This window comes from Arachis stenosperma, chromosome 2 (assembly GCF_014773155.1).
Source record: "Arachis stenosperma cultivar V10309 chromosome 2, arast.V10309.gnm1.PFL2, whole genome shotgun sequence".
Classification (NCBI taxonomy): domain Eukaryota; kingdom Viridiplantae; phylum Streptophyta; class Magnoliopsida; order Fabales; family Fabaceae; genus Arachis; species Arachis stenosperma.
In genome coordinates this window covers 97,323,875-97,386,172 of record NC_080378.1, presented here as the reverse complement: position 1 = coordinate 97,386,172, position 62,298 = coordinate 97,323,875, and the positions used below count along the sequence as shown (strand labels likewise).

Here is a 62,298-nt window from a genome sequence, read left to right as displayed (position 1 = left end):
AAAAACATCTACGACAAAAAAAAAAAGAATAAAAAAAATAGGTGAATGATGGTTGAAGTGAGATTAGGATTAGAAAAAAATTATATAAATTTTATATTTTTATTTTTTAATATGTAAGGTAATCAGGTTAGTTTGGGTTTGCAGAATCTTAAATTCGATATCCAAACCAATTAAGGTGGGGTATAATCAATAAAATTTCATTTGACATGATTACTTATCGGGTACAAAATTTAATATAATTAGGCCAGATCGATTGGTATTTTAATTTTATTGAATTTAGCACAGACAAGACCTAATTATAAGATAAATTTAAAATAGTGTAAGAAATCAATTGAAAATTTTTAAACTATAAATACTTAACTACAAATTTAGTGAAATTATAAAAGCTGACAAAGTAATTTAACCTTAAAATGAATATAAAATAATGTATTTGGATCTATTAAAACCAAATACAAAATTTTTCTTTTAAATTAATAAAACAACCTTGATTGTATAATTACTATTTTTGTCATTTTAAAATAATCTAAAAGTGTATGTAATATTTTGAAAATTAAATTTAAATTTTAACATTATAATTTAATTAAACAACAATAATCTTAAAAGAATATTTTAATTTTTTTAAAATTAATCTTAAATAGTATATTTTCATTTTTTTAATATTTAGGACAAATTTCTAATTTTTAAAGCATTTGAAAATATCATTAATACTAAATAGATATTTTAGATTTTTAAATTTTAATGTTACTCTTTAAAAAGAATGCTTTTTTTCTTTTTAAATTCAATATAAATTTTTTATTTTTAAAATAATTAAATAACTCTAATCTTAAAAGAGTATTTTACTATTCTTGTCCTTTTAAAATTTATTACAAATTTATTTTATTTTTTTTAATTAAATTAAATTTTTAGTTATTTTTAAATGATATTTTAATCTTTTTATATTAATTTTAAAAGAATATTTTTGTCTTTTTATTTTTTAATTTTTAATTTTTTATAATTTTACGATAATTTAATATCAAATCAAAATAGAGTAATTAATCTGATTTAATAATAGCCCATATTTTTTTTATCGCACAAAAAACATGAAAAACCCTTAGCCGAAATTGATTTGTTTTTAGTATGCAATTAATAATAATAAAAACAAATAAAAACAAATAAAATGCAACTTTGTCACCTATTTTGTTTGTGGAGCATTTAATCGGGTGCCGTGTTTGAGATGATAGTTTTTAAAAGTTGGGGATATTTTTTTAGAGTACTAAGGAGAGTTTTTAAAATTAGTTTGTATTTATTAAAATTAAAAAATTTAATATAATTTTATATATTAATTAATATTTAAATTTAATTTTTATATAAATTTTATTATAATATTTTAAATTTTAAAAATTATTTTATTAAATATATTTGTTATTATTTGGACTTATTAATTTTTTTAATTTAATTTATTAAATACAGATTTTACAATTTTTAAAAAGTAAAAATTTTACTAAACTAAGTCTTAGTTTCTAATATTAATATTCTGAAAATCGAATCAATTATCGAACAACTCCAGTTATTAATTTACTAATTTAAAAATTTAACAATTTCAACCGTAGTTTAATTGAAATAATCGAATTATAATAAAATAATTAAAAATTATATTTTTATTTTTTTAACATATATTTGTACTAAGATTTTATATTAGTGTTATATTGTAATTATAATTATTTGACTAAATTTTTTATAATTTATAATATTTAAATTCTAACTAAATTTAAGAATTTAGAAGTTTTAAACTTTTAAACATTTTAATTTTTTTTAAAACAAAATATAATTTTTAATATATACTTTCAAATAATATATATTTTAGATTATATAAATAGATTATTTATATTAATATTTTAAGCATAGGTATAATTTTTTGGGTCATATTATTGTTTTTGTAAGATATAAATGTATAATTTTGTGGCTCCAACCACAAACTATGCCAGTGATGTTGATTTGGACAAGGACGTTTCTTCGGTGGAAAAAGTATATTCAAGACCTTGGTGGACCAGGTAATGAAGTCAATTTTCGGAAAAGATTGGGATCAGTTCACAAATAATCAAGAGTAGCGGTTGGGGATGAAATTAAAAAAAAAAGAAAAATAGGGGGAGGAGACGAGAATCCGGTATTAAAGCAAAACCCCGAACTCCATTAATAGGTAGGTGAAAGCTGTGTTGGGGGGTCAGTGTGAAGCTTCCTTTGGTCGACCTGCACGGAGACGGCGGTGCACGGCGGAGGAGAATGCGGGATTAAACGGCACGGAAGCACACATCGAGATCTGGCTGTCTCGAGGTTCAAATAAGGGAAGAAAATGGACCACATCGGGCAACGAGATTCACAGGTACGCTTTGTCGGTGTCAATGAGGTTTTTACCGTCCGATAATGCCGGGGGAGGTATGCGCATAAATTGATTTCAATTGGGGGCCCGTGCCTCCCCGTGTCCCCCAATAGTTTTAACCGTTTGATTTTTCGAGGTTGCCGTTTAGAATGGCACATAGCCGAATTAGATTTGTTACCTTTTAAATTCTATACCGAAAATCGGGGTTGGTCTTTACAGTTGAATGAGTTTTAGTTGGATTATTTTAGTATGTCTGAAATTACAGTTGAATGAGTTTTAGTTGGATTATTTTGGATGTTTGGGATTATAGCTGTGTGTTCGTAGTTATGGTTGATAACGCTGATGTTCTGTTCGCTCACTGTGATTTTTTGAACTGTTACAGCCGAATGGGTTTGTGGAGCCAAGCTACAAGTTTTCATCTAATTTTGACCGAGTCCATGCGTCGCAGGTGTGTTTGTTGCTCATGTTATGAATTTTTGTTTGACTGGTTTATGTTGATGTGGCCCACCGCCTGTTGTAACACATGCCGCATGTTGTTCGTTGCAAGATGCTGAAGATGGAATGAGCGGCGAAATCGTGCTGGTAGAGGAAGCAGAAGCAATGGATTCGTCCGTCGCAAATGCAAACATACATGCAGAAGCAGCAGTGAGGATTGTTGACGGGATAGGGTCCTTTGGTGCAATTGAATTTTCTTCCCTAACAGCCAAGGACGTCCTTACGATGGAGTTCACAAGCCTACAGGCAGCTTATGACTACTACAAGAATACAGTCGCATCAAGGGATTCTCGGTCAGAGGTCCAAGGTGGGTCGCAGAACAAAGCAGGGGGCGGAAGGCGAAATCATTTGGCAGATATTTGTGTGTTCGAGGGAAGGAGAGCGAGACAGAAAACACATGCAGCGGGAAGACAGGAAGATGGATCCTCGACAGATCACGCGGTGCGGGTGTGAAGCCTGGATTAAGGTCCACGTTGATGATGCCAGCGGGTGATGGTTGTTTAACAATTCTGCGATAACCATAATCATCCCATGCTGGATGCGAGGTTCAGGGGTCTGTCGCAGTCACACAGAGCAGTCAAGGAAGGCAATTTGCACCAAATCAATTCCATGAGAAAATCTGGGATGCGGGTGCCGACGATTTTCCGCGCCTTTGCCAATCAGTTAGGAGAATTTGAGACTGTTGGGTTCGAGATAAAGAACATATATAATACGATAGAGAAGCAAAGGCGGGCTGGCGCGACAGATGCTGAGGCCACGTTAAAGTTCTTGGAAACTCTAAGGACCACTGATTCTGGGATGTTCTGGAAGTACTCGCTGGATGTTGACAAGAGGCTGGAACATCTCTTCTGGTGCGATGGTACAGGTCGTTATGACTACAACGTGTTCGGAGATGTCCTGGGATTTGATGCAAGGTACGGTCGTAACAAATACAAGTGCCCTTTGGTAATATTCTTAGGGGTGGACCATCATATGAGGACGGTGGTGTTCGGCTGCGCCATCTTGAGCAACGAGAGCGAAGGAAGCTATGTGTGGTTGTTACGGGCATTTCTTGAGACAATGAAAGGAAAACAGCCGAAGTTTGTTATCACGGACGAGGACCTCACCATGAGGAGTGCGGTTAGTACAGTTTTCCCCGGTGCACATAAGAGATTGTGTAGCTGGCATTTGTTAAGGAATGCCACTGCTAGAGTTGGACGGCTGGGTTTTCTTAGGAAATTCCGTCGCTTAATGGGAGATCTAGAGGTTGACGAATTTGAGAGAATATGGACGGACAGCGTGGCAGACCACGGGTTGGAGGATCATCCGCGGATAGCGGAGATGTATGCAAAGAAGCATTCATGGTCTAATGCGCATATCCGGGGGAAATTCTTCACAAGACTGAAGACGACATCGAGGTGCGAGGCCTTGAATATGCAGCTTGAAAAATTTATACACAACGGGTACAATCTGAGGGAGTTTGTGGAGCACTTCCAACACTATCTGAAATTCATGAGGAGAAGAGAACTAGTGGCAGACTACAAGTCTGCGTACGACGAGCCTGTTGTAAAAACAAAACTCAAAGCCATTGAGCAGTTCGCTGCGACGGTTTATATAAGAGAGGTTTTTGAACTGTTTCGGGAGGTGCTGATGCTAGCCAGCAATGCTAGAGTCGTGTCCACCAAGAGGACGAGCGCTTGTGTTTTGTTCGAGGTTGCAATGTACTGCAAGCAGAGATCATGGGTCGTGTCGTGGGCCGAGGAAGACGACGAATTCAGTTGCTCTTGTCAGCGGATGGAGTCCTTCGGACTTCCTTGTATCCACATGGTTGGGGTTCTAGTTTATCTAAACATAACAGCTATCCCTAGAAGCCTAATACTTGAACTATGGACAAAGAGGGCAAAGCAGCCGTGTGCACCCAGCGATGGAACACGTGTTGGGGAGATCCCAGACGCGGCATACATGAGCATGCACGCGGCAATGTTGGATGATTGCAGGGAGCTGGTTAACCTGTCTTGCCGGTTCTTCGAGGACTACGTGGACTTTAAAACAAGGTTGGCAAATGAGTGCCAATCCCTGCGGGACAAACGTCGCCAAAGGCTGGGTGTTGCTGAGGAGGCCAGCAGGGTATCTGTTCTGGACCCGTTGCGGGTAAGGTACAAAGGATGCGGTCGAAGAGTTGTCACCTCCCAGGGTATGTTCTGCCGTGTTCAAAGGTGTCGACTGTGTGGAAAGGGTGGACACGATTCTCGCAAGTGTCAACAATCAAGTATGGGGAAGAACATCGAAAGTTTTGAGGCTGGCGCAGCTTACGATAGCATGGAAGCAGGAGATAGGGGTGAGGACTACTACGAATTTGAGTGAGTTGGCTGAACTGTTCTTGTTGGAGGTTACGCATCGTGTTGGATTGAATACGGCTGGCTGCTACCCGTTCTCCTTGTTGAGGTGACATCCGGAAGGGGCATATGCATAGGTTATGTGAGTTATGCATTAATTCCGGTAACATGGCTTGTGTTTAAAATATTTGAGTATGTAATGCAGCTTGTGAGGATGTGCCTCCTAAATGTGTTGGTTTGTGTTGTAATAGTTGATGTTTGATAAGTTAAGTTAGAAACGGCATGTTAATGTAAACCGAGTCATGTGGTTAGCGGGTGGGATGCAAGGAATTATAACGAGACATTGTTGCATTATGAAAGTTTTCATTGCGTTGGTGAGCTAATAACTTAGAATTTGTTTGAGTTCGAGACGAAATTTTCTTTAATCTGTGTTTCGTCGAATGTCCATGTTTTCTTGGTACTAAGTGTATGTCACTATCCATCAAGAAGAAAAAAAAACACACCGGAGTTCTGTTGTAGGAATGATAATACCTGCAGTGTTCTTTATTGCAGACTCCATTACAGACCAAAAATTAATATAAAGTTTAACCCGTGCTAATTTAACATCCAGTGCACGATGTCAAGTATTGTCAAAAAAAAGAGGTGGTTCATGGCATGCAATGGTGCATCGGCATGCAACAAAATACATTCAGCCAACTAAACCAGACGACATGGATTTTCAAAATGGTGGGTCAGGTAGCAATAACGTCGAAGTGAAGTTGTGTGCAGCGATGCGTTGGTCCCACTTTAAAGTGACGACCCACCCTATATGCCAACAAAGGGGGCATGAAAAGCCCAGCATGATCAAGACGTATCCTACACCAAAAATAGGGTTATGACAGCACGGCAGCCATGGCCCTCCAGCTATTCCAGTCCACCTCTGTCCGCTACCTTATCTCATTGCGGAGCTCATTGAAGTGCTCATTTACAACAGCCAAAGTAGTGTCAATTCGAATCCTATCAGATAGTTGGTCGATGCTCTGCAACATGAGAAAGTAAAGGCATACATGGATGTGTCCATTAAAAAATCCTTGCACAACGGGAATCATACAAACATGCATAATTCTTGGGGAAAAGTTGGGTTGAATACCTTCCTTTCTGGGACAGGGTTGGTTGTGAACATCTGCTCCATTTGAAGCCACAACATCATCCACAGCTTGTCTTTATAGCTTTTTTTTTTCAGCGACCGCCCCCGGAAACAGAAATTGGTGAAACCTGTCAAAACCAGAATACACATATATTTGGTGGATAGTAAAACAGTACTTCATGCCAGTTGTTCTCATTCGTGATCCCTAGAAAGAAGTCCGGATTCCACTCAGACAGCGGCGGGTTCCTTCCCAAGACGTCGATGTCTGGGAATATGGTGTTCAAGATCTTGTCCAGAACCCTGGCCTGCAAAACATCAGCAAATGAGACGGGAGAAGAGTTAACGTTGATCTTGTTGTTGTTTCCTTGTTTATCTGGACAAAAAAATGTGGCAAGGGTATAGGACCATGTCAAAAAAATAAATAAAAAACAACAACCTGGTTCCCAATCCAACCGAAGAGGCGCTGTTTTTTTCTTTTCGCATTTTTTGGATTATACGTGATTCGGACTGAGCCCAACAGGCCCTTCAGTGCAAAACTATTCAAGCAAGTTAGAATAAAAAAAACAACCCTTATGCAACCACAGCAAAATTCGTGCATTATGTCACCAAGAGTATAACATTACGTACCACCGACTTAACCGCATCCCTTCTTCCCATAACAGTGTCCTGTGTTGGAAAGCTGTCGAATATCTACATCCGACGACTGGAGACCTCCACGGCCATCAGGTAATAGTGAGTCTCCTTCGTCTCCTCCATGATGTCCTTGACGGCGCGGAAAATCGCTAGTAAAGAATTCACGAGAATAATTGCGTTGCAAGTATAGATCTCTACCGACGAAAATTCCGCGTATCAATTTAGAAAAGGGTTGTCACAATTTAAGAATAAAATACTGGGAGTAGAAGTCCCAGGTCGTCTCCCAACGAGTTGACAAAAGAGTGCAATTTATTGGTCAGAAATTTTCTAAGAGTTTTTAGGATTGGGGAATAGAGAAATAAATAGCTATAAAATTAAAGCAAAGGAATTTAACGAGAGATTTATGTAAATTGAATAAAAAGCCTTGACTAGGAGAAGATTAATTGGAAGTTCTATCCTTGTTGGAATTTTCCAAGAGTAATAGTAAGAGGTTGTTGTTATTACTTAACCCTTACCGAATAAAGGAAAGTCAAGTAACTAAACCAACTTCTATTCACAAGTCCCAATCCTCTCCTTTGGAAAGGATTAGCGTTAGTGACTAGAGAGCCAGCCAACAACTGCCAATTACAAATTAACTCTCGAGTTTTCCAACTCAAGGGTCTCCTATTAATCAACTCCAAAATCAAGTTGGGAACCTACTCCATTGACATGGATGCTATTTTCACATACATGTAAAAAGAGTAGGAAGGAGACATGGTAATTAAAATTAATTGGAAGCAATTAAACAAACAATCAATTTAAATGGAAAAATATTCTTTGCATTAATAAATTCTAAAATCAATCCAATTGTAACTCTGAACAAATATTATGGGAAATAAAAGAGTAAGGGAATAAGAAAACGAACTAAACTAACAAAGACTTCAATGGAGGTAGTAACTCTTCTCAATATCCAATCCAAAATCTAGCACTAGAAAACCTATGACTATGAAGAACCCTGGAGGAAGTGGTATATCTCTCTCCAAGATTCAAAAACTAAAACTAAAACTAGTGAATGTGGAATTGTCTTGAGTCTCTGCTGTCTCCTGGCTCTAGTCTGTGTTTTTGGGTCGAAAACTGGGTCCAAAATCAGCCCAAAATTGTCCCCAGCGTCTTTCTGCAGTTACAGCATGTCACGCATGTCACGCGTACGCGCCAGGTGCGCGTGCGCGTCGCTCCTCGCTGGTTAGCTCCATAATTTCTTGTGTTCCTTTTATTTTTGCAAGCTTCCTTTCCGTTCTCCAAGCCATTCATGCCCTATAAAGCTTGAAAACACTTAACACACAGATCACGGCATCGAATGGTATAGAGGAGAATTAAAAATTGATAATTTAAAGGCTTAGGAAGCAAGTCTTCAATCATAGCATAAAATTGGAAAGGTAAATGTAGAACATGCGAATTACATGAATAAGTGTACAGAAGACTGATGAAAACCACTCAATTTAGCACAAGATAAACCATGAAATAGTGGTTTATCAATCTCCCTACACTTAAACATTAGCATGTCCTCATGCTAAGTTCAAGGAGACCAAAAAAGAATGAATGGGGACAATAAGACTCATGCAATGCAATGCAACCTATGTATATGAATGCAACTATATGCTGAAATGTTTCTACCTACTTGGTTAAGAAAATAAACAAGTTCTCCAAGATAAACAAAAATCAGATTCCACTAATTCAAATCACACAATAAGAGGCAAGTAAACTTGTAAGAAGATAGCTCATAAAAGCCGGGAACATAGAGTCAAGTATTGAACCGTCACTAGAAGTGTGTATGCACTCTAATCACTCAAGTGTTTGGGGTTAATCCACTCTAGTCTCCTCTATTCATGCTTTCTAAAACTTTGTTCTTCATCTAACCAATCAACAATTATCTAATGCACAAATGCAAACATCATGAGGTCTTTTTCAAGGTTGTAATGGGGCTAAGGTAAGGGTGATGATACATGTATGGCCAAGTGAGCTAAAAATTGAATCTTTGACTATCCTAAGTTCTCACCTAACACGCACACACATTCTCTATGCTTCTAAAATCATGCCTAACTACCCATAGTCTCACTTTGTATGTTGCACACACTCATGTATCTAAATGCTTTTCTATGTCATCTCATATGCATTGATCTTTTTTTATTGAACTTAACATTGGGGTAATTTTATTTCCTTAAAATTAAACATTTTTTTCTTTTTTTTTTAAATTAAAAAATATAATAAATCAATGCATTTGATTTTCATAATTTCACATGAATAGCACCCAAATTCTCATCAACCAAGGTTTCCACAATTTTTCACACTTAGTTGACACACAATCTCTATCTTAAGCTAACCAAAGATTCAATTGGGGTAATTCATTATTTTTCCGCTTAAGGCTAGTGATGTGGTAATATAAAAAACAAATGGGGGTAGGAAAGGCTCAAAGTGGCAAACAAAGGCAATTAGAATGGTAGGCTATTTGGGATAGTGAGCTAATAGCAAATGATGACATCAATTATATGTATGCATAAATATACACTAAACAATGGATATATAGAATGGAACAAACCATAGATTGCAATTATAGAGGAGAGATAACACATAAGAATAAAAATCATGGTTAAATCGTGTAAAAGCATATTCTGTTGTCTCCTAACACCGTTAATAACCCTAGTAAGCTGCAAAATGTGGGTAACAAAATCCCTCAACATACGACCAACACTAATAACATCAAATATATCTTAGAAGAAATTATTACATACCGACATTGGTTTTCTATTTTCTCTAATGATAGTAATAACAATAACGAAACAATATGAATAATAACAATACCAACCAAAATAATTCTACTAACAATAACAATAATTATAATACTAACAGCTCCCAATACTAATAAAAATAAAAGTAATAATAATGACTACCATTATCATAATAATAATAAAAATAATAATAGTAATAATGATACTACAACTACTAGCAACTCATAATAATAATAAAAATAAAAGTAATTAATAATAATAATAACAATAACAATAACAATAACAATAACAATAATAATAACAACAACAACAAGAACAACAACAACAACAACAACTAACCTCTTTGCCGATGTATCCAGCCACGTGGCCAACGCCATTTAGCCGGTACAAGCGAGCTTCGTCCTCCATGGCTCCACCACCCAAATCTCACCAAAACCTTCAAACCTCTCCCTCAAACTCTCTAAACCACCAAGGTGCAACTCACTTTGGTTTGGCACTAATGATCCGTGATGACTCTCCACGGATTCTATATTTATACTACTAAACATGTAAACCGTGGTAGCCAGGGGGGTTTACGTACATAGCTTCTTCTTCATAAACCGTGGGGACCAAGTACGGTTTATGTTAGCTTTTTCCCTCAATAAACCGTGGGCAGCAGCCATGGTTTATGCCAACTTTCTCCAACCATAATCCGTCCTAGCCTCCAACAATTTATGTAAAAATTCAAAACCGTGGTTGGCTCCCACAGATTAACATAATAATAAAAAGGGTTAAGTATGGTTTTGGTCCCTAAAGTTTAGCACCAGAATCAAAATCGTCCCTCATCTAATTTTCGATTTAAAATCGTCCTTAACATTTTTTCATATTAAAATCATTTTTTTAATAATTTTTTTTATATTATTCCTAAACTACACCCTATTTTAATAAAAAATTTATAAAATTAAAAAAAACGTGTTGTGGGGGGGGGGGGGGGGGGGAACGAGTCGGAGAGGGGGGGAAGGAAAAGGGTAAGGGGAGGGGAGGAGAGAAAAAGGGGAAAGGGAAAGCCAGCGCCTCACCGCCGCGCCCAGCGCCTCACTGCCAGGCCCAACCCTCACCGCCTCACCGCCCAGCTCTCATCTCTTCGCCCAACCCTCACCGTCGCGCCAGCCACCCACGCTAGAGGAGAGAGATCGGACAGAGAGAGATGCGAAGAGGGAGAAGGACTCGCGCTGCTGCTTCTTGCCGCCTCGCCGTTGAGGGAAGCCAACGCCACCGTCGCCGCTGGTCCTCGCCGCCTCGCCACTGCTCCTCGCCACCTTGCCGCTTCAGCTTCTTGCTTCGATCTCTGTTTTTGCTTTGTCTTCTGCTTCTTATGGGTTTCCTTGAGTTTGAGTTTTGTGTTTGTTTTTATGAGTTTGAATTCTGGATTCTGAGTTATGGATTCTGATGATGATGATGATTTTCTGAGTTGAGTTCTTATTTTTTTGAGTTTGAATTCTGGGGTTATTTTTCTAAATTTGAGTTCTATATCTAAGTTCTGATGGGAATGACAATAATGATGTTGATTTTCTGAATTTTGGTTGGTGTAATGCAGATGGTGATGGAGTAGCAGTGAGTGAGGATGGTGGTGGTGGATTTTGGTTCTGAGTTCTTATGATTTCATTATCCATGATGGTGGTGTGGTGGTGGTGTTGGTGGTGCTGTGGTGTTAGTGTTGGTGGTAATGGTGGTGGTGTTGGTTATGGTGGTAGTGGTGTTGGTAGTGGTGAAGGAAGTAATTGTGCTATAGTGGTGAGAGTATTTTTGTCCGAAAAAAATTAAAAGGACAATTTTAATACGAAAAAAAACGTTAAGGACGATTTTAAATCAAAATTAGATGAGAAACAATTTCGATTCTGATGCTTAACTTTAGAGACCAAAACCATATTTAATCCTAATAAAAATGCACATATGCGCAACCAGTTTCCAAATCATGTAAATAGATAAAGGATTCAGTCAATTAATTTATTTCAGTACATTGCCCTATAAATTAACTACCAATCATATATAATAATAAAGACAAAAAGTACATATCATAATTTGAAGATGCATGGCCACTTACCAGTATAGAAGGTCATGAGTAAAATGTATTATATTACTACTGTCACTTTTGCGATGCACGATGCTGATGGGACTTTATATATAGATCTTTTAACATTAATATAATGGCTAAATATATTAGTAATAATACATTTTCTTTTATTGAAGTGATAATACATTTTTTAAATTTATTAGGTCGACAAATGGATTATCAAATTAGTAGACAAAATAACAATCAGATCGGAAGAAAATCCTGGAAAAAAAAAATGTAAAGCAGCGACAATGTAATTCCAAAATTACTAATATCACTCTTATTCAACATTTTTTTATATTCTTTTTCCCAAAATACCCTCTTTTTCCTTAATTCCCCTTTTTACTCTGCTATACTTAAATTTTCTTTCGGTGCCTCTATCATCTTCTACATTTGCACAACTACTAGGTGTTCACGGTTCAAGAGTAGAATATTAAAAAACAGAAAAGGTAGTTAATGTTGTACTTATTGGCAAGCAACAAGTCATACAATATCTTGGGAAGAATAGAAGGAGTTTGTATATGGACAAGACGCATGATAAATCTTTTTTTTTTTCTAAGACAAAAAACAGAATCAATGCTCAAGATACTATATTCCTTGATCATAAAAAGCCGGTTATAGCATACATGGCAGCCCAAAACTTGAGCAAGTACTCAATCATCAAGTAATTTTCATATGGCTATGTAATTTATTATATTAAAACAACTCCCAAATTATCAAATATCATCGGAGTTAAATGGTTAACTTCTCCCATTAACCACTTCCATCAAGCTGTCCAAGTGAAAGCAAGTGTGCCATGTATTTCTGTAAGAAGCCAAAATACAATGTAGTTAAAAGTAAAATGTTCTAAAGAACAACAAAACATTTTCCTGCTAGATGGAGTCGGTTATATGCATCAAATAATGTCATTGTACCCTATCATGTATCATGTTTCAACTTAACCCAAATATGCTGAACCTCTCCCAGCAACCTCATTCAAAATGTAGATGTCTAACATCTAAGGATTTAATTTTAAAGTGATCCTCCCTTGAATTTAAAAGACTATGAATCCTTTTTCAAAATGTAGATGTCTAACCTCATTCAAAATGTAGATGTCTAACATGTAATGGAAAGAGGAGGGTGAAAACTCAAAATCCTTTGCCTATGAAACTTTTTCGACCTAAGATACTAAGGGGAAGGAGATGATGGTCTGGGGACCTTAGTTTGGATAAGGTATTTTAAAATTTTAAAGAATTTAAAATGCAATATGAGTAAATTGCCAAAATCCAAATACATGGAACTTTAAAATACCTTATTTGTATATGCAGCAAGAAAAGATAAAAAGGGATACATATGTGGCAAGTTTGATTGCAAATTCTTTTCTTTCTATATTATCAATCAAGTTTTCATGAAAGGATAATAAAAAGAGTTTTGATTCCTTCTCTCCCGAGGTATCTTGGATTCTCTACTCTAGTAAGATCCTTAGAATTTATAAACTTCTTTGTATTAATGTCCAAACAACACATTTTAAGTTAAAGGATTTTAAAAAATACATTCCAAATGTTTTATCCAAGCACACTCTTAAGCTTGGATGTAGAGATTTAACCACTAAGCTGTGGGCTAAACTACCTATACGTTCCATATACACTTCAAACAGACCAAAACCAAATACAGCGTAATAAAAAACGAAAAAAAAAAGTGTGCAATGTTGAAGGCAAGCAGTTATGCTTAAATATGTTTTCTTGTCCTTGTAAATATAGCAAATTCTAGTTTTAGTCCCTCCATCAACTTTTTTTTGGCTTTATTCCAAACTTTTCTAGAAAGCTTGTTTTAGTCCATGTATTCCTCATTCTTGAGGACCAATGTGGATACATGCATTGTACAAAATCATTGTACTAAAACCAAGCATTTTTGAAAAGATCTGGATAAAAAAAAATTTTTTTGAGGAACCAAAACCATAATTTGCTCCATTTAAAAGGGATTAGAAACATGTTTAAAATCTTGCAGTCCCGACTAAAAGTACACCTCCATGATTGGATTGAGTCCAATGAAATGCTTAGCCGTCAACAAAATGTTAAGAAGGAAAAGTATTTTACGAGATACTTGCAATTGCAAATATTATTAAAGACTTCAATCATAATTCCTCCAATACGTTTCTATGATTATGCTTTACCATATAACTTTTCTCTTTGTTCATATTTTCTATTTTCAGAACTTACCTATCTTACACTAGTGTAGGACCTAAATTCTAAAATTTAAGCATTTTTATTTCATCTTTTAACTCTCCAATACCAGCAAATATGATATTCCTCAAACATTCAATAGACAGGACTGAATCCATCCTTTACATACTCTCCCATATACTTGCATTATCCTTTGAAAAGTCAATTTTCCAAGCAAATATTGATGCACCTACTTATCAATGATTTCTCTATATTACTTTAGATGAAACTATGAAGTGGACCTCACAAAGTCACTTAGCCAGGAAGAGAGACTGTACAATGGTTCCTTAATAATAGTGCTATAATGACAAATGGTCAGGAATAACTCTGAATTTGACTAAAAGTTTATTCACTAGGCTGTGTTAGTAATTTCATTTTGGTGGAGAAGAAAGGAAATGGAAGGGATTTGAAAAGTAGTTGTGATTTTATTGTACTATCCTTGTAGAAGTTAAAGGAGTTTATTAAAATTTAATAGCTGTTAAAAAGATTCAGATACAGAACGCGAGGAACCAAGAAATTCAAATGATTAAATTGATTCGTGCCTGAAATTTGATGAACCAACTTGACCAATTACTCTAAAATGAAAGAATCATAAGATTCGAGTTTCACATAAAACTAGGATTTATAAAGCAATGTCTTTAAGTATCAATCAGTGGTAAAAAGTAAAAATTGTTCTGATTCCAGAATTAATATAAACAATTCTAAAATTAAAAAAAATCAAAATAGAGAGTCACATATAGGCTTGAAACTTACTGAATGGTATGCATATGGAGCCTTCCCCTGACGATCGAAGTGTTTGGCCATGATGCAGAACTCAATTGGACCCCACTCTTCAGCTTCAAAGCAGTTTCCAAGAGCAGCTTTGTACAACTAATAACAATTTGCAAACACTACTATTATCCTTAAGGAAAAATTTATAAAAGATGCGCATTTTCTAAATTATATAATGGCAAATACCTTGGAAGAATCTGTTAAAAGCTCAGTACCAGCCGGGTATGATGCGTAGAATTGATCGGCTCTGGAATATCCAGCCCGGGTTCTGAAACACCAAAATCATATATCGACTCCAGAGATTAGCATTCAAACCAATCTTGTAAAAAATTCAAAATCTAGTATTAAAAAAAAAAAGGCTGTGACAACATTAGACGCACGTATTGCTAACATAGGCATAGCTTATGAGTGTGGCAAAGCAGTAGAATCCAGTATATGACACCAATCTTCGAAACTTCTGAATCTTTAGTATCTCTTTGAATTCATCATAGAGACTCATGGACAATGATTAGAATTCACCCTGAGAAACAAAGGTAGCCAGCTTGTCATTGATTTCTTGTTACATAATGTATGCCAAAATATTACCAAACACAAATGAGGCAAACAAATAATGGAAGACCCGCCACTTAGCCATTAGAAACTATGATGAATTTTGCTGCAAAACATTACCATCAAGTTTTGGGAAACCTGCTTCTACTTCTTCCTTTATATTTTTTATTTCTTCTTAAAATTTCTCAAATCTTTCTTTTTTATTTCCTTAACATACAGACATAGCTCCGTGTGTCACTATATCTTTCTTCCTAATGCTTTTGTTTGCTTTCCTGTAGCTATAGGAATTGACCTCATTTGTTAGAATTAGATTTAAATATTGGCTTTGAAAAGTAACCAAATGTCATGAAAGTTGGAATTCCTCAAAGTCTTATCACGTGCTGGTGACAATGGAAATTTCGTAAGTTAATTAACCTGTTAGATCAAAGGGAATAAATGTAAATTGAAAGAATCAAGTTAGTGTGTTTGAAATTTGGACAATCTATTATTGAAAATCTTCTCCCCCTACATATGCATCATTATTACATTCTCTTTTTTTCCCCCCTTTTTTATTTGTTTATTTTTCAGAAATCATGAATGGCAAGGAACCGCCTAACTTTAAAGATCATGTCAGAAACTTTTACAAAGATAACTCTGGAAAAATGTAACAACAATATCCAAAGCTGACAACATTACTATCTAAAGGCTTAAAGAGGTGCTAAGGATTAGCTTGGGGAACTAAAATGTGTCTATGACATTAACAGAGAAGGGAGCTCCATATGAACCAACTATTACAGTTCCAACTATAGAAAATTCAGTGCGAGCACAGAGTATTAAAAATAATATAATTAAGCTTAGGATCTGTCCCCAGAATCAAATTTGAACATGCCTTACTATTTCATTTGGCCAGATGTTAAGTCATCAGGTTCATCAAGATATAAGCTCCAACGTATATGTCAGTACTTACTAATGAAAAAGACATGAAAACCTCAAGCTCATCCACAGGAAGTTATGGTTTGTAGAATCAAAATTCCAGACTTTATGGTTTGAATTCCAAACTAAGGCCTATTTCCTTCCAATCTTTAATTAAATTCAAATGACAAGCAACAAAGAAGAAAATTAAGGCTCCGGAATATTAATTAGTTGATTCATTCATAAAATAATAAGGTTTAATCATACATAAGCAAAGTAAGGCTCTATTTGGCAGAAAAGAAATCACAAAGATTAAAGAGCTCCCGCTGAATTTAATCAAGCTTAATCACACACTGTATATTCACCTAATAAAGAGGCAAAACCAGAACTAACCTAATAAAATAGAAATTTTAAAAATTAAACTAATCCATATTCTTAGGTCAAGTCATCAATATTCAATATCAATTAATCAGTATTGAGAGAGACACACAAAACTAGAAGAGAGCAGACCGGTGGAGAAAACTGATCAGCGGCGAGAGAGAGAGAGTACAGAGGAAGTGACCGCGACTGGGTGAGCAGAGAGCGCAACAGCAGCGGAGAGAAGCACATAACACCAGAGGAGAGCAGATCGGTGTCGAGGTCACAGGTTGCAGCCTCGCCGGAGAGACATTACATAGCAACAGCAACGGTGGAGAGAAAACTAACACAGCTAAAGTCGAAGTAAAGAAATGAGAGTGATACTGGAGAAAGAAGTAGGCGGCGGTTAAGGTGTTTGACAGACAGAGTGAGAGAGAGACTGAAAGAACATAAGTTATTAGAAACTGATCATTGAGCCGATCATATAAAACCGGGTCGCACGACGAGTTACTGATTTATGAAGTTGATCCGATCATAATAAATAAAAATATACAATTATAAAAATAAAATTAAAAAAATGAAAATGCTTTACAAATATAATATATTAATAAAAATTAAGTATCAATTTTTTTAGCAACAAAGAATTATCATCTATGATAATTTTTAACAATAAAAAAATTAATTAAATAATTATTTCAGCAAGACAACAATAAATTTAATAATAATTGGTAATGAATTTAATTAAATGATGATTTTAAGTAAAAAAAAATTAACTAAATAATTATTTTTAACAACAAATAAATTTAAGCTAAATGATTATTTTAGCAACAAACACAATTGAAATAGAAAGTATTAGAATAATTGTTGTTCGAAATGATCAAGATTTATTATTTAAAAAGAGGTTTTCGAAGGATCTCGATTTGATGTAACACGTCAAAGAATGAAGCTTGTAATGTATGTAGTAGTTATCTACCTTTTGCATTAGGCGGAAACATATATTTTTTGAATTCTTTAGAATTGACTCTTTGCAGTATCAAATTGGTCAGATTAGTCTTATACTCTATAAATTGACAAGATATAGAAGTAGAGGATGGAATTTTTCTTCAAAGATAGATCAGTTTAGATTAGCTTTAAAAAAAATATTTATTTTTTTAAAAAGAATTTTTAAATATTAAAAACATTTTTTGGTGTTTGTCTTATTAAAAGTAAAGTATTGTTAGTTTTTAGGAAAAACAAATAATTTATCTTTTTTAATAAAAATATTTTTTTTAAGACGTATTTAAATAAGTTTTAAATTGAATAAAAATATCATTAAAAAAATTACTTTTTAACTAAAAAGAGCCATCCAAACTAACACATACTCTGTCGTCATTTCTAGCGACTTTTAAGTCTATCACAAGTTTATTTTTGTAGAATTTTTTTCAATAACTGAACCAAAAAATTATAATAATAGGGAGATATATAAAAATTATAAGAAAAGTAATATCAATATATTTAGATATTTAAATATTAGTGTAGGTTAGGTAGTCAAGTTTTTAATAAATAAATATAATTAACACATTAAAAAATATATTAATTTATATTAAAAGTATTTTTTTCGTTACAATATTTTGGTATTATTACATGATACATATATTATTAATATCAGTGCGATGTTAAGTATCTCATATCTGTTAAATTATATTTTTATTGATTATTTTTTATATAAGACAAAAAAATATAATTTAATAATTAAAGAATCTATAAAAAATATAATTCAAATTAAATAATTTTAAATTTTTATAAAAATTATGTGAGAAACAAAGACTTTGTGAGAAAAAAAATTAAATTAAACAATCACAATTCTCTTTATATATATTATATAAGTATAAATAAGATAATGTCTCTTTTTATCTTATGTAAATATTTAAATAATTTGTTAGCATTTAATTGCAAAATTAATATTTTATAATATTTATGGTAAAAACTTTTCAACAAAAATAATTATTATATGTAAGACCAAAACTAAATTAAATGAAATGATAAAAATAAATAAGTAATTAATATATATTATATAAAAAAAACTACTAAATACTAATAATCTCATTTATATTTAAAAAGTTATATTTGACTTTAGGTAAATAATTAATTGAATTATTATTTTTTTGTTATTATTTGTTTTAAATATATATAATATAATAATTGTTATCATCCTATTAATATTTAATAACAAATTTTTCTTACACACAATTCTTTTTTAGTGTGAAGAGCAAATGAATTATAAGAATGGGGCAATTATTTCCATATATTATTGTTTTATAAACTTAACGAGGACAATTGTCCCCACACATTGGTTACTAATTTCTTTTATGTCTTTAGGCGGAATTCGAATAGTTTAATATTTATTTATATAAATGAGTGAATTAACTGCTATACCAATTCAACTTAATAAATTAATATCACTTTTAATGGACTAATGAGTAGCACTATGGCTTTTATTCATAACTCACACCACCTATGTACGAAATTAATTAATATTTTTCACAACCCACGTAAAATGAGATATAACGACCATTAAAAATTTCATTATACAAGCCTGAACAAAAAATACATAACTTTTTCCAAGTCCAATGGATGGACATGATTAGCCCACTTGAAAGTAAAAAAAAAAATGCATGAAAATTTACTTTGATTTTTTAATATCATTCTAATTCAACTCAAATTTTGCAGAAAAACAATTTACTTAAAAAATATAAGAAAATTATATACTTTTTTTTGTTTATATGAAGAATAATATATTTTCTTATATAATGAAAACTAATAAAAATTTGTAATACTAAATAAATTTTTAATTTATAAAAAAGTATATATGTTCTTCTTTTGGTTGAACAAAAGTATAGTGTATAAAAGTGATACATAAAAGTTAAAACATTTAAGGGTAAACCACTGAAATAAGTCAAAGAGAGCAAAAAATTACACAAATCAGTTAAATAAAAAACTGGTTCATGAATCAACAAAGAGACATTTCTATATAGTTCGAATCAACCTAATTCGAACTACACACACCCACTAATTCGAATCAACCTGATTCGAATTACATCCAAGCACGCGTTTCTAAGTAATTCGAATCTGGCTGATTTGAATTACTCTTTTTTTGGCTCTAGTAGTAATTTGAATTGGGGTGTTTCGAATTACACTTGCTTCGGCTATAAAAGGAGTTCGAACCAACTTCATTCGAACCACTTTTCCATTATCATACCCCACCAAATCCTAGAAAAAACGACCCAGATTCGCTCCAACAAAGGCTCGAGCAGGATATTCAGCCCATGAGGGATAATCCAGACAGACTATGTCGTTTGGATGGAGTTGCTCATATAGTCGAGGTCATCAACGACGAGGTTAGTACGTAATATTTTTTTTTAAAAGTAGGATTAAGTAACTTATTCGTTTGTTTATATACTTTTTTTTATGTTTTGTTAGTGACAATGTATGTGTTTTTGTTAGTGGTTTTGTTAGTAGTTTTGCAAGTGGTTTTGTTAGTGGTTTTGTTAGTGGTTTTGCAAGTGATTTATGTTAATGGTTTTGTAAGTGATTTATGTTAATGGTTTTGTTAGTGGTTTATGTTAGTGGTTTTTGTTAGTGGTTTTTGTTAGTGGTTTCTGTTAGTGATTTTATAAGTGGTTGTAATAATCTGGTCCATTATATGTGCAGCCTCAGCGGTGCATCTCGAGCATGCGACGGCAGCAGGGCATGCAACTCGACGAGAGGTACGTTTCGTACTTGCAGATGGCGGGATTAGACCATCTTGCGAGACTGAACGAGAGATGGTTCAGATTGGATGAGCCCCTTGTCAGTGCTTTCGTCGAGCAGTGGCGTCCGGAGACGCACACATTTCACATGCCGTTCGGGGAGTGCACAATCACACTGCAGGACATAGCGTACCAGTTGGGATTACTGGTCGACGGACGTTATGTCAATGGTTGCTTGACGGATTTCCAAACATATATCCAGGGTGGCCGTCCAGCTTGGGTGTGTTGCCAGGAGTTGCTCGGTGTGTTACCTCCTGCAAACCAAATCCAGAAGTTTGCACTGAACTGCAGCTGGTTCCAGGAGACGTTTGGAGAGTCCCCTGAGGGAGCCGACGAGGAGACAGTCAGGCGTTATGCTCGGGCCTATATCATGATGCTGTTAGGCACTCAGCTGTTTGCCGACAAGTCCGGCAACCGTATTCACATTAGGTGGCTACCCTACGTGGTTAGGCTTGAGGATAAGGGTGGCTACAGCTGGGGGTCGGCAGCACTCGCGTGGTTGTACCAATGCATGTGCCGAGTGGCCAACAGATATGTTGTGAAGTTAGCCGGTCTGTTACAGCTACTTCAGTCTTGGATCTTCTGGCGCTTTACTGGGTTTAGACCTGCTGGGTATGATACGTTCAGCTGGCCCTTGGCCTCGAGGTACTGTTATCGTTTTATTCTATTTCGACTTAAATTATTTTATTCCATGTCCGCTTATAATGTTATATTATGTTGTAATATTTTGCTTTTGTTATACCACCGATGTGAGTTGCAGATGGTCAGGTCACAACCCTTCTGCCAGCGAGAAGGGACCTAGAGTGCAGATGTTGAGGCTGAGGATAGACCTGTTACAGGCTGGGGATGTAAGTATACGAACCGCTTTTTTTTTAATTAAGTAACCTTTCATACTTCACATCACGGTATGGCCTAACGTTGTTGCTATGTATTTGCAGTTTATTTGGATGTCGGCTCTCCCGACGTCCTTCAGGTTGTGCATCCGTAGGTGTTGGAGCCACGTCATACGGCGTTATGGCGGTGTGTGACGGCATTGATATATTTCACCATTATAGAGTGGCACCAGATTGATCGGGTGCTACCGCAGTTCGGTGGAATACAGCGCCACCCCCAGCCCGCCCTAAACATTGACTTTCTGATGTCGAAGGATGGCAGAGGTGGTGATCGTTGGTTCCCATATAGTTTGCATTTCTGGCATTTGCATTGGGAGAGCCGTGCAGATCATGTTCTCCGGTTTGATGTTGTGGCAGACTCAGGTCCTTCACATGACTTCTTGGATTGGTGGGTTCAGCATGGTAAGAGATTCCTGTCACCTAAGATGTACCTTGGGGATCCGAGAGCCGTACCTATTTCGGTCGAGGCGATGCAGAGGGGTGCCGAACAAGTGCCTGAGATGGATCGTGTTGACGACGTTCCAGATCGACGTACATTATGTCATATTTTGCCTAAGTAGATTTCATCGAGTGACGTATAAGCGTAACATAAGCGTATACCTAAGAAACGGAACACATTGAGTAATTAAGTATGCACGTCAAATATATCACATTAAATTAAACAAAGTTTCATACTTAACAACTTCAAGTAACAAACCCAAAAACGATGGAATCTAAATACAAAAGTGGTAATAAGATAGTAATTAAGCTAACAATACACCTACTCATCTCCCCCAGTGTGCCTTGGTCCTCCGACCTGTGGACAACTCCGACGTGTGTGTCCTGGATGCCTACAGAGACCACATTTCTTCGGCCTGTTCAGATCCACCTCGTCCATAGTAGTCTGTATCCTAGTGGACCTATGACGTCCCTCACTTGCACGCCTCTTGGTGGGGTCCGGTATCACTGTCGGCCCATCGTACGGTGGCCAAAAACCCTCGAGGATGGGAGGTGTGAACCCCATCCGGTATACACTGAACACGGAGCTAAGACGATACACCTGGTTCAAATGCAACAAGCAGTATGTTGGAGTTCCCGTCCTGTGCAATCGCAACGAGCAACGTACCCCCATACTTGCCATACAGATGGGTGCCGTCAATACTCACCAAGGACTTGCAATGCCGGAATGCCTCAATGCATGGTGGAAACATCCAGAAGAGTCGGTGAAAATAAGCTTGCGAGTCGTCGACCTGGCACCCAACTCGAACAGGACTCGTCCTAAGGACTGTAACAGTACCAGTCATCGTTAACTGAACTCTTAACACCCACCGCGGGAGCTCGTTGTACGACTCATCCCAATCACCATAGATGTGGGCAACGGCCTTCTGCTTCGCCAACCAAACCCTCCTATAGGTCGGCCTGAACCCAAAGTGTGCCACCGTCGCATTCAGAAGCAACTTGATGCTGACGGATGCATCAGCTCTAACCATTGGCATGATGAATGCCGAAATCACATGATAATCCAGACTCCTGTGGTCGCTAGAGATGGACGTCGCGAGACACTTATGTGGTCTGTTGTACCGTTTTACCTCCCAAATACCCTTGCGCTGCTGGAGACTTAGCCTAATCAACTATGTGCACCCATTTCCAAACTCAGAACACTTTCCAACATACCGGCGATAGTCAGACTCCACCACCTTGTACTGTACCCTGCGTCGGATGCTATACGTCTTTACACTTAACACAGCCTCATCTTTATCCTGAAACTGCTGACCAACCTGAAACTCTGTCAGACCTGCAGACCCTTGGCCATCTCTAGCACCAAATCCAGCAGGCTCCCCAGGAACCCCCTCCTGTCTCATGGCATCCAAGTTCAAAGTTGAAAAGTGCAGAGGGTACTGCTGTGTGCCAGAGCTAGAACCACCTCCAGCCCCAGCTGGCTCACTCGCTCCAATATCATCGCCACTGTCATCAGCAATGATATCCGGCTCCACATCATCGTCGTCAACATCGTCCAGTAATGCATCGTCCAAACCAGTCGGTGCGGCACACTGTAAAGAAGTCGGCACAATATCCCCTATTCCAACCTCTCCGCCTCCACTACAGCTGAGATCAACAGCGAATGACGGGAAGGCGACAGGCTCGATCGGAGGTTCATTCACAGGGACGGACAGAGATGCACCAACAGGTCTGGAGCTTGAACCGACTACCGTGCCTATAGTGTGGGTATTCCGGTTTGAACCCCCCGAGCTAGATACCACATCAACTAACTTCGCCAACAGCTTAAGTGTCCTAACCTTCGGAAACTGCCGACGACAATGAAACATGACCTGCAAGTCCTCATTACTCCCGATCCTAAAAAAAATCATACTTCACGATTTCTTGCAGCACTGAGATCGGAATGCGATAGAATAACTTCTTAACCCATTTCATGCCTTGCAGACCAAGTTTCTGTAGTATAGAATTCACAAGGTCATCATAGCTCGTCGTAAGCCTCATAAAAATACTGAGAGGATCCTTATCGGTGAACTTCACACCAGATCGTGTTTTCCTCTTAATCGATCCTCTATGATGAACCAACACTTCAAAACACTCCTCACTAGCCATTTTCTCACCCTGATGAGATCAACTCACGTCCACACCATATTTATACACGTCTGGCCCTGTATAATTCGAACTAGTGTAATTCGAATTACTTAGGAATGCGTGCTTGGGTGTGTATTTCGAATCACCCTAATTTGAATTACTGTGTGTGTAATTTGAATCAGGTTGATTCGAATTAGTGGGTGTGTGCGTGTGTGTGTAGTTCGAATTAGTATGATTCGAATTACATGTAAATAGAGTTCAAATTAGTTGATTCGAACTATATAGAAACACAGACTGGTTGATTCATGAACCAATTTTTGATTTGACTGATTTGTGTAATTTTTTGCTCTCCTTGACTTATTTCAGTGATTTGCCCAACATTTAATATCTAAAATACCATGCATATCATGCGGTACTATACATAAATAAAATAAGAGTAAAGGACATTTTCGCCTGTGACCTTTTTTTTCGCGGACATTTTCGTTCTCAAGGAATGGAAAATGCATTAAAGCCCATGACCCCTGAAAAACGTGGACATTTATGTCCTTCCGTTGAATTCAGCCATTTGCACTGGACGGAAAAGGATGAGCTGGCAGAGGTGACATTGAGGTGGCCGTAACGGAGGCCAGGTGGCATGGAACATTTCGTAACAGGGCATATAAGTCCCTGGAGACGAAAACGACGCCGTTTTTGTAACCTCCCCCAATCCTGTTTCGAATTTCTCTGCCTTTTCTTCTTCCTTCGTCTTTTTTTCCTTCCATTCTTCTTCATTGGCCCCTGCCTCCATCACTGCCGTACAGCGGCGCCTCATTCAGTCACCATCAACGCCGGTGACCTCCTCCTTCCTCTATTTTCACGTCTTCTTCCCTTTCTCACTCCCTTACTCACATTAGTCTCTCTCTCTTCTCACCCTCCTATAACCCACCGTTCGTCCGCGACAACCTTCTCAGCGACTCACTGCCGCCGCACCGCCGCCTCTCTACTGGCACATCACCGTCGCTACTAGGGCCCAACCATCATTTCCTCTCTCTCTCATTACCATCCCTATGCTTTCCAGGTCTTCTTTCTCTCTGTTTAATTCACTCTGTTATTGCAATTAGTTAATTAATATTGTTTAGTTAGTTTTGTTTAGCTAATTTCAATTTGGTTAGATTAGTTAGTTACATTAGGTTGTTAGAGAATCTGGCGTGGATAGTGGATTAGGTCTTGCTTGCTTAATGCTGCTATCTGTGCAATCACTGTTTGTAGTTCATTATATTTAGTTTGTTCAATTGTTCTTGAGTTGTTAGGATTAGGGTTAGTTAATGAAAATTGTTGAGACTGATGTTTTACACTGCTGCTGTGTAAATTCTCATTGCCTGTTTTGGTTAAGAATGAACTCTTATGTGCTCATTTTGCTGTCTGATGCCACATCTCTGTTTTAAAATGAGCTAATTCATTTGATTCAAGCCATTGTGCTGTACTTATGTTGATTGTGCTACTTGGTTTTCACTATGCTTGATTATGGTTCATGTTACTTGTTTTTGTTCTTGCTTAGTGATATTGAGTTGTTAATGCATATTGAACTTCAATTTTGATTAAGTGAGATTTGATTATTTGATCTACACTCTCTACCTATAATTGACTGTTGAATTCATTGTTTGTTTGACTTTGGAAAATGTACTATGTACTACTAAGATGCTGTCGAATTTCAAAAAAGTTTTGTTTGCTGCATTGGGAAGGGGATGTTGTGATGTTGCTAACGGTCATACTAAATATTTTAACTACACATATGACCCTTACAGCTTGACTTGATCCACTCCCTTCACCTGTTGCAATTTTCCTATAATTTGAGAATTCTTCTGTAGGTTATGTTTACACAATTTGAGTAGATTAGGGTTTAATTGAACACAGTTGACAAAAACAATTAAGCCTTATTCCAGTGGATTAGGCAATGCTATAACATTCTATTAAAATAGAACATAGTTGAATGGCACAAAAGTTTGTGCTGGACGTTTTGTCCTTTGGTCAACATAGTTGAATGCAATCCTTAAAGAGAAAGATTTTAAACAGGTCATTTCCTTCAAGAATGAAATAGTTTCATCTACTTCCAAATCCCTTCCCTTATACAATGCTTCTCTGTTGAAAGAACCCCTCAACCTTTCGATGACAATCACCAAATTTATAGACAAGTATCATTGTATTTTCATGCAATTCCAACCAGACCGTGGCTTCCCTCCACATGTTAAGCTCACACCTCATGCTTTATGCCTACACAAAGAAAAAATGGATATCCACAAATGTCTCATTAACCGTGTAGACATTGTTCATAGGATTGCAAGGCTTCTGATGCTTGCTGGTATGGAAAAATTGCCACTTTATGTAACTGAGAAGCTAAAATGGGATCTGGGTCTTTCTCATGATTATGTGAAGACTCTTTTGGCCGATTATCCTGATTATTTTGATGTTTGTAGCATCGAAGATCTATTATCCGGAAAGGTTGTCCTGATTAGGAAGAATCCATTAATGGGTATGAGATTGAAGATCGCTCACAGGGCCAACAGTTACTCAAAAGAGAGGAAGGAGGAGGTCGCCGGCGTTGATGGTGGCTGACGGAGGCGCGGCTGTGCGGCGGTGATGGAGGCAGGGGCCGAGGAAGAAGAATAGAAGGGAAAAATGACGAAGGAAGAAGAAAAGGGCAGAGAAATTTGAAAGATTGTGGGAGGTTACAAAAACGGCGTCGTTTTTGTCTCCAGGGACTTATATGTCCTGTTTCGAAATATTCCCTGTCACGTGGCCTCCATAACGGCCAGGTCAGCGCCACCTCTGCCAGGTCAAACTTTTTCGTCCCGTCCAAACGCTTGAATTCGACGGAAGGATTGAAATGTCCACATTTTTCGAAAATGAAAAACTTGAATGTATTTTCCATTCCTTGAGGACGAAAATATCTACAAAAAAAAAGGTCAGAAACGAAAATGTCCTTTACTCATAAAATAAACATAAAAACCATGGGGTTAAGTTTCATGCAAATCGTCCAGCAAAGCATATCACATGATGTAATATAGAAACCAACAACATAACATGGTTTTTCTCCGTGTTCTCGTATTGTTATGTTTCTTTAATCAAGGATTTGGTTTATTTTAATGCGTTACGCCAATGTATTTACTTTGCGTCAAGCAAAGTCATCACACATAACCTAAACAATTAACGGCCCTGATTCATTTTAAGAATTTGATGGTTAATCATCACGTTCATCACACCAAACGAACGGTTGTAGTGAGAGGTACAACCCTTAGAAAATAAACCAGCACCTCCAGTCCTCCACACAATAATTATTGTTTTTCATGTTTCAAATGTTTATAATATGAAAATATTAAATATTATTTAAAATTTATTAATTTATTTTGATATATTTTAATTTTTTATTTATTTAACTATTAAATTAAATTTTATATTTATAAATTTTAAGATTTTTTTAATTTAATAAAAAATTACAAATATCTTATTAGCTATTGTAGTTATAGTGTTAAATAATTAAAGATGTTAAAGTATTTTTTTTTTTGATTTTGTGACTATGACATAAACGAGTAAAGTTAAGTGAATTTATCTCTTGTTGTATAGAAAATTAGGTAAAAGTTGGAGAATTTTTTTAATTTAATTTTTAAACTATAACGTGAGTAAATTAAGTTGAGAAATTCTTTTTTTTTTCGTTATATCAAAAAATTAAGTAAAAGTAGAATTTTGTATTCAATTTTAACTTATTTTTTAAATTTTTATTTCCATTTTAATATTAAAAAAATTCTAAAACCTATAAACATAAAACTTAATTTAATAATTAAATAAATAAAAATAAAAATATATTAAAATAAATTAATAATTTTGAAATAATATTTTATTTTATCTCTTTGAATATTTAAATCACTATCCGATTTTGTTCTTTTTCTTAATTAGATTATATTCTCTGTTGGTATGTGCTGTGTCAGTACCGTATGTTTTCATCTTCTTGAGGCTTAACTCATACGTTTCTATTGCGTTGTTTCTCACTAACCAAATCCGAGACATAATAACTCCTTATTTGTTAAGAGTTTAAAGTATCAAAAGTTTTATGCCTTTATATAATCAAATATTTGTATTTATATAATTTTTAAAATAACAGTAATTGAATTTTAAATTTTTTCACTAATATCAGAACATATTGCATACAGACAAATAAATTTAATTAAAATTTTAATTTTTATTCAATAATTTACACACCTGTATAATCATAACTATTTTTTTAAATAATTATTCATATAATTAATATAAAAAATAATTAATTTTATTAATATAATATTATTTTTATTAATGTAATATTATAAAATTAGATATACATATAAAACAATTTTATATTAATAATACATCAAAATTAAATTATTAAATTAAATACTTTACAATGTAAGAAATATAATCCAACTTGAAATAAATATTGAAATTCGATTTTTTTTTTCTTTTACATGTGTTAAACAAATATTTTTAACGAATATACTATATATCTCTGTCCCTATGGAACTGTAAATAAAATTCGCCATCTTATGCTATCTGCAACAAAACTCTACTTCTCTCTTGAAGTTATCTTAGGTTTAGAATCTCATGTTTCATTAAACCAAGTTCCACTCATCCTTTGAAGCTGTTTGTTATTTGTTCAACTTTGTTTGTACACAAGTTGAGAACCTAAGAAAGATATCATCATGGTGAAAGATAGGAAAATTGGTGTGGCTATGGACTTTTCCAATAGCAGCAAGAATGCTCTAAGTTGGGCACTTGAGAATTTGGCTGATAAAGGTGACACCTTTTATATAATCCACATTAACCCTAATGATCTTGATGAATCTCGCACCAAGCTTTGGGCCAAATCTGGTTCTCGTGAGTACCCTAATGTTCTTCTTTGTTCTCTTATGATCTGATCTAATCTAATCTAATCTGATTTTGACTATGATCCTTTTTTTTTTTGAAGCTCTTATTCCTTTGAAAGAGTTTAGAGAGCCAGAGGTTATGAAGAAGTATGGTGTCCAAATTGATATTGAGGTTCTCGATTTGCTTGACACTGCTTCCAGACAAAAAGAGGTTCCTTATTTTTTTTTTTCTAAAATCAATTTTAGGACATTGATTGTTAATGGGATGCACATGTTTTTGGCAAATTATGAATGAAATTTCATTTGATTTAGGTGAACATTGTTACAAAGTTGTACTATGGTGATGCCAGAGAGAAACTTTTGGATGCTGTTGAAGATCTGAAGCTGGATTCTATTGTTATGGGAAGCAGGGGTCTCAGCACAATCAAAAGGTTCCTACTTCTTCCTTTTCTTTCCTTATTTATTTATTTATTTATTTTTAATTTTTTCCTCCTTGTTTTTCTTTTATTTTTGAATACTCCTTGATTTAAACTCTTTAGACTCCACTGGAATGAGAATTATTACAGCAATGGAAATCATGCATAGGTTTTTCCTCCTAGTTTTTTGTAGCTTCCTCTTTTGTTTTTAAAGTATTTCTGTGCCTAATGTATCTAAAATTAGAAGGTACCTAACTATACTAATTCTTCAATAAACCTAAAAATTAAAATGACATTTATTTTGAGAAAGAGAAGATATTTAATCAATTTGATATTTATTACTACTTGATCTCAAATTGTTTTAAAATATTTTTTACTTTCAAATGCTAGTGCATTTAATTTATTGTATTTAAACATAATTTGTTTAAATACATTAAATTAATGTATTAAAATTCTAAATTATTAATAGACTTTTTAATTTGACTCTATTTTTGCTTTTGGGCGAGCAACATCTTTCAGTTTTGATCTATTTTTAATTTTTATTGTTTTCTCCTAACATATTGAATTGTGATTATAAGACTGATGAGAATTTGAATAATCATACCTATTGATTACAATATTCATTGACATTTATTTTTGTGAACCTGAAACAATAATATATAGGATCATATTGGGAAGTGTCAGCAACTTTGTAGCAACCCATGCTCCTTGCCCTGTAACAATTGTCAAGGAATCTAACAGCACCAGCAAGTGAAGATGACCCATATTTGAAGGAACATGGCACTTATTTATTTATATTTATAATGACCTGTTTCTTGCATTGTACTTGAGCTCTATTCTATTGGATCATCATATTCTGTTTTTCAAGTGTTTTTTGTTTTCAAAGGTAAGGGTTGAGAGTATAAAATGACATGATGGTATATTGTTTTAAGTTTCAATCCTTGACTATATCGAAGGAAATAAGGTAATTTGTGTGCCATGTTGGATTGTTGAAAAAATGGGCGTAGTGGCTGAAAGAACTTGCAGATTTGGGTTTTTGACTTTTGACACCGTTTGGTTTTGGCGGATTGTGATATCTCTATTAACAAATTACGACTTGACCAAACCAAATCAACACAGCAAAAATTACGACAAAATATTTAGGTAATTCTATATTCTGGAGTATATCTTCTCATGTGCGTTGAAAAAAAAAAAAAACACGTTACATTTATATATAAAGTTTTAAAACAGTTATCATAATTTTTGTGTGAACTAAACTGGTTAACTATTGGGTCATTAAACCAATTTGATTAATCCAGTGGTAGTTTATTTATCTGCTTAATCAAGTGTTAATATTTTGAATCTCGTCTTATATATGTAATAACTAATTAGCAACGACAGAATCTTAAATGGAGTTTAGTTAAATCGACCGACTCGATTACAATTAAATAAATAGATAAAATTAAAAATATAAAAAACACAAATTTATCACCTTTTAAAAGGCGAAATATATAATAGGAGAACTACTAACCTTTCGAAATGATTTTACAGTATGACATTCATATTATTGAAAAACTTTTAGGTATACCGATATATTAGTATTTTAATAAATGTTAACCAATGATCTTAATTATATATATTATATATATTTTTATAATTAAAATTAAAGATTAAAAATTACTTAAATATCAGTATATCGTATACGTAAAAGTTCCCACATTATTATCCTATTTTCACCTCGAATATTTTTTTGATATGAAGGTTGGAGTTGCTTTACAAATACCACCCTTTCTGGTTTTTCGAACAATAATGAGTTTGGAGTAAGAGAATATCAACAATAGTTTGGTGTTCGTTCCTACACATCTCTCAATTATTTTTAAGGGTATTTATGGATCGAATTTAATCCGTATATTCACAATATTTATCTAAATCTGATCTAAAAGTTACGGATATAGATTTAATTATTTAGGTTATCAGATTGGATTTACACACTAAACCTTTAAAAAATAATTTTATATTTTGCGAATATATCCGATCCGATCTAAACTAAAAAACTGCGGATATTGAATTCGATCCGATTCGATAATTTTAGTGTAAATCAAATCGAAATTTTTGCCATATTTAATCCAATTCGCGTTCACCCCTACCAATTTTGTTTAGGTAAAGTAAATCTAATTCTGAACATACAATACTTGATTATATTGTTATGATTGGTTTCGTTATGAAAAAAAAAAAATACTTGATTATAATGTTATGATAGGTTTCATTATTTTGCTGTAAAATATCTGATTATTCTTGTGATTAATTATTATTGTTAAAAAAATATATAAAACAACATATACTCTTATCCTTTTTTTTTAGTGTCATGTAAAATAATATATATAAATATACACAAATATATATAATTAGTTTAGTGATTTATTTTTTGTATTTATAAGATTTTTTTATATTCATATGATACAAATAATTGTTATATGTGTCTTCACAACAAGAAAGGGGCCATCTTGAGTGTGAGCTCATTTTTTTATTTCTTTATTCTTTTTAATGCAAGTTCAATGGCGATGTTTTATCATATCTTAATTATAATATAAGGTGCATGCTATGCTATGGTGTTTATATACATTTGCCTAACTTACTAAAAAGAGATAAAAATAAATATTTAAATTAGAAAATATAAAAATAAATAAATTTTTAATATTTAAAACTTACCATAAAAGGCAAGTTCGGCAATTTCGACACTAAAATTATAGGCAACACAGAATTTGCCATAATATAAAAAGATCTAATGTACGATAGTTTGGTAGGTCAAATTAGTGAAAATTATTAATACTAAATTATATTGTATTTATTTTAAAAAATTAGATATATAGTAAAATTAGATACTAAAATTAATCACTAATATAAAATATATTTTAAAATATAAAATATGTATTGAAAATAAATTAAATAATATATATTTATAAATAAACACATGCATAATGACTAATTTTAGTATATAAATAATATTTTTTTTAAAAAATATTATCAACGTGGATATAAAATGACATGTTAAAGAATTAATACATTTAAAATGATATATTGTTTAGATGCATTAACTCAATATACAATTTTAAAGAAATTGATAATTATTTTAAAATGGGTGAAATAATTTTTGAAGCACAATAAAAACTGACTTATTTTATTAGAATGCTCTTTTACCTATTTGTCATTATTTCTAGAATTAATTATCAAATTATCACATGGATTTAAATAGGAGACTTAAAGGATAAGAGCAGCTTAATCACCACTAGACCAAACTGCTTTTTGTTATATATTATGTTTTTTTAAAAATATATTACATAACCATATATTATATTTTTTAATTAATATATAATCTAAAACATTCAATTGAATATTATTTTGTATTTATTTAATTTTTATTTTTATTTTATTCACTCTTTCTTAAATTAATTATTTTTTAATTATAAAAAGTTTTTAAAATAAACTTTTACTAAATATTTATAAAAAGTAAACAAAAATACTTTTATAGATAAAGTATATATTTTTATCTTTAAAGTTTGTTAAAAGTTTTTAAAATATTCCTAAATTTTATTTTATTTCAATTTTGTCTTAAGTTTTAGATTTGTATCAAATTTATCCCTAACGGTTAATTTTTTTAAAAAATTATGACCAATTCAGAAATAACTTCACAAAAACAATTTTTAACACAAAATATCAAACATATTTATGATACATTATTATTGAATTAGTCCTAAATTTTTTAAAATTTAGTTGTCAATGGTATATTTGATGCAAATCAAAAATTTTTGGGACAAAATTGAAACAAAATAAAACTTTGAAGTATTTTTGAAACTTTTAACAAACTTTAGTGACAAAAAGTATATTTTATCCTACTTTTATTAATCTTAAAATAGTTACTTTTTAATTTATAGACTTTTGATAAAATTTAATATTTATTTTAATAATTTTGTATGATTAAAAAATAATTAATAAAGTGAATATAAAATAAAATAAAAACTAAACAAATATAATATATTTAAAAATAAAACATAATATATATAAGAAGTAGCCTGATTTAGTGATAGTCAAATTGTTTTTTATCCCTCAAATTTTCTGTTTGAATCCTATGACAAAAGGGTAACAATTCGGTAATATATTTTAAAATAATAATAATTTAGTAATGAATTCTAAAATCAGTGGTAGATTGGTAAAAAAAAAAAAAACCTTATTAGAATGCTTCACCCTTCAATTATGGGCAGACGGAGTTCCATATTGAATACAATAATAATAAATAAATAAACACAACAAGAAAATTTACATTTTACCATGCTTTTAAAGCGTGCTATAAAATGAGAAAAAGCGTAGCCACAGCTTTTAATCTTGCTTTTTTAGCATTGATCACGCTTTTGCAAGGATCACATATGCAAGCGTGTTTGTTGTTCTATCGGCACACTTACTTTGTTACCATGCTATTACCTATTGTTACACTTTAAAGTGTGGCTATATGTATAACCCTATAGCCACGTTTAGGGGTGGCAAGCGGGGAAGCCCGCCCCGCCCCGCCAGAAGCCCGCCCCGCCCCGCCTAGTAAAGCGGTCCTAGAATCCTAGCCCGCCCCGCCTAACTGCGGGCTGGCGGGCTGGCGGGCTAAGCCCGCCAAAGCTCCTCTTTTTTTTTTTTTTTTACTATTAACTACTAAGTAATATATAATTTCACAACCATATTAATAAATTTATAATTTCTAATGGCATAAAAAATTATATTTTTTATATTCACAAACATTAAAGTCTTTGTAATTATAAATATCTAATAAATATAATTATAAACCAAATTTTCATTCAAAATATAAGTATAAATATTCTCTCCAAAGCAAAATAAATATAATCCAAAACATAATTATAAATATTGTCTCCAAAATAACATAAACATAATTCAAAACACTCAACTTTTATCTTCATACTCTTGTAAGTTAGGTTGGGAAAAGTTAGGTATTGGCAAAAAAATTGCAAAAATACCCCCTCACTAATAAAAACCTTAGCCCGGCGGGGAAGCCCGCCCCGCCCCGCCAAAGCCCGCCAAAACCCGCGGTTTAAGCGGTGCGGGTTAGGCGGGCTTTTGCTATTTGGCGGTCCCGATTTTTCAGCCCAGCCCGCCTTTTTTAGCGGGTTACGCGGGCCGGCCCGGCGGATTTAGGCCCGTTTGCCACCCACGTTTTCTAAATGTGCTCTCTGGTGGACATATAGCTACATTTTTTAAACGTACTTAGATGTAAATTATAGTCACGCTTTTTAAATCGTGTTCCTAGATGTGACTTTATTGCCACGCTTTTAAAACGTAGTTATATCCTTATCAAATTAAAAAAAGACTATGTTAAATAAAAAAATTATATTTTTCTAACACAAAGTAAACATGTTTTTATACAAAATAAATGCAGATTTAATCAAGACAATTTTTCATCTAATTTTCAATTGAAATCAAAATTATATTAGAATATTAATAGTATTTCAAAAAATAAACAAGTTCATCATGTTATCAAACTAGAAGAAAAGTACTAAAAATTAGCAAGTCAATTCAAAACATAAACACAAATATATTGATACATTATGTTCAAACATCCTAAAAACATCAGCTATAATCCTTTGTCATCTTCATCCTCATCATCATCATAATCCCCATATATCCAAAACTTATTGAACACACACCAAAGAAGAATAAAAAGAAAGAACAAGATACTAAGGAACACATATTCACAATAACATGGCAATTTATTTTGCGGGTTCTTAATTTTGACCTTCGAGATGACGAGCCAGGAGAAATAATATGTTTTCATTTGAACTTTTAGATTCTTCTTGAACAGTCAGGCAGCGGTAATTCATATCTTATACACGCAGAAAATGGACAGCTAAATCATGATAAAAACACTTGCATTCAAAATCTCTACTCTTTTCTAAAAAGCCATTTGTATCATACAAAATCTGATAAGTAGTCCAAATCTCAGTAAAGTCACAAAACAACATATAAAATTGGTTACCATATACATATTCTACAATAACCAGTGATACATATTGCTGCATTGTCAATCCTGTTGGCTTAACAACATTATATTATAGGCAATGTAGCAGCTTAAGCAGATAGAAGTTTAAAATAAACTAAATGCAAACAATAAAAAATTTAAAGCAAACTAGAAAGAGCAAGAGACTCAACCTCTCATGGGTTAAGTTCTCATTGTGGAATATTTTTCCCATGATTTCTACAAGAAAATTTTTCCTAGTTAGCGAATTGAAATCCTTTTTAGAATAAAGGTCAACAAGAGGACAAGGTTAGGTATGAATAAATGTCACTTACTGATTTATAATATTTATAATATGCTCCAGAACTCTTAAAATAACACAAATAGACAGTTATGAAGTCAAACAATAAAAATTTGGAAAGTACTATCATACTACAAGAAGAATGAAACGAAACATATTTTACAACTAAACAATATCAAATAAGAACCAGGGGTAAACAGTTTCATACTCATAGGACATTAACCCCTTTTTTTAGTATCTATCGTGTTATTTCATATTTCCACTTAAAAGAAGACTAATCAGTAATCACATTTGGCTATCTAGCAAAAACTCTACTACATTATCAAGAAACTCAAATGGCTTACACAAATCCAAGATTTGTCCTTCTCAGGGGTAACAAGAACACAGTCGGAGTGATAAACCGTCACACAATTCTTGAAAGCAAAAGAATTAGAGTCTGTAACACTCTTATTATCAAAATGTCATGCTTCCTGCTGGCCACTCTAATAGCGAGAGTATTACGACAACTTCTGTATACTTAATAAAAGAATATAAGCCTTTAACTCAAAATTGCATTAACCTTTCCTTGAAAAACTAGAAATACTTTTTCTTTTAGGGAAAATTATTGTAAAGGACCATTAATAAAACTTAATTAATAAGAAGGATTGTTAATATTAAAATTATTAAAAAGGACTAATTTATATGTTATTAAAAATAAAATTGAAAAGACAATATTATACCAATAATCTTTCTTCTCCTTCCCCTTGTTTTCTTTCCCCCATCTTCTTCACCCACAGAAAAATCATGATTCTCAAACTCACACCTCCATACCCTAGAATTGACCTAGCCGAGAAAAGAGACGTCATCACGCGCCTGACCCAGCCTGTAACACCCTAATTAGCCTAAGCCTTACCACGCGTCGTAAAGAAAAGGTTAATCAAAGGTTACGATAGTTCTAATCTTATACATATCATATATAGAAGGAATTAATAATATCTAGAAGCCCGATGAATGATATAGCTCAAAGACAGGATTTGAAAAGCACAAAGCGTGCTAACAAAGCTACTAACTTAAAGCTCCAGAAACAGATGTAATATAATAAAATATAGTAGTATAATATCATAAGAATATAGCCACAGCTCACAGAGTTTGAGCCGGCCAGCCATATACAGACCATATATGAAACCAGACAGTAAAAACAGCTTATACAAGTTTTGTTTTTATCAAATACAAGCCTCTAGGCAAAATAAAAATGCAAAAGTGAGAGACATGTTCAAAATAAATCAAAAGATTCAAAAGAAATGCCCGGATCCTCCGCTTCTGTCACCAATCAGACAATTCACCGAAGTGGGTCGCAACCTGCATCTGAAAAATATAATAGAAATATAGTATAAGAACCGGAGGTTCTCAGTATGGTAACAGTGTCCAGTGATGTAGGATATAAGACCCTGGGTCGCCAAAGGCAATCCTAGACTCCATATCCATCATAAGAGTTCAAGCTTAAAGCAGTCTAAACAATAAAGCATAATATGTAAAACCTTAACCAAACTTGAAACCTTAGTATGTCAAAAGGGTGGTCTATTCTTAAAGGATTTTGTCTACTCTAACCAAACACCACTGTCCCACATCCTTTACCAACCTATCCTCCATGCGAACCCGTCGCCATCACCTACCTAACCTCCTCAAAACCAGACAAACACAGATAATACAAGCAAGAAAAACACAGGTAATATTCAAGTATGTAGCAAGTAATTCAAGAAGCAAGTAGGCATATTATACAAATAGGCAAACTCAAGTAGTCAAAGCAAGCAAACATATATAAGATGCATATGATGAATGTCTGTCCTATTGGCTGTGATGTCACATGTCAGTTACTGTGCCAAACCCGACTGCAAATCCAGTCGACAACTCCCGGATTAGTCTCTCTATTACGCATAAGGAGGAAAATTCCGAGGGAGAGTGCCCTACCACCTTCCTCTAGAGCAATTAAAATGAATGAGAAGCTCAACGCTAAGCCTCACATCCGAACGTAGGTGGGATACTGCCATAGCCCTTACGACGAAGAACAACACATATCATGATTACGTAATCAAATTCAGAGGCCACTCCTCATAGCACACTTCGACTCATTCTCATTCCATCAACCATGATCATCCATTTCCAAGTTTTCAACTCATCACAACCATCATCTATTCATGTCTTTCTATTCCGAACTTACTAGTTGTCATCTTCTCAATTCATCCACAATTCTTCTTTTGCACTACACCAAACCCATCCCCAATACACCAGAAACCTAAGCCTCTGTTCTCTAATCTTTCATAATAATCATTAACTAAAACCCTTCACCTATCCCTCATATTTCCATACTCAAAATCAAGCTCAAAAGCCTTAAAATGGTGTTAAAGAAGCTTACAACCTCGTTGAGAAGGTGAAATGGTTGAAAACAAAGTTTAAAATTATGAAACAGGGCGTGTGCGTCCGCAAAGAGGTGTGCGTGCGCATGCCCATGAAGATTTTCAAAGTGTGCGTACGCATAGGGGTGCGCGTAAGCACAGGTACTAAAATTTATAATGTCTGTGCGCTCGCACAATGTGTGCTAGCGCTCCCAACAGATTGGCGTGCGCACAGGTCTGTGCGTGCACACAGGTTGCACATTCCATTGGTGTGCGCGCGCACAAGCTGTGCCAGCGCTGCAAGCAGATTGCCTGCCTCTGTGTGTGCGGACGCACAGGTCTGTGCGTGCGCACAAGTCACAATTTTCTGCAGAGTGTGCGTGCGCACAAGGCTATGCGTGCGCACATACCAGAAAACTCAGAATTCTGTAACTTTGCAGAATTTCAAGTATTTCAACACCAATTTTGAATGATCATAACTTCCTCTACAAAATTCCAAATTTCACAAACTTTATATCGATTTAAATGTTTTTCAAAGATCTTTATTTCTAAACAAATTTCAACCAATTTTGAAAATCGAGGCAAAAGTTATGATCAGACAAATTTCACCAAAAATCAACTTTTACCCAAAACTCGCAAAAATCTCAATTTACCAACTTTCATAACCCAAATCCCATAACATATCAGATTTTACCATTTACCATACTCCAATTTACCACTCCACTATACATAATAATCAATTCTCACTATCAAATACATAATAATACTCTTCCTAACCATCATCATTATTAATTTCAACATCAAACTCTAACATCATACTATCAACATCAATATAGCCATTTATCCACAAATTCCAACACTCACCTTCAATTACCCACAATATCAATATCTATCATCCATTATCAACCACATCAACAAACCCTCATCAACCACAATAAATCACACATTCCTTATCAACTTTCATAATCATTAAATTCCAACAACACCATTATTTATCATCAATCATTAAATACCAATAACCTCATCAACAACACTAATCATCAATACTCATTAACACCAACAATCCCCATGATCATCCTTAACCACAATATTCCAATAACACCAACAATTAACATCAATTCACATATAATCATTCATACACCAACAACATTCAATCCTATCTTAGGGTCAACTAGCCTAAGTGTCCATGAAGATCATATACTACATAGAGAAAACCGAAACCATACCTTGGTCGATCCCCAATATGAACCAAAAGGGCTTCCAACCAAAATTCCAACTACCAATGTAGCTCCAACAAACACCAACAAGCTCCAAACTCACAATAATCAAGCTATATACATACAAATCACCACAAATCAACCTAGGGTTGAACATAAACATAATCTCACAAGGATTTAAGAGCTCTTACCTTTCCCAACAGATTTGATAGCACAAATCCAAAGCTAAGCAAGGATTAGTGCAGACCTAAACATCGAAAATCACAAACTCACTTAATCCAAAACCCTAGAAATCCGAAATTTTGGAGAGAAGAACTGGGAGGATTTTGAGCTTACCTCTAGAGTTTCTTTGATGGGTTTTGTAGATCTCTTCGCAAGAAACGTGTAGCCGCTGACGGCACGTAAATCGGAGCTCTATAGCTCTAGATATCACGTATTGAATGGAGGAGTGAATAGTGTTCTTCTCTCTTCTCCTCTCCTCTTTGCAGCTAGTGTGTGTGTGTTTATGGGTGAAGGGTTCATTAATGAACCCTTATATATGTTGGACTTGGGCTCAACTTGAGTCCGATTTAACCCATTAGCGTTTTTAACCCGTTCGGCCCAATTTTAGGTCAAGTCTTTAACATAAACGCCCGGTTTTCATTTCTAATATTTTTCTAAGGTTTTTGACTGTTTCCACTGCTTCTTGCGCAGCATCGAGCAGACTTGAACCGGTTCAACCAGTTTGACTTCCGGTTCGCAGTTTTTCACAGAAAATACATTTTCTGACTCGGAAGGACCTACTGAGTCCAAAAATCATATTTAAATCCCCAAATTCTCATCCTAACTTTTCGGAATTTAATTTGGGCATTTAAATGATTTTATCCGTGAAAATTCCAGTTCTTACATTCTCTCATCCTTAAAAAGATTTTCGCCCTCAAAAATCTGGATCACGCGATGTAATATATATATATATATATATATATATATATATATATATATATATATATATATATATATATATATATATATATATATATATATATCCTCCACGGAGCATCCTACTTTCTACGTTGCCAACTCAACAAGTTGCCAAAGCATCTCATTCACTATCATCCTACCGTGTCGATGTTCTCTCTCACCAACTCCTCCAGAGAATAGTTCACTCGGATAGGTAGAAAATGAGCGAATTTGTCTAAGCGAACCACGATCATCCAAACCGCATCAACTCCCAACCCAGTCTTCAGCAAACCGGTCACAAAGTCCGTCGCGATTCTTTCCCACTTCCACTGAGGAATCTCAAGAGGCTGAATCATTCCTGACTGCTTCTGATGCTCTATTTTTGCCTTCTGACAGGCGCACACTTGGATACCACTGTAGTTACATCACCTTTCATCTCAGGCCACCAGAACATCTTCTTTAAGTCATACTACATCTTCGCACATCTGGGGTGAATAGGGAATCCACTGTAGTGAGCCGCCGACAACACGTCTTGCCTCAACCTCCCGACATCCAATATACAAATTCTCCCCTTATATCTCCACAATCCTTCACCATCCTTAGTGAAATGCTCACGCCTCTTATCACCAACTGGTTGGAACAATTCCTGAAGCTTCCGCTCATCTTGCTGAGCCTTCTAAATTCTCCGTCTTAAACGTGCATTGAAATCCGTAACTGGATCAAACAAGCTTTTCCGGCATCTTCACAATATCCAACTTAAGATCCACAAACTTCTCCACTTACTCATCTTCCTTGATTCTCATCCAAGCAATTGTTAAAGACCTTCGACTCAAAGCGTCTGCGACCACCTTCGCCTTTCCATGGTGATAGCTCATTTCAGAATCATAGTCCTTAAACAACTCCATCCACCTCCTTTAACGTATATTAAGCTCTTTCTGATCAAGGATATACTTGAGACCCTCATGATCAGAAAAGACACTAAACCTTTCTCCATACAAGTGGTGCTTCCAAATCTTCAGTGCAAGCACAAACGCCGCTAACTCCGGTGTTGTATCAGCACGCAACCTAAACCCTTCCGAGAAGTATCACTGTACCCTTCGACAATTCATGTGGTTCCAACAAGACTGAAACAGGTGCTGAAGTTAACTTCTGCTTCAAAGTCTGAAAACTCTCTTCACACTTTGATGTCCACCCAAAAGGCGTTTCCTTTCTTGTCAACTTAGTCATCGGTAATGCAATTCGGAAAACCCTTAAATGACTCCCCGGTAATATTCGGTTAAACCCAAGGAGCTTCTAACTTCCATCACCGTTGTTGGTCTTTCCCATTCCATCACCGTTTTTACCTTAGAAGGATCTACGACTATTCCTCCCTTGCTCACCACATGACCTAAGAGCTTCACTTCTTCCTTCTAGAACTCACACTTCGACAACTTAGTGTACAACTTTCGCTGCGTCACTCTGATTATCGTCATTACGAATCTGAAAATTTTTCTTAAATCAAATACTGGTTTTGTAATATTTTTCAAAACCTTTTAAACAAGTCAAATCTAAATGAGACCATTATCAAAACCTTATCGAAAGAGTCAAAAACTTTTTAATTTGTAAATAAATCATCTTAAAGCCTGATTTTTCCTAAATTCTGTGAAACCTTTAAATTTAAATCCCTGTTGATAAGCTAGATTTTACAACCAAAATCACAAGTCAACAAAATCTTAGGACTCAATTTCCTTTTAAACTCATGTCATTTGATCAAAAGTTCCAGTCCTAGTTTCAAGACCAAATCATTCAAACCAAAATTTTAAACCAGATTTAAAAAATCCATCTAAGCTTTAAAACCTTTTTCGACACGAACGACGATAGTCTATACTATGAAGATAAGTTGAGGTTTGGCCATCGGCTTCGTAATTACCTTAATCCTGTTGTTGTGATAGACCCGTCTCATGTGTTCTTCGGAGTGGACAATCTCTAACCAAATGTCCTGGTGCGCCACACTTGTAACATACTTTCTGACCCAATTGGCATGGCCTATTCGGATGGTAGTTCCCCCACTCCTGACATTTCATATTTGGGGAATAAGCTCTTGACAGCTTCTCTTCACCATGTTTCTTAAGGTTTTGTCCCCTTGGTCCAATGTTATTATCGCGTTCTCTACTAGTGTTTATTCCATAAGTGTCCTTTGATGAGGCTACCGTCTTTGCGTTCTCTTCAACCACTTGTTCCTTGTTCACCAGATCGGAGAAAATACGGATTTCCATAGGAGCCACAGCTGTCCTGATGTCATCCTTCAAGCCACTTTGATACCTGACACACTTCCAACTTTCATGGGTCTCTAGGGCACCCTGACACACTCTAGAGAACCTACAGAATACCTCAAACTTGCTAGTATAATCTGCCACAGACAAGGAACCTTGCTTCAGCTGCATAAGTTCCATCTCTTTCGCTTCCCTTGCAGACTCAGGAAAATACTTCTTGTAGAAGGTCGTTTAGAACACATCCCAAGGAACGTCGGCGTTTTGAAGTTGTAACAAGCGGCACTCTACTTGTCACCAATGCTGGGCCTCTTTCCGAAGTTGATAAGCAGCAAACTCCACATATTGGTTGCGCGGGACATGCTGTGCCTGCAACACTCGCTCCATAGCTTGGAACCAGTTGTCCGCTTCTGTGGGATTTGTTGAACCTTTGAAACTTGGCGGATGCACCTTGAGAAAGGTCGCTAAGGTCATCGAAGAACCTCCCGTGTTTTCTCCGTTCCCTTCAGCATTGTCGTCTGCATTTCCTTTGCCATTCCTGTTTTCGTTTCCAGCTGGTTGGCCTAACCTCTGCATAGCGTGCAGAGTCGTAGTAGCGTTAGCCTCCATGGTGTTCGCAAGGTTCGCCATTGCCGCCATGAACTCGGCATGGTTATCGACCGGTCACTCATTCCTACTCTCTCTTCGTGAACATGTACGACCTCGTCTGCAAGTAGCCATTAGGATTTCTGCCTACACCAAACATTTGATATCAAGTTGATTAGTATTAATATCAAAGGTCTAGTGCTTCAATTATCCCAAAAAGGCACTCAGAAACAAGCATGTTATGATATATCAAGTAAATAACCTAAATAGCATGAAAGAAAAATGACCCAGAGTATGTAATAAAGCACAATCGGTCCATCCCTCAGGCTCACGAGGACGAACCGCTCTGATACCACTAAATGTAACACCCCAATTAGCCTAAGCCTTACCACGCGTCGTAAAGCAAATGTTAATCAAAGGTTACGACAGTTCTAATCTTATACATATCGTATATAGAAGGAATTAATAATATCTAGAAGCCCAATGAAGGATATAGCTAAAAGACAGGATTTGAAAAGCGCAAAGCGTGCTAACAAAGCTACTAACTTAAAGTTCCAGAAATAGATGTAATATAATAAAATATAGTAGTATAATATCATAAGAATCTAGCCACAGCTCGCGGAGTTTGAGCCGGCCAGCCATATATAGACCATATATGAAACCAGACAGTAAAAATAGCTTATACAAGTTTTATTCTCTCAAATACAAGCCTATAGGTAAAATAAAAATGCAAAAGTGAGAGATATGTTCAAAATAAATCAAAAGACTCAAAAGAAGTGCCCGGATACTTCGCTTCTGTCACCAATCAGACAACTTACCGAAGTGGGTCGCGACCTGCATCTGAAAAACACAACAGAAATATGGTATGAGAACCGGAGGTTCTCAGTATGGTAACAGTGTCTAGTGATGTAGGATATAAGATCCCGGGATGCCAAAAGAAATCCTAGACTCCATATCCATCACAAGAGTTCAAGCTTAAAGTAGTCTAAACAATAAAGCATAATATGTAAAACCTTAACCAAACTTAAAACCTTAGTATGTCAAAAGCATGGTTTATTCTTAAAGGATTTTTTCTACTCTAACCAAACACCGCTGTCCCACAGTCTTCACCAACCGATCCTCCATGCAAACCCGTCGCCATCACCTACCTAACCTCCTCAAAACCAGACAAACACAGATAATACAAGCAAGGAAAACACAGGTAATATTCAAGTATGTAGCATGTAATTCAAGAAGTAAGTAGGCATATTATACAAGTAGGCAAACTCAAGTAGTCAAAGCAAGTAAACATATATAAGATGCATATGATGAATGTCTGTCCAATTGGCTGTGATATCACATGTCAGTTACTGTGCCGAACCCGACTGCAAATCCGGTCGACAACTCCCAGATTAGTCTCTCTATTGCGCATAAGGAGGAAAATTCCAAGGGAGAGTGCCCTACCACCTTCTCCTTTCAGAGGAAAATATTCCGAGGGAGCGTGCCCCACCACCTTCCTTTTGTTGTTGCATGATTTCGTGGGTTAGTGCCTTACGACCTTACAATCAGAGAGAAACCCATGCTCAGGAGGAAAATTCTGAGGGAGAGTGCCCTATCACCTTCTCCTTTTAGAGGAAAAACATTCTGAGGGATGCGTGCCCTACCACCTTCCTCTGGAGCAATCAAAATGAATGAGAAGCTCAACGCCAAGCCTCACATCCGAGCGTAGGTGGGATACTGCCACAGCCCTTACGATGGAGAACAACACATATCATGATTACGTAATCAAACTCAGAGGCCATTTCTCATAGCACACTTCCACTCATTCTTATTCCATCAACCATGATCATCTATTTCCAAGTTTTTAACTCATCACAACCATCATCTATTCCGAACTCACTAGTTGTTAGCTTCTCAATTCATCCACCCTTCTTCTTTTGCACTACACTAAACCCATCCCCAGTACACCAGAAACTTAAGCCTCCGTTCTCTAATCTTTCATAATAATCATTAACTAAAACCCTTCACCTATCCCTCATATTTCTGTACTCAAAATCAAGCTCAAAAGCTTTAAAATGGTGTTAAAGAAGCTTACAACTTTGTTGGGAAGGTGAAATAGTTGAAAACAAAGTTTAAAATTATGAAACAGGGCATGTGCGTCCGCACAAAGGTGTGTGTGAGCACGCCCAAGAAGATTTTCAAAGTGTGCGTATGCACATGGGTGTGTGTACGCACAGGTACCAAAATTTATAAGTTCTGTGCGCTCACACAAGGTGTGCTCGCACTCCTAACAGATTGACCTTCCTGACGTGTGCGTGCACACAGGTCTGTTCGTACGCACAGGTTGCACTTCCTATTGGTGTGCGCGCGCACAAGCTGTTCCAGCGCTACAAGCAGATTGCCTGCCTCTGTGTGTGCGGATGCACACGTCTGTGCGTGTGCACAAGTCACAATTTTCTGCAGAGTGTGTGTGCGCACAAGGCTGTGCGTACGCGAATACCAGAAAACTCAGAATTATGTAACTTTACAGAATTTCAAGTATTTCAACACCAATTTTGAATGATCATAACTTTCTCTACAAAATTCTAAATTTCACAAACTTTATATCGATTTAAGGTTTTTCAAAGATCTTTAATTCTAAACAAATTTCAACCAATTTTGAAAATTGAGGCAAAAGTTATGATCAGACAAAGTTCACCAAAAATCAACTTTTACCCAAAACTAACAAAAATCTCAATTTACCAACTTTCATAACCCAAACCAACCAAAACCACATTAATCCCATAACATATCAGATTTTACCATTTACCATACTCCAATTTACCACTCCACCATACATAATCATCAATTCTCACTATCAAATACATAATAATACCCTTGCTGACCATCATCATTATTAATTTCAACATCATACTATCAATATCAATATAGCCATTTATCCACAAATTCCAACACTCACCTTCAATTACCCACAATATCAATATCTATCATCCATTATCAACCACATCAACAAACCCTCATCAACCACAATAAATCACACATTCCTCATCAACCTTCATAATCATTAAATTCTAACAACACCATTATTCATCATCAATCATTAAATACCAACAACCTCATCAAAGACACTAATCATCAATACTCATTAACACCAACAATCCCCCATGATCATCCTTAACCACAATATTCCAATAACACCAATAATTAACATCAATTCACATATAATCATTCATACACCAACAACATTCAATTCTATCTTAGAGTCAACTAGTCTAAGTGTCCATGAGGATTATATACTACATAGAGAAAACTGAAACCATACCTTGGCCGATCCCCAATATGAACCAAAAGTGCTTCCAACCAAAACTTCAACCAACAATGTAGCTCCAACAAACACCAACAGGCTCCAAACTCACAATAATCAAGCTATATACATACAAATCACCACAAATCAACCTAGGGTTCAACATAAATATAATCTCACAAGGATTTAAGAGCTCTTACCTTTCCCAACAGATTTGATAGCATACATCCAAAGCTAAGCAAGGATTAGAGCAAACCTAAACATCCAAAACCACAAAACTCTCTTAATCCAAACCCTAGAAATCCGAAATTTTGGAGAGAAGAACTGAAAGGATTTCAAGCTTACCTCTAGAGTTTCTTGGATGCTTTTTTTAGAGCTTTTCGCAAGGAACGCGTAGCCACTGACGGCACGCAAATCGGAGCTCTATAGCTCAAGATATCGCGGATTGAATGGAAGAGTGAATAGTGTTCTTCTCTCTTCTCCTCTCCTCTTTGCAGCTGGTGTGTGTGTGTTTATGGGTGAAGGGTTCATTATATATATGTTGTACTTGGGCTCAATTTGGGCCCGGTTCAACCCGTTAGCGTTTTTAACCCGTTTGACCCAATTTTGGGACAAGTCTTTAACACTAATGCCCGATTTTCCATTTCTAATATTTTTCTAAGGTTTTGACTGTTTCCACTGTTTCTTGCGTAGCACTGAGCAGACTTGAACCGGTTCAACCGGTTCGACTGCCGGTTCGTAGTTTTTCACAGAAAACACATTTTCTGACTCGGAAGGACCTACTGAGTCCAAAAATCATATTTAAATCCCCAAATTCTCATCCTAACTTTCTGGAATTTAATTTGGGCATTTTATTAAAAAAAGTATTCGCGTTGTAGATACAGCTTCTAAACTAACAGAAATCCCTTCGTGCAAACGTTTTGGTTGTCACAAGTAACAAACCCCTTTAAAATTGATAACCGAGTATTTAAACCTCGGGTCGTCTTCTCAAGGAATTGCAGGGAGGTATGTTCTTATTATTGGTTATGAAAAAGTGTGTTTGGGGTTTTGAGAATTTGGGCAATGGGCACAAGCATATTTTCAAAGCAATAAAAATAAATAAATAACTGTAAAATAAACTCTTGGCAAGGTATAAAGACTGGAGGTCCTATCCTAGTTATCCTTATCAATTGTGATGAGAATTGGATTTTTCTCCCACTTTGTTAACCTCTAACTATGAAGGTAAGTTAAGTGGATGAATTCTAATTTTCAATCAACAATGAGTTTAATAACTCAAGAGTTACCATTATTTAACCAAGGCCAAAAGGGGAAAAACTAAATCTACTAGAGTAATAATATTCTCAGATTGGGAATAATAAAAAAAGGAACAATCATAAACAGAAATGCTTCAAATATCATTAAATAAAATATTCAAATCTTAACATGGAAAATTTCATAAGCCAATTAGGCAATATATCTAATACAAGCAATGAAGTATCTGAAAATAGGAAATAAATATAAAGTAAAAGAACATTAAACCTGGGATCCAGAGTTACTCTTAAAACAAGAAGAAATCCTAAATCCTAAATCCTAATCCTAAAGAGAGAGAGGAGAGAACCTCTCTCCAAACTAGATCTAAATCATGAAAAGTGAATTATGAGTGCTTGATTATGAATACATGCATTCCCCCACTTTATAGCCTATAATCTGTGTGTTCTGGGCTGAAAACTGGGTCAAAAGCAGCCTAGAAGTCACTTCCAGCGCTTTCTGGTCCGTACAGGTCGCGGAAAAGTTACGCGGCCGCATGGCTCACGCGGCCGCGCGGGTTGTGTTCCTGCCAGGTCACGCGTCCGCGTGACCCACGCGTTCGCGTCACCTGGCGTCGGGGCAGTTATGGCAAATTATATATCAAATCGAAGCCCCGGACGTTAGCTTTCCAATGCAACTAGAACCGCGTCGTTTGGACCTCTGTAGCTAAAGTTATTGCTGTTTGAGTGCGAAGAGGTCAGGCTGGAGAGCTTAGCAGTTTCTCCAACTTCTTGTATTCCTTCCACTTTTGCATGCTTCCTTTCCATCCTCTGAGCCATTCTTGCCTTGTAATCTCTGAAAACACTTAACACACATATCAAGGCATCTAATGGTATAAAAGGAGAATTAATATTAATAAAATTAAGGTCAAAGAAGCATGTTTTCAATCAAAGCACATAATTATGAAGGCAAATGTAAAACCATGCAAATAGTATGAATAAGTGGGTAAAGAGTTGATTGAGTATAAGATAAACCATAAAATAGTGGTTTATCACATTTAAATAATTTTATCTGTGAAAATTCCAGTTTTTACACATCCTGAGGGGAGCATCGTTGGCACGTGCCTGAGAAGATTTAGCCAGAGATAGAATCATCGTATCAGAGGCGGAATCGTTGCCGTCTTCGTCGCGTCAAAAGAGATTCGCGTTAGTTGCCATCCAGCAAGGTTGTCAGAGGCAAAATCATCATCTTCGGGCATAATCGTCTTCTGAAGCTCGCTGATGGCAGTGAAACTCATTCCTCCCACATCAGTCATCGCTCCTTTAACTCCTCCAGTCGCTCACAGCAGCGATCCCCGCCTAAAGCTCCCCAAAGCCACACGCTTCTTTCAGATTCAAGTCCCTGCCTTAAAGCTTTTGAGCTATATTAGTATCCCTGAAATTAGAAATAGTATAGCTTTTAATGTGAAAATTGCAATACATGATGAAGTTTGAACATTTTCAATTCATGACGAAGATTTTAGTGTGATCTAGAAATGCCTTAATTTAAAGCTTATGACATTATTAGTCACTGTTTCATTTTACTGATTATGTGATTTCCAATTTTGTTTCTTTCAAGTCATAAGGGCATATGCATTAAACAAAATCTAAGTTACAGTTTTTTTAATGAATATATTAGTGCATTATTGATGTTAAGAGCATTATCTTTGGCCCCAGTAAGAACTCTAATAATACTTGTTGTCTATATTAAAAAATAATTAATGAATGAATGAATCTGAATTTGAAAGGTTTATGTTCAAGGTGTGTTTTGCTATATGGCTGAAAATGAAGATGGATTAGTTTTTGTTTCTAAACTTGTGTTCTAAAATTTTTTATAAACTTTCAATGCAATGCTTTGGCATTGCTTATGATTTTAGCATTTCTTTTTATTTGTCTAATTAGAAGAACCTGATTATATGTCATGACTTTTAATTATGTTTACACAAAAAAATGCAAGATTTCGAAGATGGAATTTCTATTACTAGAGCAAGGTCTTAACCAACTATTGGTTCCTTTGTGCATCATATTCAGAGTGTGTTGTAGTGCCAATAGCTTGATCCCAATCTTTAAGAATACATGGAAGATGACAATTGTTGGAGCAATAAAGTGTTTGGGACTTCAGTTAAACAAAGAATAAGAATGCATTGTTAGATCATGATGGAATATTAGAAGAAGATTGTTCTGGTTTTGATCAATCTTTTAGTTACACTTTTTGCAATGATGATTGTTGTTGTTTACAATTTACTTGTACAATGAAGGATAAGGAATAGTGGTATGAAAACATTAGAGTGGTCTAATTTTATTGGAAGACTGGTATGGAAGCACAATTATTCATTGGATCTTTGACTTGTAATGAAAATATCAATTGAAAATTTTATAGAAAGTGTTTCGTTTTCTAAGATTCTTTTGTTTAACTATGAGAAGAGTTACACAATTTTAGTGTAAAATTGCAGAGTTTATGCAGAAAATTACAGAACATTAGTGCAAAATCATAGAATTAATGCATAAATGCAAATTTTTATTTACTAAGTGCAGCAACTTTAATGCAAAAGTATAGAATTTTGTCATTTGATTGTAGAATTGCACAATAGAACTAAAGCCAAACCTGTTGCATAATTCAAGTGCATATTTGCACAAATGCTATTAAAATCAATGTAAAACTACAAAATTCAAGCGTAAGATTACACAAATTTAATTAAAAATCAAAGTAAAACTATAAAGTTTAAGTGCAGACTTTCACAAGTACAATTAAGAAACTCAGTAGAATCACCTAATATGCATAACTTAAGAAAAACCAACATTGCAATTCTAAATATGACAATCTATAAAGCTAGAACTATCTAAAAAAACTCATATTCTTTCTGGATTAGGATTTCTACATTTAGAACGATTATGACCACTCTAATCACATCGACTACATTTGTAAACACCCACATCTTGAAATTGTGATTCTTGGCACTTCTTGCATAGTCTTCTTAGAGGATGAGTTGTTGTAGGTGACATATGAAAAATATTATTCACCCAGTCTGTTAGGGTCAGGTTGTTGACATCAGGCATGTCACGAGTTTCAATTGGGATCATACTGCTCACATAAATCTTTTGTTATGAACTTTTCAGATAGTACTCCTCTATATAGGTGTAGATGTTGCCATGTAATAATTTGATTGCATCACAAGCATATGGACATGGAATTCCAATGATTTGTCATTCAAGACATGTACATTCTTTGCGTATTAGATTCACATATACATCAACATTTGACCATCTAACCATAACATTATGATCTCCATATCTCACTGCTTTAAGAAACTCACTTCTAGCTACATGTTCCATCAATATTTTATCAATCTTTGGCCCAACTTCATTCTTCCATTTAGTCATCTCTAACTTTACAGTATATAACAAATTTGCAAGTTTGTCTATATGCTCCATTATTAAAGCACAAATACTATGAGTCCTCTCTTTTCTTATCCATGAATTAAATGATTCAGCTACATTGGCAGTTATGAGGTCCCATCGTTAATGAGGGAATTGAGACTTTGCCCATTTGTTAATATCTCCTTTAGTCTCTAACCAATTTGTAAGTTCTGGTGAAAATGCATGAAGTTATTCCACAGCTTCTGTAAACTCTGTGCCAAAACGAGTATAACAAATTGCATCTAGTAGCTTTTTTGCATCTTCTTTTACTTCACCGCGTATTCCCCTCTGTAACATTTTAGTTTCTGCACAAAAATTTTCTTTCACATATCGATAACAATATGCATGTTTATCCCTGTCATATACTTGCTCCACAGCTGCAATAATTGATGGATGCCTATTAGATATTAACATAACTGGAATTGACCCAGTTAGTTCTTTCAAATTAGATAGGAACCAAAGCCAATTCTCATTATTTTCAGCACTAACAATTACATACACAATTGAAAATAAGTCATTATTTGCATCGCATGTAGAGGCAGCTAGAAGAGTTTCCTTGTATGGACCACGTAAGTGGCAACCATCAATAAATAATATAGGCATTGCTCCACAAAGAAAACCTATCACACAACACCCATATGCAATAAAAAGCTTTTCAAATTGATAACCAGGAGAGCATGTCCATTTTGCAACTGTTTGTGGATCAATTTCCACTAAAAGATTACATATCCAAGGAATTAGCATATATGAATCTTTAGGCACGCCATTAATTTCAGCTAATGCTTTCTCCTTTGCAGCCCAAGTGATGAGCGGATAATTTATACGCTTTTTGGCATTGTTTTTAGTATGTTTTAGTTAGTTTTTATTATATTTTTATTAGTTTTTAGTTAAAATTTACTTTTCTGGACTTTATTATGAGTTTGTGTGTTTTTCTGTGATTTCAGGTATTTTCTGGCTGAAATTGAGGGACCTGAGCAAAAATCTGATTCAGAGGCTGAAAAGGACTGCAGATGTTGTTGGATTCTGACCTCCCTGCACTCGAAATGGATTTTATGGAGCTACAAAAGCTCAATTGGCGCGCTCTCAACTGCGTTGGAAAGTAGACATCCTGGGCTTTCTAGCAATGTATAATCGTCCATACTTTGCCCGAGATTTGATGGCCCAAACTAGCGTTCCAAATCAGCTCAAAACTGCCCGGCGTTAAACGCCGGAACTGGCACAAGAATGGGAGTTAAACGCCCAAACTGGCACAAAAGCTGGCGTTTAACTCCAAGAAAAGTCTCTACACATGAAAGCTTTAATGCTCAGCCCAAGCACACACCAAGTGGGCCCGGAAGTGTATTTTTATGTCATTTACTCATTTCTGTAAACCCTAGACTACTAGTTCTCTACAAATAGGACCTTTTACTATCGTATTCTCATCTTTAGATCTTTGGATCTTTGATCATCTTTAGATCTTGAATCTTTTGATCATGTTTTGGGGGCTGGCCTCACGGTCATGCCTAGACCTTCTTCTTATGTATTTTCAACGGTGGAGTTTCTACACACCCTAGATTAAGGTGTGGAGCTCTGCTGTACCTCGAGTATTAATGCAATTACTATTGTTCTTCTATTCAATTCAGCTTATTCTTGTTCTAAGATATTCATTCGCACCCAAGAACATGATGAATGTGATGATTATGTGATGCTCATCATCATTCTCACTTATGAACGCGTGCCTGACAACCACTCCCGTTCTACAAGCAAACAAGGCTTGAATGTTTATCTCTTGGATTCCTTAATCAGAATCTTTGTGGTATAAGCTAGAATTGATGGCGGCATTCAAGAGAATCCGGAAGGTCTAAACCTTGTCTGTGGTATTCTGAGTAGGATTCAAGGATTGAATGACTGTGACGAGCTTCAAACTCCTGAAGGCTGGGCGTTAGTGACAGACGCAAAAGAATCACTGGATTCTATTCCAACCTGATTGAGAACCGACAGATGATTAGCTGTGCTGTGACAGAGCGTGTTGAACATTTTCACTGAGAGGACAGGACTGTAGCCACTGATAACGGTGATGCCCAACATACAGCTTGCCATGGAAAGGAGTAAGAAGGATTGGATGAAGACAGTAGGAAAGCAGAGAGACGGAAGGGGCAAAGCATCTCCATACGCTTATCTGAAATTCTCACCAATGGATTACATAAGTATCTCTATCTTTATTTTATGCTTTATTCATAAATCACCCATAACCATTTGAATCTTCCTGACTGAGATTTACAAGATGACCATAGCTTGCTTCATACCAACAATCTCCGTGGGATCGACCCTTACTCGCGTAAGGTTTATTACTTGGACGACCCAGTGCACTTGCTGGTTAGTTGTGCGAAGTTGTGAAATTATATTTAGACCATGGTATTGAGCACCAAGTTTTTGGCGCCATTACCGGGTTGTTTGAGCTGTGAAAAGTAGAGATCACAATTTCGTGCACCACCAAGCTTGGTGATATGTTAGTGAAAATCCGTATTCCTTGAAAATGTCATTTCGTATGTCATTAGGCAACTTGTCAGGAGTTAATATCAACTTGTCAACAATAATTGAAGACACCAAATTAGACCTGAAAAAGTGAGTACTCTCCTATACATATTGAGCTGAGTGCTTATGATTCTTGATAAAATGTCACACCACGAGGAACGAAGTATTTTTTGCCATAGCATAAGCCGACAATTTCCACGGACAACCTTTAACCTTGTAGACACAAATTATTTCACATGTACTGTTCTTTAAGAACTTGTATGTAAACTTATGAGCAATACCATATTCAAACAATGCTTTTCTCAGCTTTCTTGCATTTTGAAAAATCCGTCCTTCTTCCTTTATAAAATCATTCAACTTAACAGAGCCATTGATAATCTGGGGTGTAGGCACAAGTTAAGTTGTACATAGAATTTGTGTCAATGAATTTTGACCATCAATATTAGCAACGACGTCGACTCCTTGAGTTGAATTACTTGATAGTGTACTAATCATAAAAAAAATAAATTACTTTTATAACAATTCACTAATCACTAATATAAGAAAATTTATAAAAAGATAACACAATTTGAATACATACCTATTATGAACGTTGTCGTCATTGTCCTCATAAGGTGTACTATCATGGTTAGTCTTTTCTACCTCCATGATGTATACATGAGCTGTATCATCATTGAATGTGATCAATTGGTTAACACTATCAGTATCAATGAGATCTATGAGTTGAGATTGGTTAAACTTGACTGTGTAGGTAATGCGTATATTCTACATATTTTTCTTGGTTCGAAGCCATATCTTATGCATTAAATTTGAATGCGTACATCCTTCTTTAATAAGACCTCTTATGGTTTTTCCTCCATGATAAATAATTTTCTGGTTTGGTACAACTTCAATATTACCTCTTACGTGAAAATAACAAAAAATTTGTCGACAAACAGTAGATTCCATGTCTATACAAAAATATAAAACAATAAATAACCAATAATGAGAATATGGATTACAAGAAAAAAGAAATACTAATATTGACTAATTACTGCTAATTGTTGACTACTCTAAAAAACAAAATAGTAAGATATTATAGATTCCTCGAAAGCAAGCAAGTCCTAAGGGGTAATAGATAGAAGAGACATTAAAATATAAAAATGAGTTTGAAAGAAACATATTACTCAACAGCAATGTTTCTGCAAGGGTATACCAAATGCAGCATTGGAAAATCAACTTATCTGCCAGGAGCCAGGTGTCTATCACAAAGATATACAAATATTTCACGTCAGAGACCAATTAGATCAGCATCGATTATTGCATTTGATTTAAGGGCTAAGCCTTGAATAATTGAAGAAAGAGATCTCTCGAGACAAATTTCACAAGTTTTGAATGATTTGTTTAATGCTCATTGTTGACTACTCTATATATGATAATAGTAAGACATTAGTATACTCCCAGGTACTCCCAGGTCTAACGGTTTATGATTGGCAGCAACAAATATCTTTATGAGTTATAGATGAAGAATCAGGATTTGAGTATGATAGATAATTAAAAAAATATGTTTACAAAAAAATAAATAAATGAGAAAATAATCTAAGGATATATTTGTCTCTTTACTAAAAAGATTTGGTCCTTTTCTTTAAATATTATAAAATTAGTCCTTCTAAATAATTTTAATAATAAAAATTATTTTTAATAATTAAATCTTCCTAACGATCCTTTATAATAATTTTTCCTTTCTTTTATACGTACATACATACGAAATATATATTCAAATACATCTCATCACACTTTACATGCACAAGAATAACTACTACAGGTATATATATATATATACAAAACCATCAAATCACAATTCCTATCCCTCTTTACAACAACAACAACAACAACAAGAATAATAATAATAATAATAATAATAATAATAATAATAATAATAATAATAATGATGATGATGATGATGGTGAGAGAAGACAATAGGTAAGATAATACATCAAAGAAAAGCACGATTAAAAACTCAGTTGAATCTTCATCGATTTCCTCGTCTATTTTCTGAAAAAGGATAAGGGTGTAGGGGGTGAGAACCTAACCACACGGTCTCACCAAAGGAGTTTAAAAATTGTTATAGAAAGATATACATATAATAATCAAAATTCGTTTAACAGCGGTGATCATTGCTCGTCTTATGAATCCCTTTTCTCTAACTCAATTTATTTCATTCTTATATCCGTCCAATCTTTATTCATCAATTTACCAAACCAAAATCTTCATTTGAAATTCATGTGACTATCCATTCAAGGCCAAAATAATCAATCACACCGTTACAAGTCAAAATACATATCATATTTCACCAAAAATTACCGAGACATATAACTTACCCAATCACAGCCTCTGGCTCAATAGTCATGGCCTCCAGTCTAAACAAAATCAAATCACTGCGTTTGACCCAACATATAATCAAATCATAGCTTTTGGACCAAACAAAATCAATTCACGACCTCCGGCCAAAATAAAACAATCAATAGTCAACCACCACAATCCAAACCATCCAGTCACAATCACAAGTAATGAAGTTCAGACACAATTAAGAGCAACTACAGCAAAAATGGCAATTAGCAGTTAAATAGATATATTCACATAGGCAAACTAAAGACAATAAATTACATTCAAACAATGGAAAAAAGATGCAGTATGATGTATGCCTATCCTGCTGGCCATGAGCTCACTTGTCAGTTACAGTGCTAGAACCTGACACATCCGGTAGCTAGCTCGGACATTGTCTCTCTATTGCACATCTCCAAGTGGAAAAGTATCTTTGGACTTATCACAAGCTGGTGACACCTCGTAGGGTGAATACCCTGTACATATCTCGCAGGGAGAGTGCCCTGTCATACCTCATAGGGTGAGTATCTTGTACACCTTGAAGGGTGAATACCCTATACATATCTTGCAGGGAGAGTGCCTTGTCACACCTCACAACAAGAGAAAGAGTGTAGGCGGGATGAGACCACTGTCCCTACATCGCACCAAATACGCAAGAGGGACGAACCCACGACCTTGCCTCGAAAGCGGGACGAACCTCCAACCTTGCCAAATCAGTCATTCAGAACACAATCAGTCAACATTAATGTCTTTAATAGATTTCATAAGTTATTATACTCATTAATCCTAATTCATTATCAATTTTCCAATTTCTTTAACACGTGAGCGGGATAACACCACCGTCCTCACCGTGGGTGGGAGAAACCTCCATCCACGCGACATTCTCAACATCCCTTTTAGCAAAGTCTCGAATAGAAAAATTAATTCAAATTTAATAAAATCTAACTCCAGTATATATAAAGTCTTAAAACAGTTTGTCAGAGTTCATAGGGCTATAGGGCTTTACAAATTGGTTAGATAGGTTAAACAATTCAAAAACATTTTTGAAAAATTGGCACAGTCGTGCGTATGCACAATTTCAATTCAGGTTGCACATCATACATACGCATGCCTCGTGTGTATACGTGATTTTAATTCTGCTTCACATTCATGCATACGCATGACCTATGCATATGCTCAAGATTAAGTTGTGCCAAAAATTATGCAACTCTGCATAATTCAGTTTTTCACCCCCATTTTCAAATATCAATAACTTTTGCTACAAAATTTTGTTTTCCTTAATTTTTAAATTGTTTTAAAGATCTTTCCACTAGCTTTAATTCAAGATAAATTTCATTGAATTTCGAACTTCAAGCACTAAATTATGGCCTGTCGAAGTTGGTCAAAATCTTATTTTTACCAAATTCACCCAATTGCCAATTTTACCAAAACTCAATTCAATTCAGTTTCAAACCATTTCATAACCGTTTTCTAATCATCAACTTTCCATAATTACCACTTCAGATTCATTCCCTAGCCTTTCAAAACTCCAAACAACCAAATTCAACTCATCCAATACCTAATTAACCCAATTACATATAATCATTCTTTTTCCAACATTATCCCACCAATAGCCAATCCGACAATCAATTCATACCACCAATTCTCATTATTCCACAACATATCACTCATGACAAATACATCACTTACCATGACTTACCAAATAGGGGATACCTCACCCTGTCACAGTCTTAGGCCCAAACTTTTACATAAATAATAATAGGCGATTAAACCTCATCATTACAATTATGCACACATACACATACATATATCTATTTCATAATTCAAGCTACCACCCAATTAATTAATCACCACAAAAATCAAACATACTAATTTACGAGACTCACATAATCACCAAAATATAATTTTCATATCGTTATCGATTTATAACAGTTCTCGGTAATAAAAACGGTTTTAAGAAAAACTCCTACTTTGTTGACGGCAGTTCCCAACCCTTGAATTTCCTCTCCAATTGAAATCACGCCTCAACTAACAGCACCGAGCCTCCACTAAGTGCTCCACAATCAACCCAAGCATCCAACACGCACCAAAATAAATCAAACACCTAAGCCACTTCATATCATTTAATTGCATCAATTATCCAAACATTTACGCTAGGGTTTTCACTCAAAATGGGGATAATCAAAGAGAAAGAGTTTTCTTATCTTGTACCATGTCTTCATAGGACAAAACCCCGCTAAAACTCTAGGTTAAGCTTTTCTTAAACATCAAAATTACAAAATCTCAACACCAAACTAACCAAAATACATTTTCAGTGAAAAAATAGAAAATGAGACAAGGATTTTGAATTTTCTTACCACAATGTTTAGATAAAAACAAAAAGGGAGTCGAGGCAAATACGTAGCCATAAACAGGTCGTCAATCGGAGTTATGGATTGAAAGTTATGTGGAATTTTGGGTGAGTGAATAGTAACATTTAGGGCATTTGCTCTCACTTCTCTTTTCTCTTTTTCAGCTTCTCTCTCTATCAAAAAACGGGTAATGTGCTGAAATATGATGAGTGAAAGACTTATAAGCCTTGGGTTTTAGAACTTGGGCCTAACGTGGGACCGATTTGTATTTTTGGTCTTTTGGCCCTATCTTAAACCAAAACCTTTAAGATAGTGCTCGAGTCTATATTCCAAATATTTTTCCTTGTTATTTATAAAACATTTTTCAAAATCTCAAAAACTCATATTTTTAATTTTCAAAAGTCTGGAGTCTTACATCCTACCCCACTTAAAAAAATTTTCGTCCTCGAAAATTAACAAAATATAAAGAACTTCAATAGAAATAATTGAAAAGACGGTGTCCAAGGCCAAAACAAGTTCAAGCTGAATAAGAGATGTAACGACTCAGTTGCATCAGCTCCATCTCCTTAGCTTCGCGAACAAACTTCAAAAAGTATTTCTTAAAACTCCTCCTTGAAATCTTCCCAAAGAATCTCCCTCGTGTCTTGCCGCCACAACCTCTGCACTCCATGCCACCAGTGCTCAGCCTCTCCTTCCAACATATATATTGCGAACTCAACGAACTTTGATTCGGGTACCTGTTGCGCCCTCAACAATTTCTTTATTCTCCAAAACCAGTTGTCCGCCTCGGTTGCCACAAGTGTCCCCTTGAACTTGGATGAGTTTACCTTCAAGAATGAAACCTATTACAGGCTTGATATTATTAATAACAGTGCCAATGTAGTTTCAAGTTGGTAATACTCGATATTTTGGTATGAGCATGTCATACTAAAAATTGTGTCGTTACAAGAGAAATATAGAGTTCTCTAACAATGCCAATTAAGATCCATAAAGGAAAGCAGATGTAAGACAGGAAGCAAAAGAACTAGTTGCATTTCAAGAAAAGATAGTGAAGCCATAAATCCCACGACAAGAAATAGAGGAATAAAAGGTTCATAAGATCATGCAATACAATCCAAGCACATTCTTCAACTCAAACCAATCGAAAAAGAATGCCTAACTCTTTCAAAGTCACATGAACCTATTACTTCTATTTCGTCTATGATAATCTATTAGTATTCCTAAATACACAAATCAATAGCATTAGGTTGGCCAAACCGAATACTATGAAATGTACACAGTAGACTAACAGAGTTAAATGAATAGACAATCATGTGCATAAAGCTCTAACTCGTATCATCTAGACAAGACTTACTACATGACAGATGTTCAGAGTATGCGATTGAAGCATAGTCAGTCTATTCATCAGGCTCTATAGAAAAGACTGCTCTGATACCATAATATAACATCCTTATTATCAGAATGTTACACTTCCGGTTGTGTTATTCAAGGGTATTACAACAACTTCTATATACTTAATAATAAAATAGGAGCCTTTAACTCAAAATTACATCGACTTTTCTTTGAATAATCGGAAATACTTTTTATTTTATACGTACATACATACATACAAATACATACATACATACATACATACATACATACATACATACAGTCAAGTACATCTCATCACACTTTACATTCACAAGAATAACTACTACAAGTATATATGTATATACAAAACCATCAAATCACAACTCATATCCTTCTTTACAAATATATAATAATAATGGTAAGGAAAGACAATAGCTAAGGTAATACATCAAAGAAAAGCATATCACAAACTCAGTAGAATCTTCATTGGTTTCCTCATCTGTTTCCTCATCTGTTTCCTGTAGGAGGTGAGAACCTAACCACACAGTCTCACCATAGGAGTTTAAGAATTGTTATAGAAGGATGTACAAATAATAATCAAAATTCGTTTAACAGCGGTGATCATTGCTCGTCTTATGAATCCCTTTTCTCTAACTCAATTTATTTCATTCTTAAATTCATCCAACCTTTATTCATCAATTCACCAAACCAAAATCTCTATTTGAAATTCATGTGACTATCCATTCAAAGCCAAAATCATCAATCACACTATCCCAAGTCAAAATACATATCATATTTCACCAAAACTTACTGAGACATATAACTTACCCAATCACGGCCTCCAGCCCAACAGTCACGGCCTCCGGTCTAACAAAATCAAATCAAGGCCTCCAGCCAAACAACACAATCAACACTCAACCACCACAATCTGAACCATGCAGTCACAATCACAAGTAATGAAGTTCAGATACAATCAAGAACAATTACAGCAAATATGGCAATAAGTAGTTAAAGAGAAATATTCATATATGATAACCAAAGACAATAAAGCACACCCAGACAATGGCAAAAAGATGCAGTATGATGTATGCCTGTCCTACTAGCCATGAGCTTACTTGTCGGTTACAGTGTCAGAACCCGACACATTTGCTAGCTAACTCGGACATTGTCTCTCTGTTGCGCATCCTCAAGAGAAAAAGTATCTCTAAACTTATCACAAGTCGATCTTACAGGGAGAGTGCCCTGTACACCACGCGGGGTGAATACCCCGTACATATCTCGCATGGAGAGTGCCCTATCACACCTCACAGGGAGAATGCCCTGTCACACCTCGCAGGATGAGTGCCATGTACACCTCGAAGGTGAATACCCTATACATATCTCGCAGGGAGAGTGTCCTACCACACCTCACAACCAGAGAGAGTGTAGGTGTGATGAGACCATCGTCCCTACAGCGCACTAAATACGCAAGCGGGATGAACCTACGATCTTGCCTCGCAAGTGAGACGAACCCATGACCTTGCCTCGCAAGCTGGACAAACCTCCAACCTTGCCAAATTGATCATTCAAACCACAATCAATCAACATTAATGTCTTTAATCAATTTCATAATTTATTACACTCTTTGATCCCAATTCATTATCAATTTGCCAATTCCTTTAACACGTGAGCGGGATAACTCACCGCTAGTGGGACGAAACCACCATCCCCGCAACATTCTCAATATTCCTTTTTGCAAGTCTCGAATAGAAAATTTAATTCAAATTTAATAAAATCCAACCCCAGTGTTTATAAAGTCTTAAAACAGATTTTTAGAGTTTATATGGGGCTATAGGGGTTTACAAATAGGTTGGATAGGTTAAACAGTTCAACAACAGTATTTTTGGAAAATCAGCACAGTCGTGCGTACGCACGATTTCAATTCGGGTTACACATCATGCGTACGCACGATTTCAATTCTTTTTCACATTCATGTGTATGCATAGCATTCAGTTTTGCCAAAAATTTTGCAACTCTGCATAATTTAGTTTTTCACCCCCTTTTTCGAATATCAATAACTTTTCCTAAAAAAATCCATTTTTCTTCACTCCTAAACCATTTTAAATATATTTTCACTAGCTATAATTCAAGATAAATTTTATCAAATTCTGAACTCCGAGCGCCAAGTTATGGCCTTTCAAAGTTTGTCAAAATCTTATTTTTACCAAATTCACCCATTTGCCAATTCTTACCAAAACTCAATTCAATTCAGTTTCAAAACATTCCATAGACATTTTTAAACATCAACTTTCCACAATTACCACTTCATATTCATTTCCTAGCCATTCAAAACCCCAGACTACCAAATGCAACCTATCAACCACCTAATCAACCCAATTACAATATAATAATTCTTTGTCCAACATTATCCCACCAATAGCCAATCCGACAATCAATTCATACCACCAATTCTTATTATTCCACAATAAATCACTCATGACAAATACACCATTTACCATGACTTACCAAATAGGGGATACTTCACCCTATCATTACCTTAGGCTCAAACTTTCATATCAATAATCATAATAGGCAATTAAACTACACCATTGCAATTATGCACACATACATATATCCATTTAATAATTCAAGCTACCACTCAATTAATTAATCACCACAACAATCAAACATACCAATTCATGAGACTCACATAATCACCAAAAATATAATTTTCATATTGATATCGATTTATAACGATTTTCGGTAATAAAAATGATTTTAAGAAAAACCCCTGCCTTGTTGATGGCAGTTCCCAACCCTTGAATTTCCTCTCCGATCGAAACTAGTCTCAACCAATGGTACCGAGCCTCCACTAAGTGCACCACAATTAACCTAAGCATAAAAAATGCAATAAAACAAACTAAGCACCCAAGACACTCCATATCATCTAATTACACCAATTATCCAAACATTTATGCTAGGATTTTCACTCAAAATTGGAATAATCGAAGGAAAAGAGTTTTCTTACCTTGTACC

At 35.2% G+C, this 62,298-nt stretch overlaps 5 protein-coding genes across 5 annotated transcripts; 4 read left to right on the top strand and 1 right to left on the bottom strand.

The window, feature by feature from the left end:
- The first annotated feature begins 3,382 nt into the window (after positions 1–3,382).
- Positions 3,383–5,194, top strand: LOC130963230 (protein FAR-RED ELONGATED HYPOCOTYL 3-like). The gene has a single exon (XM_057889366.1). It carries the CDS (start codon positions 3,383–3,385, stop codon positions 5,192–5,194), a length of 1,812 nt encoding a protein of 603 aa, XP_057745349.1.
- A 6,847-nt stretch (positions 5,195–12,041) lies between these two features.
- LOC130962190 (uncharacterized) lies at positions 12,042–17,008 on the bottom strand. Its single transcript, XM_057888320.1, has 5 exons — positions 16,705–17,008; positions 15,135–15,274; positions 14,941–15,022; positions 14,737–14,853; positions 12,042–12,586 (listed from the first exon to the last, which is right to left on the bottom strand). Exons 2-5 carry the CDS (start codon positions 15,251–15,253, stop codon positions 12,536–12,538), a joined length of 369 nt encoding a protein of 122 aa, XP_057744303.1. The 5' UTR covers positions 15,254–15,274; positions 16,705–17,008; the 3' UTR covers positions 12,042–12,535.
- Positions 17,009–19,856: 2,848 nt separating this feature from the next.
- LOC130963229 (serine/threonine-protein phosphatase 7 long form homolog) lies at positions 19,857–21,792 on the top strand. The gene is made up of 5 exons (XM_057889365.1): positions 19,857–19,928; positions 20,242–20,984; positions 21,100–21,187; positions 21,278–21,323; positions 21,395–21,792. Exons 1-5 carry the CDS (start codon positions 19,857–19,859, stop codon positions 21,790–21,792), a joined length of 1,347 nt encoding a protein of 448 aa, XP_057745348.1.
- Positions 21,793–25,942: 4,150 nt separating this feature from the next.
- LOC130963228 (protein WHAT'S THIS FACTOR 9, mitochondrial-like) lies at positions 25,943–26,389 on the top strand. Its single transcript, XM_057889364.1, has one exon. It carries the CDS (start codon positions 25,943–25,945, stop codon positions 26,387–26,389), a length of 447 nt encoding a protein of 148 aa, XP_057745347.1.
- A 1,940-nt stretch (positions 26,390–28,329) lies between these two features.
- On the top strand, positions 28,330–30,063 carry LOC130961443 (universal stress protein PHOS32-like). The gene is made up of 4 exons (XM_057887338.1): positions 28,330–28,678; positions 28,770–28,879; positions 28,981–29,099; positions 29,748–30,063. The coding sequence occupies exons 1-4, from the start codon at positions 28,504–28,506 to the stop codon at positions 29,836–29,838; spliced, it is 495 nt and encodes a 164-aa protein (XP_057743321.1). The 5' UTR covers positions 28,330–28,503; the 3' UTR covers positions 29,839–30,063.
- Positions 30,064–62,298: the final 32,235 nt, after the last annotated feature.

What these genes read in the sequence shown, in the direction of transcription:
- LOC130963230 (XM_057889366.1), top strand. Translation starts at nt 3,383, where the DNA reads ATGCTGGATGCGAGGTTCAGGGGTCTGTCGCAGTCACACAGAGCAGTC.
- LOC130962190 (XM_057888320.1), bottom strand. Translation starts at nt 15,253, where the DNA reads ATGAGTCTCTATGATGAATTCAAAGAGATACTAAAGATTCAGAAGTTT. An exon ending in TATGCCTATGTTAGCAATAC is followed by an intron (nt 15,023 to 15,134) that starts GTGCGTCTAATG and finishes TTGGTGTTTCAG; the next exon opens with AACCCGGGCTGGATATTCCA. An exon ending in TTTTAACAGATTCTTCCAAG is followed by an intron (nt 14,854 to 14,940) that starts GTATTTGCCATT and finishes AATTGTTATTAG; the next exon opens with TTGTACAAAGCTGCTCTTGG.
- LOC130963228 (XM_057889364.1), top strand. Translation starts at nt 25,943, where the DNA reads ATGACAATCACCAAATTTATAGACAAGTATCATTGTATTTTCATGCAA.
- LOC130961443 (XM_057887338.1), top strand. Translation starts at nt 28,504, where the DNA reads ATGGTGAAAGATAGGAAAATTGGTGTGGCTATGGACTTTTCCAATAGC. An exon ending in TTGGGCCAAATCTGGTTCTC is followed by an intron (nt 28,679 to 28,769) that starts GTGAGTACCCTA and finishes TTTTTTTTGAAG; the next exon opens with CTCTTATTCCTTTGAAAGAG. An exon ending in GGTCTCAGCACAATCAAAAG is followed by an intron (nt 29,100 to 29,747) that starts GTTCCTACTTCT and finishes AATAATATATAG; the next exon opens with GATCATATTGGGAAGTGTCA.
- LOC130963229 (XM_057889365.1), top strand. Translation starts at nt 19,857, where the DNA reads ATGAGGGATAATCCAGACAGACTATGTCGTTTGGATGGAGTTGCTCAT. An exon ending in AGCTGGCCCTTGGCCTCGAG is followed by an intron (nt 20,985 to 21,099) that starts GTACTGTTATCG and finishes TGTGAGTTGCAG; the next exon opens with ATGGTCAGGTCACAACCCTT. An exon ending in ACCTGTTACAGGCTGGGGAT is followed by an intron (nt 21,188 to 21,277) that starts GTAAGTATACGA and finishes ATGTATTTGCAG; the next exon opens with TTTATTTGGATGTCGGCTCT.